At 33.8% G+C, this 72089-nt stretch overlaps 1 protein-coding gene and 1 pseudogene across 1 annotated transcript; both read left to right on the forward strand.

Annotated features, from left to right (window-relative positions):
* The first annotated feature begins 12202 nt into the window (after positions 1-12202).
* Positions 12203-15131, forward strand: LOC139899629 (elongation factor 1-alpha). The gene is made up of 3 exons (XM_071882469.1): positions 12203-12255; positions 13058-13544; positions 13987-15131. The coding sequence occupies exons 2-3, from the start codon at positions 13083-13085 to the stop codon at positions 14866-14868; spliced, it is 1344 nt and encodes a 447-aa protein (XP_071738570.1). The 5' UTR covers positions 12203-12255; positions 13058-13082; the 3' UTR covers positions 14869-15131.
* LOC139899956 (uncharacterized) lies at positions 14928-45032 on the forward strand (annotated as a pseudogene).
* Positions 45033-72089: the final 27057 nt, after the last annotated feature.

Below are 72089 nucleotides of genomic sequence, written 5' to 3' on the forward strand. Positions count from 1 at the left end.
ACTATATTTTTATCATTAAAATAATATTATTATGTAAACGTTATACAAATCATAATACTTAATATATAAAAATGTATTTTATCATATATCTTTATCGTTAATACATTAAAATAAATGGCGAATTAATTTAAGAATAATTATTAAATAAATAATAAATTACTTAAAAATGTAGAATAAATATAAGTTATTTAATTATTAAAATAACATATAAATTACAAATAGATATACATAAACTAGTTACATTGATTTATCTAAGAATTTCCGAATATGATAATTTAGTCAGCTATGTAATAATTTGAGTTTTGTAAATTATCGATTCATTCAACTATCAAGACATATGCACTGGTAATATAATTATATAATAAAATTTATAGATTTTGAAAGCCCTTTTTTGGATTAGATGACTTTTGTTGACTTTAGCATGATAATCTCGAGCATTAGGATTGTGATAAACTACGACTTGAATTAAATTGTTAGATAGATATTGACCAACATATAAATACATATACTAATATAGGTTCGTGAATCCGAGGCCAACCCTACATTTGTTCAATGACTTCATATGTATTTTTACTACAAAATACAGTATTGTGAGTTTCATTTGCTCCCTTTTAAATGTTTTTGCAATATATATTTTTGGGACTGAGAATACATGCGCTTTTATAAATGATTGATGAAATAGACACAAGTAATCGAAACTACATTCTATGGTTGAATTGTTATACCGGATATCGCCCTTGTTGAAATTGGTAGCCTAAGAATTGATGTTTATTATAATTGCCACCAATTGACGCGAATCCTAAAGATAGATCTATGAGCTTTGACACGCCCCAGTCAGAGAATTTGAACTGCTTTAGTACTTCGATGTTTATATGATTGGAGATATTCTAGATGCATTTTGTTAATGTCGGTTACCGGGTGTTCAATCCATACGAATGAATTTTTAACACTTGCGAGTGTATGATTATTGAATAAATGAAATCTTGCGGTCTATTAAAATTATGGAAATGATTGATTATGATAAACTAATGAACTCACAAACCTTTTGGTTGACACTTTAAAGCATGTTTATTCTCAGGTATTAAAGAAATCTTCCGCTGTGCATTTGTTCATTTTAGAGATATTACTTGGAGTCATTCATGAAATATTTCAAAAGACGTTGCATTCGAGTCGTTGAGTTCAACAAGATTATTATTAAGTCATTGATAGTTTCATATATTATGAAATGGTATGCATGCCTGTTAACTTTCGATGTAATGAAAGTTTGTCTTTTAAAAACGAATGCAATGGTTGTAAAATGTATCACTTAGAGGCCAAATACCTCACTATGTAATCATATGTTATTGTATTCGTCCTTATGGATTTGGACGGGTCGCTTCAAAAACTATCTGCATTGATTCGTCTAATAAAGGGGCTTATAAAACTACCTCTTTTAGGGGTATTAAATTTGCTAGTATTTTGGAGGGGGTTGATGTGGTAGATGAAAGGACCCGTTCATATACATTATAAACGATTCATAATAGTTGATTACATCGCGAGGTATTTGACCTCTATATGATACGTTTTACAAACATTGCATTCGTTTTTAAAAGACAAACTTTCTTTACTTCAAAAATTGACGGCATGCATACCATTTCATATTACATCCAACTATAATTGACTTAATATTAATCTTGATGAACTCAACGACTCGAATGCAACATCTTTCAAAGTATGTCTTGAATGACTCCAAGTAATATCCTTAAAATGAGCTAATGCACAGCGGAAGAATTCTTTAATACCTGAGAATAAACATGCTTTAAAGTGTCAACCAAAAGGTTGGTGAGTTCATTAGTTTATCATAATCCATCATTTCCGTAATAGTAATAGACCACAAGATTTCAGTTTCTATAAATATCCGTACACTAGCAAGTGTATAAAAGTATTTTATAAGTTGTAGGCACCCGGTAACAAGCTTTAACGTTAATGTTTTACCCTCTGAAGTACACCAAATCAGGTGTGTTTAAAATAACCTCGAAGTACTAAAGCATCCCATAGTCAGGATGGGGTTTGTCAGACCCAATAGATCTATCTTTAGGATTCGCGCCTGCCGTACATAGACAAGTAGTTTAATGTTACCAAGCTAAGGGTATATTTCTGGTTTAAACCCACATAGAATTAGTTTTAGTACTTGTGCCTATTTCGTAAAATATTTATAAATCAGCGCATGTATTCTCAGCCCAAAAATATATATAAAAAGGGAGCAAATGAAACTCACAATACTGTATTTCGTAGCAATTATGTATATGACGGCACTGAACAAGTGCAGTGTTTGTCTCGGATTCACGAACCTATATTAAGTATATATATTTATATGTTGGTCAATATCTGTCTAACAATTTAGGTCAAGTCGTAGTGTATCACAATCCTAATGCTCGAGACCGACATGCAAAAGTCAACAAAAGTCAACTTGACCCAAAATGACTTTCAAAATCTATACATGTTTATTATATAACTTATATATAGTAGTTTTATATATTTAAATATATTTATCAGATCTTATTATACTAAATAATACAAGTCATTTATTAATAAATAAAAATTTATATTAAAATTCATATATGATAAAAATATACTTTTATATATCTCAAATAATAAAATTTATAAAATTCACTTAATATCATAAAAATATAGTGGTATGTATTATTAATGTAATTACATTACGTGTGGTAAAAATATCTTTGTACGCATATTTATTTGATAAAATAATATTGATAATAATAATAATGATAAAAATAATAAAATGATAGTTTCAATAAAAATATTAATTTTTAGTAATAAAGATAATTTTAGTAATAACATCAACTGATAACAGTTATAATAATCGTTTTAATAATAATATTAAAATTAATGATAATTCAGTTGACCATATCTTTTAATCCGTTCATCGAAACCACACGATTTCTAAATGAAAAGTTATTAATTTTTTTCTTCAGATTTTCAACGACATGCATATCATATAACTTATCTCAGTAGCATATGTATCAAATTCATGATTTATCATAAACTATTTAACGACGAAACTAAGCATACAAACATGCATAATCATATATACTCGAGCACTAGTCAGGGATACACTATTAATATATAAAAGATAAGATATGAATGCTCACGTATCAATATTGTGATTCAATATTGCAGGAAAGTACGTAGACGCAACGAAAATGATAAACGTTAGGTTGACCTCACGAGCAATACCCTCGATCAATACCCATAACCTTCATAGCTATAACCCATAATTTCCTTAGCTCTATCCCATTTGAAAACTTATTTTGAAATCGTCTGAATATAACTCCGTCGTAGTATTTTATGTATACTAATAATATCTTGAAATAATACTAAGTAAATATATATATATATATATATATATATATATATATATATATATATATATATATATATATATATATATATATATATATGTAATTCGATTGAGAGAGTTTAGAGAAATATATTTTCAAGTTTCTATGAAATAATGAAACCTATTGAATTCTATTTATAATAGATTTTTGAATTTTTAAAGTGAATTATTAACGTATGAATTATTAAAGTGAATTATTAAAGTATGAATTATTAAAGTGAATTATTAAAGTATGAATTATTAAAGTGAATTATTAAAGTATGAATTATTAAAGTGAATTATTAAAGTATGAATTATTAAAGTGAAAGTAAAGTAAAAGTAAAGTAAAGGTAAAGTTAGAGTATAGTAAAAGTATAAAACTATGTACGTATAATACGCGTATAAAAATATATATAATATTAATTTAAATCGTTATATATATATATATATATATATATATTTAATAAAATAAAATATAAATATCGTTATCTTTATCATACTGGTTAAGTAATGAGTTGTAAAAAAAATAGATTTCTTAAATCACAGTGGACCTCATAACATAGGCCTGTAATCATATCATAATGTATCTGATAATTCAATCATTTGATATTATCTCTTAATTCTGTCGATAAATATATCGAAACAAATATGTTTATGTAAAGTATCATATATCTAATACTTTGTTAATGTTTTTAGTTAATATTATATATTATATATACATATCTATATACACATAATTGTTCGTGAATCGTCGAACACGGTCAAAGGATAATTGATTACATGAATGTAGTTCCAAACTTTTTGAGATTCAACATTACAAATTCTGCTTATCGTGTCAGAAACATATAAAGGTTAAGTTTAAATTTGGTCGGAAATTTCCGGGTCGTCACAGTACCTACCCGTTAAAGAAATTTCGTCCCGAAATTTGATCGAGGTCGTCATGGCTAACTATAAAAATGTTTTCATGATGAATATGAGTTGATAAATAGAGTTTTATCATCATTGAGTAATATAGATAAAACAATTTGATTACGCGAAGAGTATAAGTGAAGCTATCGCAAGAGAGTGAAATGAGTAAACGTATATTCGTTTTAACCGATAACGTAGTTATGATTGATTTCCGGAATTCATGGGATTTAAAGAAAATCTTTGCAATAAGATTTGGCTCTTCGGCGATTAAGGAAATCAGGATCTTCTTTGATTAAATGCGATAATCTGTCTCGATTTCTCTGTCTGATATTTTACTATAATTCCACCCCCTTCGTTTCTTTATTTCCACAGCTCACACCTTCTAGTCTTTCTCCCCAATTCATACTTTAAAGCATTCGTTAATATGCTTCATCCAGTATTGATTCTTGATATACTTTTAACTTTCATATCTGTCATTCTTCTTTTTCATCTACCACCGGAGGAAGTTATTTTCTTCTACCATTACCTTGGGATTATTGTGTTTTTCATTCTCCCGCGTCTTTATATTACTATACGCATTTATATACACGGTTTGTAATTTCGGGGTTGTTATCGGGCTTTATATTCTCCATTATATTTCGGAGCTTCATGCTTTCGTTTTCTCTTCCCGATCTTAAGTCAAGCGGATAATAGTCCAGAATTCGTAGATATGAATTTTTGGATGAACATAGTTAATGTTCCAAGAAGAAAATCGTAATGGCACGATCTTGATTTGGCAAATTACCAGAATATCTGAAAATATAGAGCTATCAAGATGATATGTTCTTAATATGTTTGAAAATTGGGTAGAATGTAAGAGTCGTGTAAACAGTACATGATGACGGTATGTTCTGTGAATCATCACGTTCTATTAGAAACTCAGCATGACTTACTGTAATATAATCACGTTGATCAAGTGTCATTATATTATACTAACTCATGCTTCAGTTCTCAACACTACTTCAAAAACATTCCTATTTTAAATTCAATTTTTTTTTAAATTTAGAAACTAACACAGTTTCTTTTTATGTTGTAACGCAGATATTGCGAAGAGATAAAAGATATCGGATAAGAATAGTTGTGAAAATATCTTCAGGAATATCGAAGATATTATAATAAAAGATACGATAATATGGATGATGAAGAAGATTTGTCTGTGAAGGTTTAGAATAAGAAGTAAGGTGTTTGCTAACGATTTCAGTAGACACTGAATCATTTGGATCCTTTGAAGGCAGGTTTAGTCTTTGTGATTTGTCCACAGCCTCCTTCATGGTCTGCTCAATCCGTTTTTCAGTTTCAAACCTTCTCTTTTTCTCAGCTTTACCACCATACTATTCTTTATCATCAAACTTTTGACTGTTAAAGTCGTTTACAGTTTTTGCTGCTTCATCAGCATTTTTCCAATTTCGGAGAACTAGTTCATAGTTTGGGATGTTTTTCAGAAAATTCACATTCGAAGTATGTAAGTCTAGGAGATAGACGTTATATGTATAACTTTTGACATAAAATTGTCGCGAAATTCAAAATACTGATTGCTAATTCCCAGTAGTTGGTGTGACAATTATTGTTACATGATGTAGGTGAGTACATGATGGGGTTTTAATGAATAAGTATAGTGACTTTTCGGAGAGGCTTAAGTTGAAGGTTAATGAAGTTGTTGATAAGTTTACTGCTAATGTGGCGAGATATGAAAGGTTCCCCGGTAATAATGATGAAGGGGTAATTGTTATAATAAGGTTTATTCGTATAAATAAATGAAGGTGATTTGCTGGAGCTGTGATAAAACTGTCTATTTAGGAAAGAGATTGAAAAATTATATTTGGTAATAAATATCAAAGGATCTGACACGGGTACGTGTTAAACTATAACTTTGGTTTCGAGAGCTTTTCAGATGCATGACAGTGGGTAATATGTGGTTGGATCATCATCTCGCATGTCTTTAGGAATTTCGAAGTGTTTGAACACATATTGTAATTGTTAATATACATATGATGTTCTAAGATTTTGAATGATACAAATATCTTTGTGAGTTCCATGAATAGAAATGAGGTTCTAGGACAGTTTTGAAGTCAAAGTATAGTTTTGAAAGATGTAGGAATCTAAGAGTGATGATTTCGGTTATATCTTGAATCGAATTCTGAGATTTCAAAATCAGAATATGTAATTAGATTTTGAATGAGTATGGTTGTTTTGATTTCTATAAAAGAATGTATATTGTTGTGAAAGTAGGGAGTATAATGGATGATTTGCTGAATCAGATTCGAAGAATGTAACATATTAATTGTGAATTTATATATCTCTCGGGTATTACCTACCCGTTAAAAAAAATTTCACAATTAATATTTTGTACAAAAGAATTTTATTACAGTCTTTATGGAAATATATATGTGTATATTTCTTCAGATGTAATATTGATTTAATGAGTTAATATTAAATTAAACTCATTTGATTTATGGTTAAGGCTAGGATAGATAATTTCTAAACTTTAGAAATTACATAATCGCTGTAGAATGTTTCCCCAATGAAGTTATGAATCAATACTTCATCGTTGTGGTATTCCTTGGTATCTACATGGCGTATGACGTCGATGCTCGTGGGACAGATTGTGAAGTTGAGGTTTGTGATGCGGTTGTTGTTGGTGGTGGTAATGGTACTGTTGATGTTGTTGATGGTGGTACTGGTTATGCTGCTGGTGCTACTGCTAGTGTTTGTAACCTTTGCACCATATTCTCCAAAGCCACTACCCGAGGGCGAAGCTCGTTGACTTCTTCTATTACACCGGGGTGATTGTCGGTTCGGACGAGCGGATAAATAAGATCTAGAATTTGGTGTAGTATATAATCATGACGAGATACTCTGGAAATGAGAGAGAAAATGGTGTTTCGGACAGGTTCGCCGGTAAGTGCTTCAGGTTCATTGCCAAGAGGGCAATGTGGTGGATGAAAGGGATCGCCTTCTTCTTGTCTCCAATGGTTAAGTAGATTACGAACCCATCCCCAATTCATCCATAATAGATGATGGCTAATTGGTTGATCCATTCCGGTCACGCTGCTTTCGGAGCTCATGTGGAAATCCATATCGGCATAGCTGTCGGAATCCGAGGAACTCGAACTGGTTGAAGGATCCATCTTGTATGATCAGGGAAAGAATTTTTTGGTATGAAATAGATTGTAGAATTTAGATTTGGTATTCTTCAATATATAATTTACATATGTATATATAATACCAAAATCCCATAAATTACGGAGGAATCTTTGAAAGATGTCAGTCAAAGTTCACAGTAACATATATGCTAAGATAAGAATTCGTCTATACACTATTATGCAATAAATGTAGGAAAACGCGTCTAGACTTAAGAATGATAAGCAGGTAATTTCCTAAAGATGGTAAGTAGATAATTTCCGACTAAAAATGATAAGCAAAACTTTTGACATGCAGACACGGTCGAAGTCCAGACTCACTAATGCATCTTAACAACTATCAGTTAGACACACTAATGCAAGACCTGGTTCGCTAAGACCACCGCTCTGATACCAACTGAAAGGACCCGTTCATATACATTATAAACGATTCACAATAGTTGATTACATCGCGAGGTATTTGACCTCTATATGATACGTTTTACAAACATTGCATTCGTTTTTAAAAGACAAACTTTCTTTACTTCAAAAATTGACGGCATGCATACCATTTCATATTACATCCAACTATAATTGACTTAATATTAATCTTGATGAACTCAACGACTCGAATGCAACGTCTTTCAAAGTATGTCTTGAATGACTCCAAGTAATATCCTTAAAATGAGCTAATGCACAGCGGAAGAATTCTTTAATACCTGAGAATAAACATGCTTTAAAGTGTCAACCAAAAGGTTGGTGAGTTCATTAGTTTATCATAATCCATCATTTCCGTAATAGTAATAGACCACAAGATTTCAGTTTCTATAAATATCCGTACACTAGCAAGTGTATAAAAGTATTCTATAAGTTGTAGGCACCCGGTAACAAGCTTTAACGTTAATGTTTTACCCTCTGAAGTACACCAAATCAGGTGTGTTTAAAATAACCTCGAAGTACTAAAGCATCCCATAGTCAGGATGGGGTTTGTCAGACCCAATAGATCTATCTTTAGGATTCGCGCCTACCGTACATAGACAAGTAGTTTAATGTTACCAAGCTAAGGGTATATTTCTTGTTTAAACCCACATAGAATTAGTTTTAGTACTTGTGCCTATTTCGTAAAACATTTATAAATCAGCGCATGTATTCTCAGCCCAAAAATATATATAAAAAGGGAGCAAATGAAACTCACAATACTGTATTTCGTAGCAATTATGTATATGACGGCACTGAACAAGTGCAGTGTTTGTCTCGGATTCACGAACCTATATTAAGTATATATATTTATATGTTGGTCAATATCTGTCTAACAATTTAGGTCAAGTCGTAGTGTATCACAATCCTAATGCTCGAGACTGACATGCAAAAGTCAACAAAAGTCAACTTGACCCAAAATGACTTCCAAAATCTATACATGTTTATTATATAACTTATATATAGTAGTTTTATATATTTAAATATATTTATCAGATCTTATTATACTAAATAATACAAGTTATTTATTAATAAATAAAAATTTATATTAAAATTCATATATGATAAAAATATACTTTTATATATCTCAAATAATAAAATTTATAAAATTCACTTAATATCATAAAAATATAGTGGTATGTATTATTAATGTAATTACATTACGTGTGGTAAAAATATCTTTGTACGCATATTTATTTGATAAAATAATATTGATTATAATAATAATGATAAAAATAATAAAATGATAGTTTCAATAAAAATATTAATTTTTAGTAATAAAGATAATTTTAGTAATAACATCAACTGATAACAGTTATAATAATCGTTTTAATAATAATATTAAAATTAATGATAATTCAGTTGACCATATCTTTTAATCCGTTCATCGAAACCACACGATTTCTAAATGAAAAGTTATTAATTTTTTTTTCAGATTTTCAACGACATGCATATCATATAACATATCTCAGTAGCATATGTATCAAATTCGTGATTTATCATAAACTATTTAACGACGAAACTAAGCATACAAACATGCATAATCATATATACTCGAGCACTAGTCAGGGATACACTATTAATATATAAAAGATAAGATATGAATGCTCACATATCAATATTGTGATTCAATATTGCAGGAAAGTACGTAGACGCAACGAAAATGATAAACGTTAGGTTGACCTCACGAGCAATACCCTCGATCAATACCCATAACCTTCATAGCTATAACCCATAATTTCCTTAGCTCTATCCCATTTGAAAACTTATTTTGAAATCGTCTGAATATAACTCCGTCATAGTATTTTATGTATACTAATAATATCTTGAAATAATACTAAGTATATATATATATATATATATATATATACATATATATATATATATATATGTAATTCGATTGAGAGAGTTTAGAGAAATATATTTTCAAGTTTCTATATAATAATAATAACCTATTGAATTCTATTTATAATAGATTTTTGAATTATTAAAGTGAATTATTAAAGTATGAATTATTAAAGTGAATTATTAAAGTATGAATTATTAAAGTGAATTATTAAAGTATGAATTATTAAAGTGAATTATTAAAGTATGAATTATTAAAGTGAATTATTAAAGTATGAATTATTAAAGTGAATTATTAAAGTATGAATTATTAAAGTGAATTATTAAAGTATGAATTATTAAAATAAAAGTAAAGTAAAGGTAAAGTTAAAGTATAGTAAAAGTATAAAACTATGTACGTATAATAAGCGTATAAAAATATATATAATATTAATTTAAATCGTTATATATATATATATATATATATATATATTTAATAAAATAAAATATAAATATCGTTATCTTTATCATACTGGTTAAGTAATGAGTTGTAAAAAAAATAGATTTCTTAAATCACAGTGGACCTCATAACATAGGCCCGTAATCATATCATAATGTATCTGATAATTCAATCATTTGATATTATCTCTTAATTCTGTCGATAAATATATCGAAACAAATATGTTTATGTAAAGTATCATATATCTAGTACTTTGTTAACGTTTTTAGTTAATATTATATATTATATATACATATCTATATACACATAATTGTTCGTGAATCGTCGAACACGGTCAAAGGATAATTGATTACATGAATGTAGTTCCAAACTTTTTGAGATTCAACATTACAAATTCTGCTTATCGTGTCAGAAACATATAAAGGTTAAGTTTAAATTTGGTCGGAAATTTCCGGGTCGTCACAGTAGAAGTGGTTGTAAATGCTTCAGGTTATTTTGATACAACAGTAGGTATTGATGAACCGATTCAGAGGAAGATGAAGGATGGCGAGGGTTCAAATGGTGGTGTTAATGTGAAAGTTACAGGTAAAAACAAGTATGGGGTTGATGGAATTTTGGGTTCTCCATATTCGGTTCAAGAAGTCGAGATCGATAACGCTCTTAGTGATGTAGGTTTTGGTCCAAAGAGTAAAAAAGGGAGATTTGAGGAGGTTAAGACACCAACGGTGTGTAACGCATCTACTAACGCTATTCTCGATAACTTGGCTAACGTTGCTACCAGTAATAATGCGGGTTGTAAGTTTTGCATTTGTGCGGATCCGAATTGTAAAGGTTTTTGTAGGGGATGGCATGTGCATTCTAGCAAATTTCGAGGAGGAGAAGCGAAAAAGATCGGTCTCAAAAATGGTCTCAAGATGAGAGGCAAGGCAAAGAAGAAATATGATAGAAATGGTGCATTGGGTTTGAAGGATTATAGTGATGATGAAGAGGGGAGGATTGATCTTTTAAAAGATAAAAATGCCATGATTTCTCAAAAGGATGGATCTTGCAAGTGGACTCGCATTGGTTTGGGGACGGGATGTGTATGAGAGAAAGGCGGGTTTTCTATCAATTTAGGAATGGTTGTTTGGAATCTCCGGGGAGCCGCACTGACGGAGGGATAGGTATCGAATCGACCTTTACGTTCAAGGCCCATGTGGATGGCGGTGGCGACAACAACATTAGTCTTTAAGTGTTTATGTATTGTTGCATTCTTATATAGTTATATGTAGGTGATGGTTTCGTTCCTTTGATTGATTGTTAGCGTTAGGTGTTTGTAAGGTGTTCGGCGAGACTCAAGTTAGTTAGCGTTAGGTTGATATCTTTATTTGGTCTCGTTTACTGTTTTCGAACCTGCAGGTGAGTTTTTTTTTTGTATTTTTGTTTCTTGTCTCTTTTTGAGATTAAGATTTGGTATATAAGTTTTCTTTTTTTTGCCAAAAAAAAAAAATTTAAAAAAAAAAAAACAACCTCTTTTATTTTTAAAAAAACACATGTATTGTTGTTGTTTATAAATGATTATTTAGTATTTTTCACGTTTTCGTCCACACTCATTAAACTATATGCATTGAATTTTCTAATATCGTTAGTTCAGGAATCAACTAACCTTTTTTATTTAAAAAACTTATGTATTATTGTTCTCATAATTAATTATTTAGTAGGTTTTACGTTGCCGTCTAACAGACCGACTTATAACAATAATAGATAAATAAATATACGTTTTACTTGGTCTAAAACTCTAAATCTATTGGACGTAGAATATCCTAGACAATACTTGATGCCCAAGTTTATGAGGGGTGTTTTTGGAATTTTGTTCATCAAACGTGGCGGTGTAGCAGAACAATCAACCTTTACCGTTAGATCAAACGGCAATCCAACGGGTTCAAACGAAAAGCCCTATGTGCTTGTAAATAAAATTGTGCTATATAACCCACCCTTTACTCCATTTCCCTTTCATGTTCTGCAGCTTAATTTTCTCAGTTTCATCATCCTTATCGTTGAAATTCAAGGTAAATTGATCCTTCATTTTTTTGTATTTCGTAGTTTAATCTTTGATTTGCTAGTTTGTTTTGATGCTGTGACGCTGTGTGGTAGTTATATATTTTTAATTTATGGATCAAAAGTTTAGTTTATGTTTAGATATTTTGCTGATCTTAGCTATGTGTGTCTACAAGCGAAACTATATGATCATTTTTATGCTTGAATGTTTTATTATCGAGTTGTCTGAAGGTGGTTTTCACAATTACTGTTACTGAAGTTATTATTATGATCATGATTCATAAGTAACTGTGTTAAACAATTTAATGGATGGCTTTTTAGTGTATTATCATTATTAATTTTACGAATAATTTATTTAAATTATGATAAATTATGGTATGATTTTAATTTAATTTTTTGTAGATGGACTTGTTAAGACATTTGAAGTTTTGACACATGTTGAATTAATCTGTTGACCTGTGTCATTTTACCTAAAACTTTGAAGTTATCACAAATTGACCCATTTACAACTCAAATTCACCATGTTAGCAGACTACTAGAATTTTAAATGGTAGTTTGATATTGTTGTATTTAAGATCCGGATCATTTTCCAGTTTTATTTACCTTCATACTGTTCTATTTAAATAACTTGGAGACATCAACTATAACCTGAGCTTTTTTACCAAAAAGCGTATAATTGATTCATGGATAATAAATAGCTCGTAAATGAGCCTAGCTACTCCGTAGTAATAAATTGTTAAGGTTCCTTAGTAATGTGAATCAATAATCTTACTTGTTCATGTGATACATAAAGTGATTTGTATTTTTTTGTAGTTTTAGCAAGCAGCTCAGTTTCATCATGGGGAAGGAAAAGGTTCACATTAACATTGTTGTGATTGGTCATGTTGACTCTGGAAAGTCAACTACTACCGGGCACTTGATCTACAAGCTTGGAGGTATCGACAAGCGTGTGATTGAGAGGTTTGAGAAAGAAGCTGCTGAAATGAACAAGCGTTCTTTTAAGTACGCTTGGGTGCTGGACAAACTTAAGGCTGAGCGTGAACGTGGAATAACGATCGATATCGCTTTGTGGAAATTTGAGACCAACAAGTACTATTGCACTGTCATTGATGCTCCGGGACATCGTGATTTCATTAAAAACATGATTACTGGAACTTCTCAAGCAGATTGTGCTGTCCTTATTATTGATTCGACTACTGGTGGTTTTGAAGCTGGAATTTCGAAAGATGGGCAGACTCGTGAACATGCTTTGCTTGCGTTTACTCTTGGTGTCAGACAAATGATCTGTTGCTGCAACAAAGTATGAAATTACTCAATTTTGTATTACTGCATTTAATTTACAGATTAAGAATATATAGACAGGGTGGCAATTTGGGTCCATTCAGTTTGGCGGGTTAAAAGTACCCAACCCGACCGTGACCCAATGAACAGTTTGAAATTAGACATGACCTGTTTGTCTGTAGCCAAATTTGTTCCAGTTGGCTTTAAATGTTGACATTAAACTGGTTGATTTCATGTCCAAACGAGTAAAATTTGCCTGTAAGGATGGTATATGTTAATTATTTACTACATAACTTTTAAAACTTATTTTGGTTTCACGGGTCGACCTGTTTACCCAAGCCGACCCGAAAGTGTGTATTGGGTTGACATGTTGAGAATCCAGCACTGAACCCTTTAATTTTGCAACAGTTTTTGGGTATTTTTAACTTCTTATATTATAATATTATTATGTGTTTTTGTAGATGGATGCTACTACACCGAAATACTCGAAGTCTAGGTACGATGAAATCGTAAAGGAAGTGTCATCATACCTAAAGAAGGTTGGATACAACCCTGAAAAAATCCCATTTGTTCCAATCTCGGGTTTCGAGGGGGACAACATGATCGAAAGGTCAACCAATCTTGACTGGTACAAAGGCCCAACTCTTCTAGAAGCACTGGACAACGTGAGTGAACCAAAGAGACCATCAGACAAGCCTTTACGTCTCCCACTACAAGACGTTTACAAGATCGGCGGAATCGGAACCGTTCCAGTCGGTCGTGTTGAAACTGGTGTTATCAAACCCGGTATGGTCGTCACTTTCGGCCCAACCGGTCTAACCACCGAAGTCAAATCAGTCGAAATGCATCACGAAGCACTACAGGAAGCATTACCTGGAGACAACGTTGGGTTCAACGTGAAAAACGTTGCTGTGAAGGATCTTAAACGTGGTTACGTTGCTTCAAACTCGAAAGATGACCCGGCTAAGGGTGCGGCTAGCTTTACTTCACAAGTCATTATCATGAACCACCCGGGTCAAATTGGGAATGGGTATGCACCAGTGCTTGATTGTCACACCTCTCATATTGCGGTTAAGTTTGCTGAACTGCAGACCAAGATTGATCGAAGGTCGGGTAAGGAACTTGAGAAGGAACCTAAGTTTCTTAAAAATGGTGATGCTGGGATTGTTAAGATGGTTCCAACTAAACCAATGGTTGTTGAGACATTTTCTGAGTATCCTCCGTTGGGTCGGTTTGCGGTTAGGGATATGAGACAAACTGTTGCTGTTGGTGTGATTAAGAGTGTTGATAAAAAGGACCCAACTGGTGCTAAGATCACCAAGGCTGCAGCCAAGAAGAAATGAACCGATGCTGTTACGAGACATGAAGTCGGGTTGAACCTTTTTATCGTGTTATTATTAAAATGTCGTTTTATGTTTTGTTATTTTGTGTGTTGTCGTCCTTGTTGCCATCTTTTAACGCTGTTCTTAGGACTGGTGGTTCTGTTGCGCTTTCGAGTTCATACTTGGGTGCTTGACAGACGGTGGCATGAATTATCGTATTTGTTTTCGTTGTGATCGAGTGTTTATTTCTGCAATTAAAGAATAAATTTGTTGATGGTTGAATATTTACGGCACTTTCATTGTGATCTGAATTTATATATCTGTTGGTAGTTAAATTATTATGCAAAGTATCATCTAAACTTGGACATGAGCGAAGTAGGATCCTTTTTTTTTTTTTGTATCTCATCGACGATATTCTTTGGTGAATGTGTGGTTTGTACCAAATTGCTAAGATAGTCGCAAATTAATCTTTGCTCAAGTTGCAGAAAGAAAGATATGATATACACAATTTAATCGAGTTGTTTTCGATCCTTAATTTTGAGATATGTTAAGAAGAGAGAGTTACTAATGGATGTCCTTTTCATTGAGAAGATATAGTAAGGAAAAATATACGCTTTTCACTAAATGCTATCTATAAACCTAGTACGGTTATTTACATTTACACTTCATTACAATTTACAAAAATATTTAAGTGCTCCAAAATTAACTGACAATTATATGTAGTAAGAAAATTTTTTTTATTTCGGAGCAAGTTAAAAGAGACGTTATAGTTGAGGTACTACTTTTGTAGTTTTTGACTTTTCTTATGTTTACCCGAAACTCGACTCAACCCGGCCCATCAGAAAACAGCCATTAGATCGACTTAAAAACTGGATATAAATATAAATATAAATATAAATATAAATATGAATAAAAAAATACAAATACAAATCAAAACCCCCAAATTCGACAGTTTTCTCGATTTCACTAACCCTAGGTACGTTTAATTTTTGTTTCCTCTTTCACTGATAAGCTATATAATCTCGTGTAACCATGTAAACTGAACGAACGTTTTCGATTCATATTGTTGTCCATGCTTTTATTTTTCTTAGGTTGTTGATTAGTTTGTGTAATTTTAATTATCCATCATTGATTATTTATGTATATGTTTTGTTTGTAAATTTTGATATTTTGGGTTTCTTTTTTCAGTGTGTGAAAGACTAAGTGCAGACTGATTGAAACTCCTACACCTGGTCCAGCTTATGCACCTGGTGTCACCCCTGTTGGTGGTATTGAACTTGCTACCCCAACTCAAGGAGCTAAAAACCGTGGTGCCATCACAACGCGAGAGCAGTATAATTTGTTAAGATTGGAGAAAGATATTGAAAACAGAAATCAACAGTGAACAGATGAAGATTTAGACTTGGAACCAACAACATCTTACATTCCAGTCAGAACTCTATTGGGAATACCGTTGTATGCGCTTCAGAAAGAAAATAGAGGTCAACAGTTTGATGATCAAAAATAGATGCCACGTGGCTTGTATTAGTCTAGATATCTCGATAGTACAAGTTGTTATAACAACCTACAAGTTGTTATAACAACCTCTGACATATTTGTTATATGTCCCTTGTATCACTCTATATATACCCATCCTCACAATTATATACAACAATACAAATCATAATCACAATTCTCTCTACAATTCTCTTTGATTATTAGCTTGCCATTTATGAATCCGGGGGATTACCAATACTATGGTGCTCTTTCTGAAATGTCCCGTTCTTATTGATTAAAAACGTTCCATATTAATTGATTTCGTTGCGAGGTTTTGACCTCTATATGAGACGTTTTTCAAAGACTGCATTCAGTTTAAAACAAACCATAACCTTTATTTCATCAATAAAGTTTTAAAAAGCTTTACGTAGATTATCAAATAATGATAATCTAAAATATCCTGTTTACACACGACCATTACATAATGGTTTACAATACAAATATGTTACAACAAAATAAGTTTCTTGAATGCAGTTTTTACACAATATCATACAAGCATGGACTCCAAATCTCGTCCTTATTTAAGTATGCGACAGCGGAAGCTCTTAATAATCACCTGAGAATAAACATGCTTAAAACTTCAACAAAAATGTTGGTGAGTTATAGGTTTAACCTATATACATCAAATCATAATAATAGACCACAAGATTTCATATTTCAATACACATCCCATACATAGAGATAAAAATCATTCATATGGTGAACACCTGGTAACCGACATTAACAAGATGCATATATAAGAATATCCCCATCATTCCGGGACACCCTTCGGATATGATATAAATTTCGAAGTACTAAAGCATCCGGTACTTTGGATGGGGTTTGTTAGGCCCAATAGATCTATCTTTAGGATTCGCGTCAATTAGGGTGTCTGTTCCCTAATTCTTAGATTACCAGACTTAATAAAAAGGGGCATATTCGATTTCGATAATTCAACCATAGAATGTAGTTTCACGTACTTGTGTCTATTTTGTAAATCATTTATAAAACCTGCATGTATTCTCATCTCAAAAATATTAGATTTTAAAAGTGGGACTATAACTCACTTTCACGGATTTTTACTTCGTCGGGAAGTAAAACTTGGCCACTGGTTGATTCACGAACCTATAACAATATATACATATATATCAAAGTATGTTCAAAATATATTTACAACACTTTTAATATATTTTGATGTTTTAAGTTTATTAAGTCAGCTGTCCTCGTTAGTAACCTACAACTAGTTGTCCACAGTTAGATGTACAGAAATAAATCGATAAATATTATCTTGAATCAATCCACGACCCAGTGTATACGTATCTCAGTATTGATCACAACTTAAACTATATATATTTTGGAATCAACCTCAACCCTGTATAGCTAACTCCAACATTCACATATAGAGTGTCTATGGTTGTTCCGAAATATATATAGATGTGTCGACATGATAGGTCGAAACATTGTATACGTGTCTATGGTATCTCAAGATTACATAATATACAATACAAGTTGATTAAGTTATGGTTGGAATAGATTTGTTACCAATTTTCACGTAGCTAAAATGAGAAAAATTATCCAATCTTGTTTTACTCATAACTTCTTCATTTTAAATCCTTCTTGAGTGAATCAAATTGCTATGGTTTCATATTGAACTCTATTTTATGAATCTAAACAGAAAAAGTATAGGTTTATAGTCGGAAAAATAAGTTACAAGTCATTTTTGTAAAGGTAGTCATTTCAGTCGAAAGAACGACGTCTAGATGACCATTTTAGAAAACATACTTCCACTTTGAGTTTAACCATAATTTTTGGATATAGTTTCATGTTCATAATAAAAATCATTTTCTCAGAATAACAACTTCTAAATCAAAGTTTATCATAGTTTTTAATTAACTAACCCAAAACAGCCCGCGGTGTTACTACGACGGCGTAAATCCGGTTTTACGGTGTTTTTCGTGTCTCCAGGTTTTAAATCATTAAGTTAGCATATCATATAGATATAGAACATGTGTTTAGTTGATTTTAAAATTCAAGTTAGAAGGATTAACTTTTGTTTGCGAACAAGTTTAGAATTAACTAAACTATGTTCTAGTGATTACAAGTTTAAACCTTCGAATAAGATAGTTTTATATGTATGAATCGAATGATGTTATGAACATCATTACAACCTTAAGTTCCTTGGATAAACCTACTTGAAAAGAGAAAAATGGATCTAGCTTCAACGGATCCTTGGATGGCTCGAAGTTCTTGAAGCAGAATCATGACACGAAAACAAGTTCAAGTAAGATCATCACTTGAAATAAGATTGTTATAGTTATAGAAATTGAACCAAAGTTTGAATATGATTATTACCTTGTATTAGAATGATAACCTACTGTAAGAAACAAAGATTTCTTGAGGTTGGATGATCACCTTACAAGATTGGAAGTGAGCTAGCAAACTTGAAAGTATTCTTGATTTTATGTAACTAGAACTTGTAGAGTGTATGAAGAACACTTAGAACTTGAAGATAGAACTTGAGAGAGATCAATTAGATGAAGAAAATTGAAGAATGAAAGTGTTTGTAGGTGTTTTTGGTCGTTGGTGTATGGATTAGATATAAAGGATATGTAATTTTGTTTTCATGTAAATAAGTCATGAATGATTACTCATATTTTTGTAATTTTATGAGATATTTCATGCTAGTTGCCAAATGATGGTTCCTACATGTGTTAGGTGACTCACATGGGCTGCTAAGAGCTGATCATTGGAGTGTATATACCAATAGTACATACATCTAAAAGCTGTGTATTGTACGAGTACGAATACGGGTGCATACGAGTAGAATTGTTGATGAAACTGAACGAGGATGTAATTGTAAGCATTTTTGTTAAGTAGAAGTATTTTGATAAGTGTATTGAAGTCTTTCAAAAGTGTATAAATACATATTAAAACACTACGTGTATATACATTTTAACTGAGTCGTTAAGTCATCGTTAGTCGTTACATGTAAGTGTTGTTTTGAAACCTTTAGGTTAACGATCTTGTTAAATGTTATTAACCCAATGTTTATAATATCAAATGAGATTTTAAATTATTATATTATCATGATATTATCATGTATGAATATCTCTTAATATGATATATATACATTAAATGTCTTTACAACGATAATCGTTACATATATGTCTCGTTTAAAAATCATTAAGTTAGTAGTCTTGTTTTTACATATGTAGTTCATTGTTAATATACTTAATGATATGTTTACTTATCATAGTATCATGTTAACTATATATATATATATATATATATATATATATATATATATATATATATATATATATATATATATATATATATATATATATATATATATATATATATATCCATATATATGTCATCATATAGTTTTTACAAGTTTTAACGTTCGTGAATCACCGGTCAACTTGGGTGGTCAATTGTCTATATGAAACATATTTCAATTAATCAAGTCTTAACAAGTTTGATTGCTTAACATGTTGGAAACATTTAATCATGTAAATATCAATCTCAATTAATATATATAAACATGGAAAAGTTTGGGTCACTACAGTACCTACCCGTTAAATAAATTTCGTCCCGAAATTTTAAGCTGTTGAAGGTGTTGACGAATCTTCTGGAAATAGATGCGGGTATTTCTTCTTCATCTGATCTTCACGCTCCCATGTGAACTCGGGTCCTCTACGAGCATTCCATCAAACCTTAACAATTGGTATCTTGTTTTGCTTAAGTCTTTTAACCTCACGATCCATTATTTCGACGGGTTCTTCGATGAATTGAAGTTTTTCGTTGATTTGGATTTCATCTAACGGAATAGTGAGATCTTCTTTAGCAAAACATTTCTTCAAATTCGAGACGTGGAAAGTGTTATGTACAGCCGCGAGTTGTTGAGGTAACTCAAGTCGGTAAGCTACTGGTCCGACACGATCAATAATCTTGAATGGTCCAATATACCTTGGATTTAATTTCCCTCGTTTACCAAATCGAACAACGCCTTTCCAAGGTGCAACTTTAAGCATGACCATCTCTCCAATTTCAAATTCTATATCTTTTCTTTTAATGCCAGCGTAGCTCTTTTGTCGACTTTGGGCGGTTTTCAACCGTTGTTGAATTTGGATGATCTTCTCGGTAGTTTCTTGTATAATCTCCGGACCCGTAATCTGTCTATCCCCCACTTCACTCCAACAAATCGGAGACCTGCACTTTCTACCATAAAGTGCTTCAAACGGCGCCATCTCAATGCTTGAATGGTAGCTGTTGTTGTAGGAAAATTCTGCTAACGGTAGATGTCGATCCCAACTGTTTCTGAAATCAATAACACATGCTCGTAGCATGTCTTCAAGCATTTGTATCGTCCTTTTGCTCTGCCCATCAGTTTGTGGATGATAGGCAGTACTCATGTCTAGATGAGTTCCTAATGCTTGCTGTAATGTCTGCCAGAATCTTGAAATAAATCTACCATCCCTATCAGAGATAATAGAGATTGGTATTCCATGTCTGGAGATGACTTCCTTCAAATACAGTCGTGCTAACTTCTCCATCTTGTCATCTTCTCTTATTGGCAGGAAGTGTGCTGATTTGGTGAGACGATCAACTATTACCCAAATAGTATCAAAACCACTTGCAGTCCTTGGCAATTTAGTGATGAAATCCATGGTAATGTTTTCCCATTTCCATTCCGGGATTTCGGGTTGTTGAAGTAGACCTGATGGTTTCTGATGCTCAGCTTTGACCTTAGAACAAGTCAAACATTCTCCTACGTATTTAGCAACATCGGCTTTCATACCCGGCCACCAAAAATGTTTCTTGAGATCCTTGTACATCTTCCCCGTTCCAGGATGTATTGAGTATCTGGTTTTATGAGCTTCTCTAAGTACCATTTCTCTCATATCTCCAAATTTTGGTACCCAAATCCTTTCAGCCCTATACCGGGTTCCGTCTTCCCGAATATTAAGATGCTTCTCCGATCCTTTGGGTATTTCATCCTTTAAATTTCCCTCTTTTAAAACTCCTTGTTGCGCCTCCTTTATTTGAGTAGTAAGGTTATTATGAATCATTATATTCATAGATTTTACTCGAATGGGTTCTCTGTCCTTCCTGCTCAAGGCATCGGCTACCACATTTGCCTTCCCCGGGTGGTTACGAATCTCAAAGTCGTAATCATTCAACAATTCAATCCACCTACGCTGTCTCATATTCAGTTGTTTCTGATTAAATATGTGTTGAAGACTTTTGTGGTCGGTATATATAATACTTTTGACCCCATATAAGTAGTGCCTCCAAGTCTTTAATGAAAAAACAACCGCGCCTAATTCCAAATCATGCGTTGTATAATTTTGTTCGTGACTCTTCAATTGTCTAGACGCATAAGCAATCACCTTCGTTTGTTTCATTAATACACAACCGAGACCTTGCTTTGATGCGTCACAATAAATCACAAAATCATCATTCCCTTCAGGCAATGACAATATAGGTGCCGTAGTTAGCTTTTTCTTCAATAACTGAAACGCTTTCTCTTGTTCATCATTCCATTCAAATTTCTTCCCTTTATGCGTTAATGCAGTCAAGGGTTTTGCTATTCTGGAAAAGTCTTGGATGAACCTTCTGTAGTAACCAGCTAGTCCTAAAAACTGGCGTATGTGTTTCGGAGTTTTCGGGGTTTCCCACTTTTCAACAGTTTCTATCTTTTCCGGATCCACCTTAATACCTTCTTTGTTTACTATGTGACCGAGGAATTGAACTTCTTCCAACCAAAATGCACACTTTGAAAACTTAGCGTACAATTCTTCCTTCCTCAATACTTCTAACACCTTTCTTAAATGTTCACCGTGTTCTTGGTCATTCTTTGAGTAAATAAGTATGTCATCAATGAAAACAATGACAAACTTGTCGAGGTATGGTCCACACACTCGGTTCATAAGGTCCATGAACACAGCTGGTGCATTAGTTAAACCAAACGGCATGACCATAAACTCGTAATGATCGTAACGTGTTCTGAAAGCAGTCTTTGGAATATCATCTTCTTTCACCCGCATTTGATGATACCCGGAACGTAAGTCAATCTTTGAATAAACAGACGAGCCTTGTAGTTGATCAAATAAATCGTCAATTCTCGGTAGTGGGTAGCGGTTCTTGATGGTAAGTTTGTTCAACTCTCGGTAGTCGATACACAACCTGAATGTACTATCTTTCTTCTTGACAAACAAAACAGGAGCTCCCCACGGTGATGTGCTTGGTCGAATGAAACCACGCTCTAAAAGTTCTTGTAATTGGCTTTGAAGTTCTTTCATCTCACTGGGTGCGAGTCTGTAAGGAGCACGAGCTATTGGTGCAGCTCCTGGTACAAGATCTATTTGAAATTCAACGGATCGATGTGGGGGTAATCCCGGCAATTCTTTCGGAAATACATCGGGAAATTCTTTTGCAATGGGAACATCATTGATGCTCTTTTCTTCAGTTTGTACTTTCTCGACGTGTGCTAGAACAGCATAGCAACCTTTTCTTATTAGTTTTTGTGCCTTCAAATTACTAATAAGATGTAGCTTCGTGTTGCCCTTTTCTCCGTACACCATTAAGGGTTTTCCTTTTTCTCGTATAATGCGAATTGCATTTTTGTAACAAACGATCTCTGCTTTCACTTCTTTCAACCAGTCCATACCGATTATCACATCAAAACTCCCTAACTCTACTGGTATCAAATCAATCTTAAATGTTTCGCTAACCAGTTTAATTTTCAATTCCGACATATATTATCTGCTGAAATTAATTTACCATTTGCTAATTCGAGTAAAAATTTACTATCCAAAGGCGTCAATGGACAACTTAATTTAGCACAAAAATCTATACTCATATAGCTTCTATCCGCACCCGAATCAAATAAAACGTAAGCAGATTTATTGTCAATAAGAAACGTACCCGTAACAAGCTCCGGGTCTTCCTGTGCCTCTGCCGCATTAATATTGAAAACTCTTTCGCGGCCTTGTCCATTCGTGTTCTCCTAGTTCGGGCAATTTCTAATAATGTGGCCCGGTTTTCCACATTTATAACAAACTACATTGGCATAACTTGCTCCGACACTACTTGCTCCGCCATTACTCGTTCCGACAGCATTTGTTCCTTTCGTTCTATTAACCCCTGGTCCGTAGACCTCACACTTCACCGCGCTATGACCATTTCTTTTACACTTGTTGCAAAATTTGGTGTAGAACCCCGAGTGATACTTTTTACACCTTTGGCATAGCTGCTTCTGATTGTTGTTGTTGTTGCGGTTATTATTGTTGTTGGGATGATTGTTGTAGTTGCTGTTGTTGTTGTTGTTGTTGTTGTTGTTGTTGTTGTTGGGCCGTTTGTTGTAGTTGCGATTGATGTTGCGATTGTTGGGATAATTGTTGCGATTATTGTTGTAATTGCTGTTGTTGTTGTATTGGTGATTCTTATCACCGTTTTCCTCCCACTTTCTTTTGACTTGCTTCCCATTGGCCTCTTCAGCAGTCTGTTCTTTAATTCTTTCTTCAATCTGGTTCACTAGTTTGTGAGCCATTCTACATGCCTGTTGTATGGAGGCGGGCTCGTGTGAACTTATATCTTCTTGGATTCTTTCCGGTAATCCTTTCACAAACGCGTCGATCTTCTCTTCCTCATCTTCGAATGCTCCCGGACACAATAGGCACAATTCTGTGAATCATCTTTCGTACGTGGTAATATCAAATCCTTGGGTTCGTAACCCTCTAAGTTCTGTCTTGAGCTTATTGACCTCGGTTCTGGGACTGTACTTCTCGTTCATCAAGTGCTTGAATGCTGACCACGGTAGTGCGTACGCATCATCTTGTCCCACTTGCTCTAGATAGGTATTCCACCATTTTAACATAGAACCTGTGAAGGTATGCGTAGCGTACTTCACTTTGTCCTCTTCAGTACACTTACTTATGGCAAACACCGATTCGACCTTCTCAGTCCACCGTTTCAATCCGATCGGTCCTTCGGTTCCATCAAATTCCAAAGGTTTGCAGGCAGTGAATTCTTTGTAGGTGCATCCTACACGATTTCCTGTACTGCTAGATCCAAGGTTATTGTTGGTATGTAGCGCAGCCTGTACTGCGGCTATGTTTGAAGCTAGAAAAGTACGGAATTCCTCTTCATTCATATTCACGGTGTGTCGAGTAGTCGGTGCCATTTCCTTCAAAATAGTCAAATGGAACAAGTTAATCATACAGAATATTAAGAGTAGTTAATAGTATTTCGTAGCATAATATGAACTCATTTATAAAAGCTTTTTCTTCATATTAGCGTTTTATAAGTTTAAATTCGGGTAGTACCTACCCGTTAAGTTCATACTTAGTAGCTAATATACAATTCAACTACTACAATTCTATATGAAAAACTGATTATAATAATATTTCGCGTTCAAACTTTTACACAATATTTTACAAACTTACAATACCGCTTATTTTACATATAGCATGAAATATAGCACACAATAAATTTGATACAAGATGGTTGTGAAGATAATTCTAGCTAGTACACAAGTCGTTCAGCAAAGGCAATAAAGATACGTAATTCATACGTCCAGAAACAAGTCATGCATTCTGGTTTTACTAGGATTACTTCCCATCCTTGGTCTTGTGGAACATAACCGTTATGGCCGTTGATAAGACATCGTGTTGTAACATCGTCAAAGGGACGAGGGTTACGTAATGTCCAACAGTCCAGTAACAATCTAAAAACCTCATTTCTTACCCCAATTACCGACTCCGTCACTTGTGGGAACGTTTTGTTTAATAGTTGTAGCCCGATGTTCTTGTTCTCACTTTGGTGAGAAGCGAACATTACTAATCCGTAAGCATAACATGCTTCTTTATGTTGCATGTTAGCCGCTTTTTCTAAATCACGAAGTCCAATATTCGGGTATATTGAGTCAAAATAATTTCTTAACCCATTGCGTAAAATAGCATTTGGGTTCCCCGCAATATATGCGACAAAGTAAACACATCGTAACTTATGGGTTTCCCAATGTGATATCCCCCATCTTTCAAACGAAAGTCTCTTATAAACCAAGACATTCTTGGAACGTTCTTCAAATGTCTTACAAACTGATCTCGCCTTAAATAGTTGTGCCGAAGAATTCTGACCGACTCTAGACAAGATTTCATCAATCATGTCTCCGGGTAGGTCTCTTAAAATATTGGGTTGTCTATCCATTTTGTGTTTTTATACTGTAAAATAGACAAGAGTTAGATTCATAAAAAAAATACTTATTAATACAAGCAATTTTTACATATATCATAAAGCATAAGCACACTATATTACATATATTACACCACACGAATACAACTATCTTATTCCGAATCGCTTGTTTCTTCTTCTTCGGTTTTGGTTCGTTTTGCCAAGTTTCTAGGGATATATGATGTTCCCCTAATACGAGCCGTCGTTTTCCACATTGGTTTAGAAAAACCTGGTGGTTTAGAAGTTCCCGGGTCATTGTTACAACTTAAGGACTTCGGGGGTTGACGATACATATAAAGTTCATCGGGGTTGGAATTAGATTTCTCTATTTTTATGCCCTTTCCCTTATTATTTTCTTTTGCCTTTTTAAATTCAGTTGGGGTAATTTCTATAACATCATCGGAATTCTCGTCGGAATCCGATTCATCGGAGAATTGGTAATCCTCCCAATATTTTGCTTCCTTGGCGGAAACACCATTGACCATAATTAACCCTGGTCGGTTGGTTGAGGATTTTCTTTTAGTTAACCATTTTATTATTTCCCCCATCGGTTCTATTTCTTCATCCGGTTCCGATTCTTCTTCCGGTTCCGATTCTTCTTCCGGTTCCGACTCTTCTTCCGGTTCCTCTTCGGGAACTTGTGAATCAGTCCACGAATCATTCCAATTTACATTTGACTCTTCATTATTATTAGGTGAGTCAATGGGACTTGTTCTAGAGGTAGACATCTATCACATAATATCAAATGCGTTAAGAGATTAATATATCACATAATATTCACATGTTAAAAATATATAGTTTCCAACAAAATTTGTTAAGCAATCATTTTTCAAGTAAACACGGTCGAAGTCCAGACTCACTAATGCATCCTAACAAACTCAATAAGACACACTAATGCAAAATTCTGGTTCTCTAAGACCAACGCTCGGATACCAACTGAAATGTCCCGTTCTTATTGATTAAAAACGTTCCATATTAATTGATTTCGTTGCGAGGTTTTGACCTCTATATGAGACGTTTTTCAAAGACTGCATTCAGTTTAAAACAAACCATAACCTTTATTTCATCAATAAAGGTTTAAAAAGCTTTACGTAGATTATCAAATAATGATAATCTAAAATATCCTGTTTACACACGACCATTACATAATGGTTTACAATACAAATATGTTACAACAAAATAAGTTTCTTGAATGCAGTTTTTACACAATATCATACAAGCATGGACTCCAAATCTCGTCCTTATTTAAGTATGCGACAGCGGAAGCTCTTAATAATCACCTGAGAATAAACATGCTTAAAACTTCAACAAAAATGTTGGTGAGTTATAGGTTTAACCTATATACATCAAATCATAATAATAGACCACAAGATTTCATATTTCAATACACATCCCATACATAGAGATAAAAATCATTCATATGGTGAACACCTGGTAACCGACATTAACAAGATGCATATATAAGAATATCCCCATCATTCCGGGACACCCTTCAGATATGATATAAATTTCGAAGTACTAAAGCATCCGGTACTTTGGATGGGGTTTGTTAGGCCCAATAGATCTATCTTTAGGATTCGCGTCAATAAGGGTGTCTGTTCCCTAATTCTTAGATTACCAGACTTAATAAAAAGGGGCATATTCGATTTCGATAATTCAACCATAGAATGTAGTTTCACTTACGTGTGTCTATTTTGTAAATCATTTATAAAACCTGCATGTATTCTCATCCCAAAAATATTAGATTTTAAAAGTGGGACTATAACTCACTTTCACGAATTTTTACTTCGTCGGGAAGTAAGACTTGGCCACTGGTTGATTCACGAACCTATAACAATATATACATATATATCAAAGTATGTTCAAAATATATTTACAACACTTTTAATATATTTTGATGTTTTAAGTTTATTAAGTCAGCTGTCCTCGTTAGTAACCTACAACTAGTTGTCCACAGTTAGATGTATAGAAATAAATCGATAAATATTATCTTGAATCAATCCACGACCCAGTGTATACGTATCTCAGTATTGATCACAACTCAAACTATATATATTTTGGAATCAACCTCAACCCTGTATAGCTAACTCCAACATTCACATATAGAGTGTCTATGGTTGTTCCGAAATATATATAGATGTGTCGACATGATAGGTCGAAACATTGTATACGTGTCTATGGTATCTCAAGATTACATAATATACAATACAAGTTGATTAAGTTATGGTTGGAATAGATTTGTTACCAATTTTCACGTAGCTAAAATGAGAAAAATTATCCAATCTTGTTTTACCCATAACTTCTTCATTTTAAATCCGTCTTGAGTGAATCAAATTGCTATGGTTTCATATTGAACTCTATTTTATGAATCTAAACAGAAAAAGTATAGGTTTATAGTCGGAAAAATAAGTTACAAGTCATTTTTGTAAAGGTAGTCATTTCAGTCGAAAGAACGACGTCTAGATGACCATTTTAGAAAACATACTTCCACTTTGAGTTTAACCATAATTTTTGGATATAGTTTCATGTTCATAATAAAAATCATTTTCTCAGAATAACAACTTCTAAATCAAAGTTTATCATAGTTTTTAATTAACTAACCCAAAACAGCCCGCGGTGTTACTACGACGGCGTAAATCCGGTTTTACGGTGTTTTTCGTGTCTCCAGGTTTTAAATCATTAAGTTAGCATATCATATAGATATAGAACATGTGTTTAGTTGATTTTAAAAGTCAAGTTAGAAGGATTAACTTTTGTTTGCGAACAAGTTTAGAATTAACTAAACTATGTTCTAGTGATTACAAGTTTAAACCTTCGAATAAGATAGTTTTATATGTATGAATCGAATGATGTTATGAACATCATTACTACCTTAAGTTCCTTGGATAAACCTACTGGAAAAGAGAAAAATGGATCTAGCTTCAACGGATCCTTGGATGGCTCGAAGTTCTTGAAGCAGAATCATGACACGAAAACAAGTTCAAGTAAGATCATCACTTGAAATAAGATTGTTATTGTAACGTCCTCCCAATAGGGTCTGGAAGAAACGTTACTAATATCAAATAAAGCAACATATTATAATACGAGAACAATACTAAATGAGAAAATTTAACTTTATTGAGTACGCAGCGGAAAATGAAATGTCGTTACAATAATGGAAATAACGATAAAGTAATTGTTCATATGCAGAAGTAATAAATGCGATATCTCTTGATCCTAAGTCCAAGTAGTATCACATAAGTAGTAGATAAGAAAGCTTGAATCAAACAGCACCTGAGACAAAACATGCTAAAGTGTCAACCAAAAAGGTTGAGTGAAGTTCATAGGTTTAACAAAAGTAGTTATCATTGTTTTTAGACCACAAGATTTAGTTGTAAAGTTGATCTCCCGCAGGATCAAAAAGTAGATCTCGCAGATCCAAAAGTAGTACTGATTCGTGATATTTTAGACTAAACGTTTGTTTTGTTGCCCCGATGATAAGTTGGCAGTACCTTATCACCATGTTTAAATCATTATTAAGTAATACAAAGACATCACGGTCAAATGTATCGGGGACGTTACTCCCGATAGGCCTACCCCCAATAATTAAGAATGCCTTATCCTGAAAGCAATTAAAAAATATCACTGTGGGGTCTTAGTAGCATAAGCTAGTCATAGTACAGTTTAGGTTCGTACTTGTGTCTAAGTTGTTTAAAGTATAAAAGCAGCATGTGTCTCACCCCAGTAAGTATAAAAAGTGCTATAGCAATAAGAGTGGGGCTATGAAAGTCACCTTAGTAAGTAGAGAGAGAGTTATTCCTCGGAATAAAGAGTTGAACGAGTGAGCAGGAAAGTCAACCTATTGTCATTTAAGAGTAGTTAAGTGTTTTGCCCATGTTTAAGTTTAAGTATGTGTTTAAGTATAGTTTGTTTTACTAAGTTTCTATTCCTAGTAAGTTACTATTTTTATAAAGTTTCTATTTTTAGAAAGTTTCTTATTTTACTAAATTTCTATGACTAGAGAGTTTCTACTTTTATCAGTGTTTTCCATTTTAGGATACTTGCCGTATTAGATAAGCTTCCAATCACCCCTTTCCCTTCGAATGGCTAATTTAGATCTAGGGGCTTGAGCCATAGGACCCTTTAAATCGGAAATCCAAACTCTCTGCCTAGAATCTCATAGAAACCATTCGTCAAGAAAGTTCGAAGATCTATACATCTCTAATACATATCCCAAAATGTTTTTGTGCTACAATATAAGTAGTAGGTTATAGGTGCTAGTAATAGTAATAGCGTATACATGTTAAGTACTAGTATAAGTAGTATTAGGGTTTCATTAATTAGGGTTAGTTAATTAAAGTAGTAATTAATAACTAGGGTTTAGTAATTAATGTCCTAGGGTTTCATAAATGTTTAGAGTTTAATTAATTAGGGTTTAAGAATTATAGTTTAGGTGTAATTAGGGTTTAAGGTTTTAATATGTATATGTATATATAATTAGTATATATATGTATATATATATACATATATATATATATAAAATATATTTTTTTTACATGTATATATGTATATATAAATCTAGGTGTGTTTATGTATATACTTATGAATAACAAGTTTATAATATGAATATGAATTAACAAAGATCGAAGTTTATGTAAATAGTTTAGGGTTTATGTTATACCTTTGAAGATTCAAGATAATTAACAAAGAAAAGATGAACACGATGAAGATGGAAGATCAAAGCCTTGAAAATCTTGAAGAACTCCTTGAAGATTCTTGAAGAACACGAAGAACAAGCTTGAAGATTCGAATTTTACAAGAGAGGGAAAGGGAGAGATTGTTTTTGAGAGAGGATTTTGGTGTGATTTGTGAATGAGAAACTAGGAGTCTAGGAGTGTTTATATAGTGCAAGTATTAGAGTGTTAGTCAACATAAGGATGTTCTAATTAATGATTTTATTTTGTTTTATAATTTTTAGTCAACAATAGGTGGTACTAGTTTATAATTAGTCAACATAAGGATGTACTAGTTTATACTTTATTTTTAGTCAACATAAGGATGTAATATTTTTTTAGTCTCATTATTATTACTATTATTATTATTATTATTATTATTATTATTATTATTTTTACATTTACTACATGATAAGTATTATTTTCTTTTTACTAATTCATGACTTGTATATATTTAGTTCCCAATTGTTTTATTATTTATATAAATGTCACTTTTTATTTATTACTTATAGGTTATTAGTTATAATATTACATAAATGCATAAATTTTAATTAGCAGTGAGTGTCGACTAACAGTTTATTATTTTCATCTTTTATTAACTTGTCAATTTTTGTACAAAGTTAATTAATATGTTTTCTAACTCTTAACAATTGTTGATTAAAGTTTAATCATTAAGTTTTAATTATATTGTTTGGGCTTTTAATATTGGAAAAATATAGAATGGAAAAATGAGGGTCGTTATAGTACCTCCCCGTTATTGAAAACTTCGTCCCGAAGTTTTTAGGTAGTTTCCTCGTTTGCATCAGCAGTTGAGAAGAGATGGGGATATTTCCGTTTCATATGGTCTTTGCGTTCCCAGGTATATTCGGGGCCCCTACGCGAATTCCAACGGACTTTAACGATAGGTATATTGCTTTTACGCGTTTGTTTGACCTCTCCTTCCATGATTTCTATAGGTTATTCAACGAAGTGCATTTTATCATTAATGCGAAGATCATTCAAAATGATGATGTTATACAAGTTATTTCAGTAAATTGGATACATGAAATGTGTTATGAATAGTATTGAGCTCATTTAAAACCTTGAGCATTTTATGCCACAATATTAGGGCAGACAAACAAAGAGGAGTTCGTGAAAATCACAGTCATGAAATTTGATAGAGATCTTCATTGTTTACAACAAGAATATTTTAATGATGAATATAAGTTGAAAAATAAAGTTTTATCACTATTGAATAATATGGATAAAACGATTCGTTTATAGGAAGAGTATAAATGAAGCTATCATAAAAGAGTGAAATGAGAAAATTAAATGTTCGCCTTAACTTTTGACGTAGTCACGATTGATTTCCGGAATTCAAGGAATTAAAGGAAATATTCGTAATCTATAAGATTTGATTCTCCGGTATTTACGAAATTTTGAGATTTGTTTGATTAAATGCGGTGATTTGCCTCGATTGATGTGTTTGGAATTTTGCTATAAATTAGCTTCTTTCGTTTCATTATCTTCACCACTTCTATACTTTCTTTCTCAATTCAAACTTCCAAAAGATTAAGAAAATGCTTAATCCAGTTCTGATCCTGGTTATTATATTGACCATCTATGCAGTCATTCTTCTTTTTCTTTTACCGCCAGAGGAATCTGTTTACTTCTACTATGCTCTTGGGGTTATAGTGTTTTTAATTATCCCGTGTCTTTATATTGCTATAAGCATTGATATACACGGTTTGTAATTTCGGAGTCGTTATCGGGCTTTATATTTTCCCTTATATGTCGGAGCTTTATGCTTTTGTTTCTTCTTCTCGACTTCAAGTCAAGCGAGTAATGGTCCAGAATTCATAGGTATGAAGTTTCGAATGATCATAATATATAAAGTAGAAAGGAAAGGTAATAGCACAATTTGATTTGTCATATTACCAGAATATCCGGAAAAGACCGAATCATCAAGAAAAATATTTTCTTGATATGTTTAGAGGTTAAATAGAATGTAAGAGTCGTGTAACATGGAAAATGATGATTATAAAATCTATGAATCATCATCTTCCATTAAAAACTTAGCATGACTTACTGTAATATAATCACGTTGGCCTGACGTCATTATATTATATTAACTTATGCTTCAATTCCCAATCACTTTTTCAAAGCATTTATAATTTAAACTCGAATTTTACAGAATATAGAAACTAAAACAGTTTCCTTTATAAAGATATCGCAAAGAGATACTTAATTGCGGACATGAATCGTTATGAAGATATCTTCCGAAATATAGAGGATATTTATGATGATATTTTGGAATTTCTAAGTTCGAAAGTTGATGAAGAAAAATTTTCCGCAAGCTTCTAACATGACTTTGGAGCAAGATATTCTCTAAAGATTTCACCGGATTCAGAATTTCCTGGATTCTTTGAATATAGGGTTTGGCCCTTGTGTTTGTCCTTGGTCTCCTCCATGGTTAGCTCAATCCGTTTTTCAGTTCCAAATTTTCTTTTGGGCTTTTCCAACGTACCATTCTTTATTATCAAACTGTTAGCCCTTAAGAACATCTATAGAATTTGCTGCTTCGTCAGAATTCTTAAGGTTAATGAATCTGAATCATTGATTGACAACCCGAGATGGTTTCAAGAAATTTTATTTTTAGATGATTAAACGCTGATTGTAATCGTCAATGGATCTAATGGTTGACGAATAGGCGTTGTTGATTTCAAAAGTAATGAATGATAATTTTGGTGGTTTGATGTGATAATTCGTCATAGAATACGAATGAATATAATTCATGAATGTAGTGATCTTTAGGAAGATAACATCTGCTATAGCTTTACTTGAATTCTGATATGTCAAATTCGGAATATGTAATTTGATTTGAATGAAAATGGTTGTTCTTTGGTGCGCGGATACATATGTGGATGTAAGTAGTATTGTTACTGATTATTGAATCAGAATTTGAAGAATGTACAATGTAACATATTAATGTGAGATATAAATATTTCTCGGGTATTACCTACCCATTAAAATATTTTCACAATTAACAGTTTGTACAAAAGAGAAGATATACGTTCATATATGTATTCTTCAAATATAATATAGATTTAATGAGTTAATATAATATTAAACTCATTTGATTTGCGGTTGAAACGAGAATAAATAATCTCCAAAACCTTAGAGATTTCATAATTGTCGCGAAATATTTCGCTAATGAAGTTATGAATCAATACTTCATCGTTCATTGTTATTGATATACCTCAGTATATGATGTTGGTGCTCGTGGAATTCTTGTAAAATTCATAAGGCACGAATGATGTTTTCTAGAAAGTTTCGAGTACATCGAAAATGAAAGTATACAATCAATCATGTATTTGAGTAATACACTTGGTTTATTATGAAATGGAGTTTATTGTGTTGAAGCAGTGATTAACGATTGTTAAGTCATTAACGAAGGATGTACATCATAGCATATTAATGATATGAATTAATCAAGTAGTACATACTAGTTAAGATTCACACGTAATAGCTTAGTATGAAAAGATTTATTATTGTTTCAATCCATATATATAAAGTATACATATGTAATTCTTCAGGAAGAATGAGTCAATACATCTTAACTCATTATTACTAATATTCCTTGGTATCTATGGGGCGTATGATGTTGATGTTTGAGGTACTGAGTGTGATGTTGAGGCGTGGAATGCGGATGTTTTCGTTGGTGAAGCTGGTGATGTTGGTGGTGATGTTGGTGGTGATGCCGATGGTACTGGTGGTACTGGTTATGCTGCTGGTGCTACTGCGGGTGTTCGTAGGTTTCGCACCATATTCTCCAGAGCCACTACTCGAGCGCGAAGCTCGTTGACTTCTTCTATTATTCCGGGATGATTGGCGGTTCGGACAAGTGGATGAATAAGATCTAAAATTTTAGATATTATATATTCGTGACTGGATATCCTGGAAATGAGGGTGAAAATAGTGTTCCGAACGGGTTCGCCAGTAAGTGCTTCAGGTTCTTCACCAAGAGGTGAATTCGGTTGGTGGAAGGGATCACCTTCTTCTTGTCTCCATTGATTAAGTTTACTACGAACCCATCCCCAATTCATCCAAAATAGATGATGGCTGATTGGTTGGTTCATTCCGGTTACGCTGCCATTGGAGCTCGAAGAGTTCGAGGAATCCATATTATGTGTTTGGAATTAGGGTTTTTGATATGAGATTAGTGTTGAATACTGGATGATATATTCGTCTCCTCGAATACGTGTATATAGCAAAAAGATTTCCGTAATTTACGGAGGGAATTTAGGAAAAGTGTTAGACAAAATCTATTGGGATAGATACGATAAGATATAATAAGATATGATGTGTCTATACTTTAATAATGGCAGTATGACGTGTCGAGATCATAAAGTGATAAGTATGTAATCTAATAATCTTTTGATTAAAGACTTTCAATTGGTATACTGTGATAACCCAATGACATTTTTTGATTCACAAACCGATGCATAAAGGCATAAGGCATATAGGTACGTGATATAACAGGGAGTTATATACGTTTGTGTGTGAGTAGTAACAATTATAAGAGTTTCAAAATCATGGATAAGATTTCATGTAATACATATGTAATACACATAACCATGGTAGATGACTTATGAATGTCAAGAATTTCTGAACTCATTGTGTCGCATTTAGATGCGGTGGTGTAATTAGATAGTACTCAGGAAAGTGAGCAGAGTTCTTAGATTAGCTCGGCATTCTAAGATAAGTAAAGTTTCTAAAGTATAGTGTAGCATTTAACAGTTAAAGGAAACAATTAAAGGCACTATGGTCAAGGAAAGTTGTAGTCCTACATTAGGAAAGAGACTTTGATTAGAATCTTTAAGTCAAGTTTGGTAAAGCATGATTGTTAAGATTATAAGGAAATTCTAAATGCTTTAAGTCTAAGGCAGGAAAGGTTATAGTTTCCTAGATTACTAAGGCACCCAAGCTAGCAAGTAAGGCACACATAAAAATGCAATCCTGGTTCTCTATAACAGCCTGGTTATGCTCTGATACCAATCTGTAACGTCCTCCCAATAGGGTCTGGAAGAAACGTTACTAATATCAAATAAAGCAACATATTATAATACGAGAACAATACTAAATGAGAAAATTTAACTTTATTGAGTACGCAGCGGAAAATGAAATGTCGTTACAATAATGGAAATAACGATAAAGTAATTGTTCATATGCAGAAGTAATAAATGCGATATCTCTTGATCCTAAGTCCAAGTAGTATCACATAAGTAGTAGATAAGAAAGCTTGAATCAAACAGCACCTGAGACAAAACATGCTAAAGTGTCAACCAAAAAGGTTGAGTGAAGTTCATAGGTTTAACAAAAGTAGTTATCATTGTTTTTAGACCACAAGATTTAGTTGTAAAGTTGATCTCCCGCAGGATCAAAAAGTAGATCTCGCAGATCCAAAAGTAGTACTGATTCGTGATATTTTAGACTAAACGTTTGTTTTGTTGCCCCGATGATAAGTTGGCAGTACCTTATCACCATGTTTAAATCATTATTAAGTAATACAAAGACATCACGGTCAAATGTATCGGGGACGTTACTCCCGATAGGCCTACCCCCAATAATTAAGAATGCCTTATCCTGAAAGCAATTAAAAAATATCACTGTGGGGTCTTAGTAGCATAAGCTAGTCATAGTACAGTTTAGGTTCGTACTTGTGTCTAAGTTGTTTAAAGTATAAAAGCAGCATGTGTCTCACCCCAGTAAGTATAAAAAGTGCTATAGCAATAAGAGTGGGGCTATGAAAGTCACCTTAGTAAGTAGAGAGAGAGTTATTCCTCGGAATAAAGAGTTGAACGAGTGAGCAGGAAAGTCAACCTATTGTCATTTAAGAGTAGTTAAGTGTTTTGCCCATGTTTAAGTTTAAGTATGTGTTTAAGTATAGTTTGTTTTACTAAGTTTCTATTCCTAGTAAGTTACTATTTTTATAAAGTTTCTATTTTTAGAAAGTTTCTTATTTTACTAAATTTCTATGACTAGAGAGTTTCTACTTTTATCAGTGTTTTCCATTTTAGGATACTTGCCGTATTAGATAAGCTTCCAATCACCCCTTTCCCTTCGAATGGCTAATTTAGATCTAGGGGCTTGAGCCATAGGACCCTTTAAATCGGAAATCCAAACTCTCTGCCTAGAATCTCATAGAAACCATTCGTCAAGAAAGTTCGAAGATCTATACATCTCTAATACATATCCCAAAATGTTTTTGTGCTACAATATAAGTAGTAGGTTATAGGTGCTAGTAATAGTAATAGCGTATACATGTTAAGTACTAGTATAAGTAGTATTAGGGTTTCATTAATTAGGGTTAGTTAATTAAAGTAGTAATTAATAACTAGGGTTTAGTAATTAATGTCCTAGGGTTTCATAAATGTTTAGAGTTTAATTAATTAGGGTTTAAGAATTATAGTTTAGGTGTAATTAGGGTTTAAGGTTTTAATATGTATATGTATATATAATTAGTATATATATGTATATATATATATACATATATATATATATAAAATATATTTTTTTTACATGTATATATGTATATATAAATCTAGGTGTGTTTATGTATATACTTATGAATAACAAGTTTATAATATGAATATGAATTAACAAAGATCGAAGTTTATGTAAATAGTTTAGGGTTTATGTTATACCTTTGAAGATTCAAGATAATTAACAAAGAAAAGATGAACACGATGAAGATGGAAGATCAAAGCCTTGAAAATCTTGAAGAACTCCTTGAAGATTCTTGAAGAACACGAAGAACAAGCTTGAAGATTCGAATTTTACAAGAGAGGGAAAGGGAGAGATTGTTTTTGAGAGAGGATTTTGGTGTGATTTGTGAATGAGAAACTAGGAGTCTAGGAGTGTTTATATAGTGCAAGTATTAGAGTGTTAGTCAACATAAGGATGTTCTAATTAATGATTTTATTTTGTTTTATAATTTTTAGTCAACAATAGGTGGTACTAGTTTATAATTAGTCAACATAAGGATGTACTAGTTTATACTTTATTTTTAGTCAACATAAGGATGTAATATTTTTTTAGTCTCATTATTATTACTATTATTATTATTATTATTATTATTATTATTATTATTTTTACATTTACTACATGATAAGTATTATTTTCTTTTTACTAATTCATGACTTGTATATATTTAGTTCCCAATTGTTTTATTATTTATATAAATGTCACTTTTTATTTATTACTTATAGGTTATTAGTTATAATATTACATAAATGCATAAATTTTAATTAGCAGTGAGTGTCGACTAACAGTTTATTATTTTCATCTTTTATTAACTTGTCAATTTTTGTACAAAGTTAATTAATATGTTTTCTAACTCTTAACAATTGTTGATTAAAGTTTAATCATTAAGTTTTAATTATATTATTTGGGCTTTTAATATTGGAAAAATATAGAATGGAAAAATGAGGGTCGTTATAGTTATAGTTATAGAAATTGAACCAAAGTTTGAATATGATTATTACCTTGTATTAGAATGATAACCTACTGTAAGAAACAAAGATTTCTTGAGGTTGGATGATCACCTTACAAGATTGGAAGTGAGCTAGCAAACTTGAAAGTATTCTTGATATTATGTAACTAGAACTTGTAGAATGTATGAAGAACACTTAGAACTTGAAGATAGAACTTGAGAGAGATCAATTAGATGAAGAAAATTGAAGAATGAAAGTGTTTATAGGTGTTTTTGGTCGTTGGTGTATGGATTAGATATAAAGGATATGTAATTTTGTTTTCATGTAAATAAGTCATGAATGATTACTCGTATTTTTGTAATTTTATGAGATATTTCATGCTAGTTGCCAAATGATGGTTCCCACATGTGTTAGGTGACTCACATGGGCTGCTAAGAGCTGATCATTGGAGTGTATATACCAATAGTACATACATCTAAAAGCTGTGTATTGTACGAGTACGAATACGGGTGCATACGAGTAGAATTGTTGATGAAACTGAACGAGGATGTAATTGTAAGCATTTTTGTTAAGTAGAAGTATTTTGATAAGTGTATTGAAGTCTTTCAAAAGTGTATAAATACATATTAAAACACTACGTGTATATACATTTTAACTGAGTCGTTAAGTCATCGTTAGTCGTTACATGTAAGTGTTGTTTTGAAACCTTTAGGTTAACGATCTTGTTAAATATTGTTAACCCAATGTTTATAATATCAAATGAGATTTTAAATTATTATATTATCATGATATTATCATGTATGAATATCTCTTAATATGATATATATACATTAAATGTCTTTACAACGATAATCGTTACATATATGTCTCGTTTAAAAATCATTAAGTTAGTAGTCTTGTTTTTACATATGTAGTTCATTGTTAATATACTTAATGATATGTTTACTTATCATAGTATCATGTTAACTATATATATATATCCATATATATGTCATCATATAGTTTTTACAAGTTTTAACGTTCGTGAATCACCGGTCAACTTGGGTGGTCAATTGTCTATATGAAACATATTTCAATTAATCAAGTCTTAACAAGTTTGATTGCTTAACATGTTGGAAACATTTAATCATGTAAATATCAATCTCAATTAATATATATAAACATGGAAAAGTTCGGGTCACTACACTTTCGAACAAAGAAGATGAAGAGGAGTTGTCTCCAGACGAGCAGAAAGAACGAAAAATCTTGAAATTGTTGTTGAAGGTTAAGAATGGTACTCTTGCGCAGAGGAAAACAACTTCTGAACAGCTCATTGATAAGTCTCATTAATTTGGTGTTGGGCCGTTGTTCAACCGTATTCTTCCTTTGCTTACACAGCTTATTTTGGAGGACCATGAAAGATTACTTGCTGGTCAAGGTACTATTACTATGCTCTATTATTATGCTCGTGTAGATGGTTGAGAAATCATTTCAAATCTTAGTAAGGCTACAGGTTAGCTACCATGATTGTTACAATGCGTCCGAGTATTAATAACATTTGTTAAGCCTTATAGAGAGGGTTATATAGAGCTGAGGGTTATATATAGGAGTCAAGGCTTCCTAGCTCAATGTTTCTAGCCACTGATATGTAATGTTGTTCAAGAGAGTTGTGGAATGAAATGTTGACCATTTGGCTAATGCTCTCTACACATTCATATCATATTCATGCACATTCATAGAATCTTCATCCATATTAGACCTAATAATTGGTATCATAGCGGGTTCTAGATCTAATCTAGTCCCGTTCGTAGTCCAAAAATATGTTTGTGTATGTATTTCTATCCAAAATTCATCATCACCGAACCTATCTTCATCAATATCAAATATCACCGAATTTTTAATCCCAACCACCAAATCATTTCACCAAATCATTTCCAATTATTAGTTATTTCATAAATACTTCATTTATCTACAAAATCAAAAATCATAAATACATTCAATATCAACTTCACGTTCAAAACTTCGTATCATCTTCATTGTTCAAACTACATATCTATCGAGTAATAATTGATGATTATAAATTCATTACCTTTGTTTCTAATCTTCATATAAACTCTGTAAAACTTCAACATCATCAAAGATTCAAGTCAACAGATTCATAGTTCATGTTCATCTTCGTTCCTCACCTTTAAGCTCATATTAGATGTTTATCAATCTAAAGATAAAACAGCAAATCACAAATGATATTAAATATCTAATGAAGCTATCTGAAACATCAAATCATATTAAACATCATTAATTAATCTGATCCAGATCTCAGATCTAAGTTTGATTGTGCACTTTTAGAACCAATTTTTTAATTGGAACGATTCACAAATTTCCAGTGTTTGAAAGTGATCATCGAGTGTTAGTCGAATGAATATGAGCAGGTTTCATTCAAGAATTCTTACCTAAATTGCTCAAATTTGTGAGTTTGATTGTGGGATTGAATTTTAGCAACAACCAAGTGTTCTTCATCAAATTTGGTTTTTCTATGTTGTTTTAGCTTAGAAATCTTCACAAATGTTGTTAAATCGAAGCTACAGGAGCATATTGCAAGTGATTTAGAGACAAGATTCGATCTTGTGTGATTTTTGTGTAAATCACTCGAGAATATCAGTTTCTTTTTGAATTCTTATTTTTGGTTACCGAATCTACTTTGTTACCAGATCTCAATGGTTACCGAATCTCCTCTATTACCGACTCTGATTTTGTTCACTGGATCTGGATCCTGATGGCTCCCGATCTCATTTGCAATTAGTTATCGGATCTGATACACTCATATGTTATTTTGCTTTGTGATGAATTAGATTCGTTGGTCACCAATAAAAGTAATAAAACAAGATATAATGGGTTTGCAACCTCAAGTGTTACCGGATCTGAGATGTTACTGAAACTCAAAGGATTCGGGACATAGCTAATGGTTACCGGATCCTTATTTTTAAAAGTCACTGTATCCTATTGAGAAATACATTTGATGGTTACACATCTGGTGCATCCACTAGATCCGTACATTCGGTGAAGGGATGATAGTTAATTGGTACTAGGCTATTGGATTTGTTGTTGTGAAGTTAAGTCTCTGTTTTTTTTTTTATTAAGTGGCTGTTAGAAGTTCATGTGAATTTTGTAAATGGTGCTGAAAGTTCAGGTGCTTTATGCAAATATCATTATTAAATATATCTTAAATTTTATTTTTATTTTCATCTTACCTTTCATCATTCAAGTTTCTACTTTGACATTGTTCTTTCTCGTTTCAGTTTGTAACAAATTAGGGTTTTGGTGTTTAGGTTGATTGTTCATAATTCCATGAAGAATAGCTTCTGCATTGAGTAGATTTTGTATTCCTTGTAATCAAGATTGATCCGATTGTATCGTATTTACTCTTCCGGTTATTTTGGTACCAAATTAAGGTTTTGTGAGTTATATACTTTAATGAGATTTTTTATCATGTAACAAATTGCATTTACTCCACCAGTACTATGATGGCGAGTATGTAATCTATGTCTTCTTGATTTTTGTTTTTTCATACTAGTTCACTTTTGTGACTATTTTTATACGATTGATTAAAACTTGATTGTTTTAATGACTTATTTTCATTCTAATGTCTTATTTTTTTTATTCTTGATTCTTAAACTGACTTGTGATTGTTACTAGTAACAACCAAATTTGGCATCTAAATGAAAAAGCAATGAAACAACTAGGAGAGTGAACAACACAGAAAGAATATATTTACAAACTTAAAAACAAGGAGATTGGTCATGTGAAGAAAACATTATTACATTTTGAAGAGAAGACAATACTTATAGCCGTTTAAAAGGTTAGATTCTTATAAGAATTAAATGCTTTTAATTTCATTCCAAATGATGAAATAGGGGTTACGATTTGCTTTAAATCTTATAATGGTAACGTTTGTATTTGCAGACCCTTTCTAAAAATTGGGAGACCTTAAAATTGAAAGCCAAATCTGAAGTGCGGATAATTGTTCATAAAAAGCAAATTATAGAAAACCAATTAAGGCGTCCGCACTTTGCTTTCTATGAACAATTATCCGCACTCTATATTTGGCTTCCAATTTTAAGGTGTCCTCTTTATAGAATGGGCTTGCAAATATAAATGTTACAACTAAATGATTGAAAGCAAATTATAACCCCTAATTCATCATTTGGAATGGGATTAGAAGCATTTACTTCATGAAAGAATCTAACCTTTTGAATCGTTATAAGTATTGTCTACTCATCAAAATGAAATAGCGTATTCTTCTTATGACCAATCCTCTGTTTTTAAGTTAAGTTTGTAAAATATATTCATTATGTGTTGTTCCCTTTCTAATTGTTCCTATGGTGTTCCATTTAAATGCCGAATTCGATTGTGTACTTGTAACAATTGACAGTAATCAAGAGTGTAAAAAGAATAAGTTACTAAAATGTTCAAGAATCAATCAAGAGTATGAAAAACGGTTGCATAAGTCGACTAGTATAGAGGGGGGAAAAACCAAGAAGACATAGATTACATACTCGCCATCGGAGTACTGGTGGATGAAATGCGATTTGTTACACATAATCTCCTCAAAGTATACAACCAACTCATAAAACCCTAATTTAGTACCAAATTAACTAGAGTAAATGCAATATAATCGGATCTATCTTTATTACACAAAATCTACTCAATGCACAAGCTATTGTTCATTGAATCATGAACAATCAAGCTAAACACTAAAACCCTAATTTGATACAAACTGAAACACAAAAGAAGAGTATTTAACTAGAAACTTCAATGATGAAATAAAATTAAGGATATATTTAATAATGATATTTGCATAAAACACCCTAGAACTTCAGCATCATTCACAACAGTCTCCTGAACTTCTAACAACCACTTAACAGAAAAACATCGACTCAACTGCACAGAATAACAAATCAAGTTAGGAAGCAGGAACATCAACAAGGTTAAGATTGATACAATTAACAATAATTTTAACACCCTCCCTCAATTTAATCCTTATATACATCATAATACCAACATATTACAGAAATACTCATTGGAAGCTTTACTCTATCATTTAGTAAATATATATGCTACCGGTTTTTTACTCAATTAATTTTGTTGATTTTTGAACTTCTTTTGATGCCACAAGAATAATTTCATTTCAATTTGAAATAAACCCAACCAACTCAAATTTTTGAACATAACAGGGTAGTTATTTTTTAGTCGACAGTTGTAACACGTTCTTGATGCTACCTTATGACACGGTCTAGTAGAATTGCGTAGAAAGAAAAATAAACCTCATTTTTTAAGGGTGGTTAGGAGTCACTGACAGTGGTCTGAACACGATGTCGGAACTCATCCACCCGATTGTTTCTGGAAAGAACATTACAATCTCACCGACCCTCAGGAGGAAACCCCCACCCCAGGGCGAATCCATCAAGAGCAACGGGAATTAAATAAAATCCTTCATCATTGGGTAGGTTCAAGATCATCAAGAGTTGTCTGAGAGCCTATGATCGAACCTTTGACGAGAGTCCACTTTAATTTGACGAGGGAGTTTCTCGAGTTCTTTCTAAACTTGCTAATCAAGTAGAGTGATGCTATAGCTGAAGAATTGTTTGTTCGGGTAGGAGTTAAGTGAATTCAATGAAGATCATCCTTTACTGGGGAGTTAATGATTGTGTGCTTACCTGTGAAAGCCATTGTACTTCTAAAAGTGCCCACTTTTGACAGGGGAGCTTCTAGAATTCCGAATATTCATCTCAAGACAAGCAAGTTCAAGGAAATCACAATGGATATCTAGGGGGAGGTTTTTGGCTTTTAGGGCTAGTATTTATAGGAAACAAATAACTCAATCCCCAAGCCAAAAACCCTCAAATTTGGCCTCAAAATATATCCATAAATTTTCCCAGCCGCAATTTGCACCTGGTGGCCGCAAATTGTAGCCGGATTGCAAAAACGGGCCTAAAATATATGCCAGTTCTGACCTGTCAGCACCAAAGTCCATCAGCTAGCCGCAAATTGCGCCTGGCCACCGCAATTTGCGGCTGGACGTGTTTTTTCTTTTTTTTTCTCGTTTAAACTCCATTTTTTTACAAATACTCGTCTCGAATCGTCACTTATTATAAAAACCTCATGAAATAGCATTTTAAACCTTAATTATACGCGCAAACTTCAACCCTTAACAACAATATTTGATCGGCATTTATGTCCGATCAGTTTTCATTAGCAATCGACAAAGATAGACATTGGTGATTGAAAAGTGCATTCTGATGTGCATTGCTCAAGACCGTTGAAGATACAAGAATACTTAGATTCGAGATCTACATCAACAACACATACTTAATTCATGGGGGAGTTAGTTAGTTCTAGCAATTCCTTTATTGTGACTTTGTATGTTTTTCATAGGAGGCTATTTTTGAAACACAATCAACTCATGGGGGGGGGGGGAGATTGTTGCGTCCCTGGAATGAGTTGATTGTGTTTCAAGCTTTATAGTGAGGGTCATATAGATGAGGGCTATATATAGGACCCCAAGGCTTCCTAGCTCAATGCTTCTAGCTACTGTTATGTAATGTTATTCAAGAGAGTTGTGGAATAAAATGTTGACCATTTGACTAATGCTCTCTACACATCCATATCATTCATTTCATATTCATGCACTAGGATCTTCATCCATATTGGACCTAATAACATTGATGATGACTACGTGAGGAGTACCACTACAATAGCTTTTAGTGTTGTTGCGTCATCACTTGGAATCCCTGCAGTTTTACCTTGTTTAAAAGTTGTGTGTCGAAGTATGAGACCTTGGCAATCTAGGCATACTTGTATCAAGACCGTTCAACAATTGCTATACTGATAGGGTGTGCAGTGCTTCCCCACTTAAGTTGTATTGTGAAGATTATTAAACGTGGTCTCAATGATGAGAATCAGAAAGTCGGAACCATATGATATTGAGAGCTTTGTCTCGGTTTTCAAGCCTTTGTAAAAGGGTATTATTAACCATGGAAAGGTCTGGGCTGCTCCTTATTTGAAGGCTATTGGATCTGTAAAGTGGCGGCTAAACAACACAAGTGCCAAAGTCGGACAACAGGCTGCGGATCTGATTTCAAGAATTGCAGCGGTGATGAAACAGTGCCAGGAAGAACAACTCATGGGGCATCTCGTGGTTGTGTTGTATGAATATTTAGGAGAAGAATATCCATATGTCTTGGGATCTATATTGGGTGCTCTCTAAGCAATTGTGAATGTTATCAGTCTAACTAAGATGACTACCCCGATAAAGAAATTACTCCCACTTTAACCCCGATTTTGACAAATCGTCATAAAAAGGTTTATTAGGAGATTTGTATCGAACTTGTAGGTCGTATTGCAGATCGTGGTGCAGAGTTTGATGTCCTTGACCGGGAGTGGATGAGGATCTAATGCTGTTCTTAGGACTGGTGGTTCTGTTGCGCTTTCGAGTTCATACTTGGGTGCTTGACAGACGGTGGCATGACTTATCGTATTTGTTTTCGTTGTGATCGAGTGTTTATTTCTGCAATTAAAGAATAAATTTGTTGATAGTTGAATGTTTACGGTACTTTCATTGTGATCTGGATTTATATATATGTGGATAGTTGAATGTTTATGCAAAATATTATATGAATTATTGAATATTGAATTTGAGAAGTGTGATTCTTGGTATCTAACTGTTGGGTTGCAGGGATTTAACATATCAAATATCGAAGTCTACATAGAATTATATGTAACAGTATATGTATGTATACTGCAGTAATAATTTTATAATGTCGTAAGGGGATGAAGTGTAACCGCAAAGAGATGCTGCTGCTGCTGCTTATCTGTTTTCATGTATAATAATGATGTGTAGTTGCATTGAGAATTATGTTTTGTAATTTTGGTTGATTAAAGTTGTGTCTTGCTCCAATTCAATTTGAAATTATTATCCCTCTTTTTATTTATTTATTTTTATTATTATTATTATAGTTATGTTATAGTTATTGCCTTGTTGGTCATGAAGTTATAACACAATTAGGAAGAATGCCATTATTGGTCTTAGTTAGTTGGCAATATCTGTGTCATTTGTATAAAGTGATAAAATTTCATTTACTTTATATTTTTTTTGTCTTTTTCTTTTGTACTCAAACAAAACAATACAGAATTTAGTCTCATTTTCAAGTTTTACATGATCTAGGTGATAGTTATGAAGTTCCAATAGCTATTGACACAGCCATTGGAAATAACTGAAGATGTAAAGAAGTTGTTATCACCTCGGTCATAATCGAAACACACACCAACGCACTACCTATTGGAAACAAACGTCCCACAGGTGCTTTATTTAAAAAAAAGAAAAAAAAAATTCCATAATACCTCTGAATCTACAACACAATACATCAGGAGAATTTCAATTTTTTAGCTTGAAACAGACAGTTTTTGATAACTTCCGGCCATAATCTAGAATCGTCTAGATATTCAAAGTTGTCAACTTTGACAACTCATGTGGAAAAAGCAAAGTTGAAAACAATGACGGCTAGTTAACTTTGACAACTAGCGTTCACACATTTCACCTCCTCAAACTTTCTTTATAAATAGGGGTGCAAACCTCATTTGTAGATTATTCCGAAAAGTGAAATCACACCTAGTTAGTGTGTGAGTTAAAGTGTAATCCTAACCAAGAGTGAATACATCCTAGATAGTGGTGAGATTCTTAGTGTGTTAGTTTGAGAGTGTTTTTTGTGTTTTTTGAGTTTTGTAATACTCTGTAATTTATTCTTGTGAGTAATAGAGTTATTTTCTCTCAAATTTGTGTGTACCAACGTCCAGTCGATCCTCTCTTAATCACAACAAGTGGTATCAAGAGCAAGGTTAGAGGCGTTGGTCAAGTTTTTGAGTTTTCTGAAGTTTTTCAACCCCGTTTGTGTTGAAAAATTATTTGTAAGGTGATAATGTCCACGGAAGAGTCGGGATCATGTTCCGGAGCCATGATTATGCTCACTGCCACCAACTACACGCTGTGAAAACCTCAGATGGAAGATCTCCTCAGCTGTAAGGATTTGTTTGACCCTATTGAATTAAAGGGTACAAATCCTGATTCCGCCAAAGAGAAAGAGTGGAAGAAGTTAAACCGAAAAACTATTGGTCAGATTCATCAATGGATTGATCATAGTGTCTTCCACCATGTTGCACAAGAGACAGACGCATATGTCCTCTGGAAAAAGTTGGAGGACATGTACCAGGTCAAGACTGCTCGGAATAAAGCCTTGTTGATGAGGCGTTTAGTCAACATGAAGCTTAGAAGTGGAACTTCAGTTACCGAGCATACCAGTGAGTTCCAGAGCTTAGTGATGATGTAGCGTGAGGGTACGAAATAGTATTATTTTTAATACAAAATACTACAAAATATGACACAAGTTTTATTAATTTACGGATAAGATATACCTAAACCTTGCTACAACACTTATAGGCAGTGTACCTAATCATACAGTAGTGTAGTTTTTAGTAAGTCCGGTTCGTTCCACAGGGAAAATCTTTAAACAAAGCTTAACGCTATATTAGTTTACTTTTATAAAAATACAAATATATATATATATATATATATATATATATATATATATATAAGTAATATTATTATTATAAAGGGGGGTTTTTACCGTTTAATGACCGGTTTGTCGATTTTAAAACTTTAGTCGCAGTTAAAACCAAATGTAAAATATTAAAAATGAATACAAGACTTAAATTAAAGCATAAAGTAAATAACGATAATGAAATTGCGAATAATAAAAGTGCGATAAAATAAACTTGCGATAATTAAAAGTACGATAATTAAAAGTGCAATTAAATACAATAATAATAAAAATGCGATAATTAGAAGTGCAATTAAATATAAAATAAAGGAAATTAAATATGAAATAAAAGAATTATGCTTATTTAAACTTCCGTAATCATGATGTTTGACGTGTTGATTTTTGTTTTATGCCCATGGGTTAATTGTCCTTTGTCCTGGATTATTTAATATGTCCGTCTGGTTTTTGTCCATAACAGTCCATCAGTCATAAATATAAAGTGCGAGTGTCCTCGTCAAATTATCCTTATACCCGAAGTTAAATATTCCAACTAATTGGGGATTTAAACTGTAACAAGATTTTAATACTTTGTTTAATAATTACACCAGGATGTCGACTGAGTGTAACCCAAGGTTTTAATATTTTGTTATCAATTATACCAAGTGTCATTGTACATAATTTCACCCCTGTTTTAATTATTCTAGTGGTTATTAATCCATTCCCTTGTCCGGTTAAATGAACGATTATTCGTACATATAAATACCCCGCCCATCGTATCCGATTGAGTGTATATGGTAATTTATAGGGACGCCCAATTGTAAATCTTTATATTAACATTAACAAACTATCATTTAGTTAAACAAATATAAAGCCCATTAATAGCCCATAGTCTAATTTCCACAAGTGTCGTTCTTTTGTCCAAACCCCAATTATGGTACAAAGCCCAATTACCCAATTTTAGTAATTAGCCTAACATCATGATTACTTCGTTTTAAATAAGCATAATAATAAATTAGCTACGAGACATTAATGTAAAAAGGTTGAACATAACTTACAATGATTAAAAATAGCGTAGCGTTACACGGACAGAATTTTGACTTACACCCTTACAACATTCGCTAACATACCCTTATTATTAGAATTATAATTAAAATTAAAATATAAATTATATATATATATATATATATATTTTACGTATGAGGAGAAGAAGAAAAAAGATGATGATTTGCGATCAGAATTCGGTTGCTTTTATAGGAAAAATCGACTTTTGGGGCTCCGCGACTCGCGGCATTTTTGCCTTCAAACTCCGCGAGTCGCGGAGAATGAAATTACAGCTCAGTCCCTTTGGAGTCTTTCTTGCCGACGGTTTTTATTATTTATTATAATATATAAATAATTATAAGAATTATTTAAATATTATATTATATTTATGTGCATAGTTGACTTGTAATTTTTAGTCCGTTGCGTCGAGCGTTGAGAGTTGACTCTGGTCCCGGTTCCGGATTTTCGAACGTCCTTGCGTACAATTTTATATTTTGTACTTTGCGTTTTGAATCTTGTACTCTTGTAATTTCGAGACGTTTCTTATCAATAATTGGAACCTCTTTGATTGTCTTTTGTACTTTTGAGCTTTTTGGTCGTTTGCGTCTTCAATTCGTCGAATCTGTCTTTTGTCTTCACCTTTTTTTATTTAAACGAATATTACTTGTTAATAGAACAATTGCAACTAAAAGCTTGTCTTTCTTGAGGAATAATGCTATGAAATATATGTTCGTTTTTAGCATTATCAAATATTCCCACACTTAAGCGTTGCTTGTCCTCAAGCAATATCGTCTTGAAATACTAGAATCACTTCTTTATTCTTCACACTTTGTACATCAGTGATTTCTATACGGTGATATAAACAATGGTAGTAACGATATGGTTTACAGTCCCACATGACTATAAAAATTTAGATCCATTAAGGAAATTGGATCTTTATGAAAACATTTGATCTTCTGAAAATTAAATCTAGTTTTTACCCTAGATAAGTTTTCCGGAATAACCCTTTACCGGTGTTTGCAAAATATTTTTGTGGGTTTGGTGGGTTTCAGATTTGAAAATTTTAGCTCAAAACTTATGGTTTTGTGTCACCCACTTGCTAACCTTGTACTTGGAAAGCAACACGTCCAGTTTACTTGTCCCGTATATTACCTTTCGGTAAACTACCGTCCGATTGTAAAGGAAAGCGTTGAACAAGCAACTGTTAAGGCAATGTCCCCTGACATGCTTTTAATTATGGTCTATAACGTGTCGGACGCAATTACTATCCTTGGTAGGAGCAATAGTAAAGCTCACCCTTATGATTTTTCGGTATGGCACAAGGTCCTGTCTTTGACCACTATGCAACCACCGTTCTTACGGTTGACACCCGTTTTAGTTCAGGTGACCTAATGAATTCCAGGTGAATTCCTAGGATTTTACGTTCAATGGTAATGAACGCATTGAAAATAGGGTTTTCAGAAAACAAATCGGTTTGTAATTTTGATCAAAATATTTTCTCGTTCAAGCTCAAGTTTAGATATCATTGAATTCCATGAGTTTGAATTCTCAATCTTTAAGGTCAATCTCTAGGATTGAGTAATATCAGTCTTAAAAGCTGATTTTTAATCTTTAAGGAGATTATCCTTTCTGGGGATCTGATTCATTAGTCTTATCCAGCTAATTTGCATGGTGCCCCCCATTGCACGAGATAAATCCTTCTCATGGTTAGGATAAATCTGACCACTTGGCGACCCTGTTTAATGCTGAGGTCCGTGGATTTCCTGCTGATTTTAGTGATGACTTTTCTAGATTTTTCGTCAACCTACAGCTGGTCTGGACGACAACTTCATGACCTAAATCAAGAAGCGCGTGTCTTTTTCGGAAGACTTTACTTCCTTTTAATGATGGAATTGATTCATCCTGTAGATCCATCTCTTCTTTTCTTTTATCGGGTAAAACAGTTTAGTTTAGTCCAAAGCAAAAGTATTTTCAGTTATTTGTTACAGATATATGTTTAAGATAACTTGGTAAATTTTTTCACACTTGGCTTTTATTTTCCTTTTTATCGTCCTCTATTCCATTTTAAATGAATTTTAACATTTTAGTTTGTTTCTTAATTTATGTCCTTTCCGAGGTAACAATAATTTCGGTGTTAAAACCTAGTTTTATCGTTCATAAATATGTATAAACATGATTTTGAGTTCATTTAATTGAAAATTTTGAAAAATTTTACTAGAATTGGGTAGTCAGTATATAAGACCAGGGCTGTTCTTTATTATCAGAGAGCACTAGATTCTAATACAACTACAGCTTTACTAGTATTTTTAATGGTAACCAAGTGTATAAAGTAAAAAAAAATTTAAAATCCGAAAGAATTTAACCCCTTCCCACACTTAAGATCTTGCAATGCCCTCATTTGCAAGAAATCAGGAATAATTTCAATTATTGAGGGTGATTTGTGTGAAAATGATTAAATTTTTACCAAAGTTTCCAAATATATTGGCGTTTGTTTGCTGAATGATAAATGGTGTACATCATTTGTTCATTCCGTCTTGTCGTTATTTCACATATATTTTGCATCTTGTCATCAAAATTAGTTGCTTTTGCTGAACTTAATGTCAGCCTTTGAAAATGCGTTGTTTTACCCTGTTGTGTACATAAGATAAACTGCAAACATATATACATATTTTTGAAGTTTGGTATATTACCCCACATTCAAAAATTATTAAAATCTAAGAATAAAAGTTAGATAATTATAAAAATGATTACAATATTAACAAAAGTATTAAACGTATCAATAATTACAAATTACAAAAAAAAAAAAAAAAAAAAAAAAAAAACTAAGTATACTAAGGATGATACTGGTACCAATAGGGGTTCAAGGCATAACCATAGGTGCTATAGAATGCTTCGGCAGGGTTATACGTAGGATATGGTGGCTGCATCTCTATAGACCAGGGAGGGAAGATGGGTTTCGGTGTAGGAATATAGTTTCTACCTATATGTTGGCAATGAGCTATGATTTGGTTCTGATGAACTTGCCAATCTTCAAATGCTCTCTGTCTAGCATTTTCGTATTCCTGAGAAGCTATAAACCTTTGCATTTCTTGCATCTCATTCCCCCCTCCGACATTACCTTGCTGTTGGTTTCTCTCCACATGTGGATGTCTACCATGGTATCGTACTGCGGCGTTATTTCGCCTCTTCAAAACTTTCGCACCATGGTATACATTTAAACCTATAGTATCGCGGGGTTCTGGTTCTTCTACTAATAATCCCCCCCGACTTATATCCACACCGAGATATTCACCAATCAAAGTAATAAAAATACCACCTCCTATTATGCTATGCGGTCGCATCCCCCGAACCATAGCTGATAAATAATAACCCACACAATACGGTATACTTACAGCGCTTTGTGGGTCTCGAATACACATATGGTAAAACAAATCCTGTTCATTTACTTTTTCCTTGTTCTTACCCCTTTGTGTAATCGAATTAGCTAAAAACCTATGTATCACTCTTAATTCGGCTCTATCTATATCCAAATAAGAGTAATTTCCCCCTTTGAAATGGTGATGGCTTGTCATTTGACTCCACACACCGTGTGTATCAAAATTTTCATCTATCTTTCTACCGTTTAGTATCAATCCTCTACAATCGGCAGACGCTAACTCCTCAGGCGTATATATACATAAAGCCTGAGCCATGTCCAGTAAAGACATGTGGCGCATCGAACCGCCTAACAAAAATCTAATAAAAGAACGATCGGTTAAACTAGCTACCCGATCATTCAACTCTATACTACATAACAATTCTTCACACCATACTTTATATACAGGTCTACGCATGGTGAATAAACGTACCCAGTCATTAAAAGAAGAATTACCATACCTCTGTACAAGTAATTTCCTAATTGGCCCGGCCAATTCTACAGCTTCTAAGGGTCCCCATTCTATGACCCTCGGTACCTCAACAACCTTAGAATGAAGAGTATGCAAACCCCTTTGGTATTTTGGATAATCTATCCAAAGTCTGTCAAATCTCAGGTTCGGGTGCAACTCTTCCAAGTGCATATCGGAAAAGGTCATGACTGGATGAGGTATATCCTGCTTGTAGTAGTTATCCACCTCCTGTTGTTCCACATTCTCAGCAGGAGCATTGCGGGCTTGGGATGAAGATTCACCCCTTTCAGTCTGCAAAACACATCAAACACAATTTTTTGTGCATCCAAATATGCATTAGTGTCAGCAAAATCATCAATCAAAATAATTACAATGACATGATCAATTTATATCAAACTTAAGCTTATTTTCATATTTTCATCAAATCTACACTTTTTCAAATAAGCATATACGAAAATGTTCGCCAAGTTCATAAGCATTCAATTCAAATAACATGTCAAAATAATGATTACTAGCAATTAAACAAGTTTCAAATGGCATTATCTCTCAAAAATCAAGTTCATGAATTTTAGACTTGAAAAAGTCCACTTTAATTCTCAAATTCATGTTTAGGCTCAAAGTTTGGATCATTTAACTACCTAAACATGTTACACTACTTAATTTAGCAACAATTCATGACAAAAATCGACCATAACCTGTTTATATCAAAAAGCCCCAAATTGCTCAAGAACACAAACCCTAGATTATTCAAAATTTGAAGTTTAAGGCTTCTAATCATGTTAAATAGCATCAATCTAGGTTATACAAGCATAATACATAAACAATTTAAGCCTAATTACACTAAAAAGCATCAAAATCAAATTGGGGAAAAAATTGCTCAAGAACACTAATTTCGGATTAAATGGTGTTTAGGTGTAGAAATTTACCGTTTTTCTTGAGTAATTCCTAGATAGCATCCTTCTCAACATGATTTTAGTAAAAGATTTGGTGATTAACGGTTAAAAATTGTGATTTTGGGGGTTTTTTTTCGGGTTTTTCGTGGGTTTTTTCGCTGTTCTTCGCAGTATTTTTGGGTGGGGGAGTGAACTGCTCTGTTTTTTTACGTTTTATTTTTTTCTGGGTTTTGGTCCCTCCGCGACTCGCGGTGAAATACCCTTCAAACTCCGCGAGTCGCGGAGTTTGGTATTTTTTTTTTTTTTTAATCTTTAACTTATTAAAACAATTAAGTAATTAATTTTAAAATTTTGTTTCCCTTATTATTTAGGACGAGGTCGTTTCGGATCGATGTCCTAGTCCGTCCTTCGACAAAATTTTAAAATTTGTCTTTTTGTAGCGATTGTTTTAAAAGCTAAGATTTTTGGTTTTTTAATGTTTTTGGCATACTTTAAATTAATAAGATTAAAAATAATGATAATAAAAGTTCTCGTCCCTCCCTTGGGTAAAGCAATTTCGGTTCAAAGACCTAGTCTTCAACTTACGACGAATTTTAAAAATCATACTTTTAACTTAATGAGATAAAGTAAATTTTTGTTTTTAAATTCACACAACTTAAATATAAAATTCAAAATTAATATTAAAAATTCACACCAAACTTAAAATTTGAAATGCATAAAATTAAAAATTCATACTTTAAAAATTCACACCAAACTTAATTTAAAAATTCATATTATAAATTCACACCAAACTTATATTAATTTTTCAAATATTTACAATTTTAAATATATTGTTTTTACAAAGTTTACAATATTAATTTAAGATTTAAATATTAATTTTAAAAACATGGTAAAAATAAAATTAAAAATCTTTTTTGTCTTTTTATCCCACTTTAATCAATCAAATATTATCAAAAATATGCGCCCCTCTTTTCGGTAAAGTAATTTCGGTTCCAAGACCTAATTTAACTCATGACGAATTTTTGAAATATTTTGGGTTGATTGTTTAAAGATATTTATACCTTAAGAATAAACGTTAAATTTCGCAGTGATGTAATAAATTTTTGAATGATATCAATAATTTCGGTCGCCAAACCTAATTTTATTCAATACCAATTTAATACTTTTTAGCGAACAAATTAGAGTTTATTATCAAAAGGTTAAAAATAAAAATAAAATAAAAACTGTACAGACATACCTGTGAGATAGATTTCTTAGTTATATGATCTATCTCATTCATAAGATAGTCGGTTTAATTGGTTTTCCATGGCTACATAGGCGTAACCTCGAGCATTCAGTGTCTTTTCTTCTAAACATATGAACGGTCCGTCTCTGCATAAAGTAACAAATTCGGTATTTGAATAGGTTTGATTATTTGAACATTTACCTCCATGTGACCATTTTCCGCATTTGTGACATCTTTCTAGGTGTCGTGCTCTTCTTTTTGCTGCGGATTTTGATTTTCCTTTACCAAATTGTAACTTATTATCTTCGCATCTGGATTCTTTTCTAACTCCGTCCATTCTTTCTCTGATTACTGATACTATTTCACTTGGTAGTATGTCATTATTTCTTTTAGTGATCAAAGCGTGTAGCATTAGACCATGGTTTAGTTTACAGGCAGTCTTCATTTTGTAAAAACCTAAAAAAAATAAAAATTCAGAATGGGGGGAGAAGACTAGTTCTTTAGGGTCTGCTAGGGAAAGACCATTCGGGTTCCATTTTCGAGAACTACACGAAAACAGACAATCTAACTCTAACAGAAATACATATTATCCTTTAAAGACTTGATTCTCCCCACACTTAGTTAGCTGTGGTGTCGAAATTGTGATTAACTTCGTTGTCGACTTCCATCGGACCATGTATGTAATGTTTAACTCTGTGACCATTAACTTTAAATTCAATCCCATTTGAATTTATTAATTCTATCGTTCCGTATGGGAAAACTCTTTTGACTATGAATGGTCCAGACCATCTTGATTTCAATTTTCCAGGAAATAGCTTGAATCGTGAATTGAAAAGAAGAACTCCGTCTCCTTCTTTAAATTCTTTTGAACTTCTGATTCTTTTATCATGCCATTTCTTCGTTCTTTCTTTATAGATTAACGAATTATCGTATGCTTCATGTCTTAATTCTTCTAATTCGTTTAGTTGATTTAATCGTAGACGTCCAGCTTCATGTAAATCAAGATTACATGTCTTCAAAGCCCAAAATGCTTTGTGTTCAATTTCTACTGGAAGATGACATGCTTTTCCATAAACAAGTCTAAAAGGTGTAGTTCCAATTGGAGTTTTGTAGGCTGTTCTAAAAGCCCAGAGTGCATCCTCCAATTTAATGGACCATTCCTTCGGATTTGATCCTACGGTTTTCTCTAGAATACATTTTAAAGCTCGGTTGGTATTTTCAACTTGTCCACTTGTTTGTGGATGATATGCGGTGGAGATTTTATGAGTTACTCCATATCTTTTAAGAACTTTCTCAAGTTGATTATTACAGAAATGAGTACCCCGATCACTTATTAAAGCTTTCGGTGTTCCAAACCTTGCAAAAAGATGTTTTAAAAAGTTGACTACAACTCGTGCATCGTTAGTTGGGAGAGCTTGTGCTTCCGCCCATTTAGATACATAATCAATGGCTACGAGTATATATAGATTATTATGAGATTTTGGAAATGGACCCATAAAGTCAATACCCCAAATGTCAAATACTTCACATACTTGGATGACATTTTGTGGCATTTCATCACGTTGACTTATTTTTCCGGCCCTTTGACATGCATCACAGGATTTGCAAAGAAGGTGTGCGTCTTTGTAAATTGTTGGCCAATAGAATCCAGCTTCATAAACTTTTCTTGCTGTTAGTTGAGGCCCAGAATGCCCTCCTATTGGTCCTGTGTGACAATGGTTTAATATTTTACTAGCTTCATCTCCAAATACACATCGGCGTATTATTCCATCGGGACAACTTTTAAACAGATGTGGATCTTCCCAGAAATAGTGTTTTATATCACTGAAGAATTTCTTTCGTCTTTGGTACGATAATCCTTTTTCAAGGAATCCACATACTAAATAATTTGCATAGTCTGCAAACCATGGGATTTCTTTATAATCTATCTTCAATAGATATTCATCAGGAAAGTTGTCTTGTATGGCCGATTCATTTAGAACTTCTAACTCAGGATTTTCAAGACGAGAAAGATGATCAGCGGCGAGATTTTCTGCTCCTCTTTTATCTCGGATTTCAATATCAAACTCTTGTAAGAGTAAGATCCAACGGATTAATCTTGGTTTAGCATCTTGTTTTGAAAATAGGTATCTAAGAGCAGAATGGTCGGTATAGACCACCGTTTTTGCTAGAACGAGATATGATCGAAATTTGTCAAAAGCAAAGACAATAGCAAGGAGTTCTTTTTCAGTAGTTGTATAGTTCGTTTGTGCTCCTTGTAACGTCTTACTAGCATAATATATAGGTTGAAATCATTTTTCAATCCTTTGTCCTAAAACGGCTCCCATTGCAAAATCACTTGCATCGTACATTAGTTCAAATGGTAGATTCCAATTTGGTGTTATCATGATCGGTGCATTAGTGAGTTTCTCTTTAAGAATATTAAAAGATTTGATACACTCATCTGAAAAGATGAATGGAGCATCCTTTTCTAGGAGTTTATTCATAGGAGTGGCAATTTTAGAAAAATCTTTTATGAAACGTCGGTAAAAACCGACATGCCCTAGAAAACTCCTAACTCCTCTAACATTGGTGGGATGTGGAAGTTTAGCAATTACATCTACTTTAGCTCTATCCACTTCAATTCCTTCTTTTGAAATTTTATGTCCAAGAACGATGCCTTCTTTAACCATGAAATGGCATTTCTCCCAATTAAGTACTAGATTTGATTGTTCGCATCTAAGAAGCATTCGTTCCAGATTAACTAGACATGATTCAAATGTATCACCGAAGACTGAAAAGTCATCCATGAAAACTTCCATGCATTCTTCTATCATGTCATGAAAAATCGCCATCATACACCTTTGAAAGGTTGCAGGGGCGTTACAAAGTCCAAATGGCATGTGTTTGTAAGCAAAAGTACCATAAGGGCACGTGAATGTGATTTTCTCTTGATCTTCGGGTGCTATTGGAATTTGAAAATATCCGAAAAATCCATCTAGAAAACAATAGTAACTATTTCCGGCTAATCTTTCCAACATTTGATCTATGAAAGGTAAGGGAAAGTGATCTTTTCTGGTGGCGTCATTTAATTTTCTATAATCAATACATACACGCCATCCTGTTACAGTCCTAGTAGGAATAAGCTCATTTTTCTCATTTGTAATGACAGTCATGCCACCCTTCTTAGGCACGCATTGAACTGGGCTTACCCATGGACTATCAGAGATTGGATAAATTAAACCTGCATCTAGCAGTTTAATAATTTCTTTCTTAACTACATCTTGCATATTAGGATTTAGTCTTAGTTGGCGTTGCACATACGTTTTATGATCTTCTTCCATAAGGATTTTATGTGTGCAATACGAAGGACTTATTCCTTTAATATCATGAATCTTCCATACAATGGCTGGTTTATGAGCTTTCAACACAGAAATGAATTGTGATTTCTCATTTTCAGTAAGAGAAGACGATATTATTACAGGTAATTCAGATTCACCATGTAAATAAGCGTATTCCAAATGGTTTGGAAGTGGCTTTAACTCTAATTTCGGAGGTTCTTCTATCGATGATTTGTATCGATATCTGTCTTCTTCTTTTAGCATTTGAATTTCTTCTGTTGTTGGTTCATATCCATTAGCTATAAGTGTAGCTAACATTTCAGCTTCATCAATTGGTTCATTACCTTTTCCTAAAGAACATTCTCCTGTTCCTTGTAATTCTGGAAATTCTTCTAATAATTCTGCATGTGCATCTATAGTTTGAATATAATAACATGTATCATCTGCAGATTGTGGTTGTTGCATTGCTCTATCAACTGAAAAGGTAACACTCTCATCCTCTATACTTAGGGTCAATTTCTTACCGAACACGTCTATCATTGCTTTAGCCGTGTTTAAGAATGGTCTTCCTAATATGAGAGGAACTTGAGAATCTTCTTCCATGTCCAGAACAACAAAATCTACTGGAAATACTAAAGTACCAACTTTAACTAGCATGTTCTCCATTATCCCTCTAGGATATTTTATTGATCTATCGGCTAGTTGTATGCTTATTCTTGTTGGTTTCAATTCTCCAAGGTCTAGTTTAGTGTATAGTGAATACGGCATTAGATTTATACTAGCACCTAAGTCTTCCAATGCTTCTATTGAACTAAGACTACCCAGAAAACATGGAATTGTGAAACTTCCTGGATCAGATAGTTTTTCTGGTATCTTATTCAACAGCACTGCTGAACAATTAGCATTCATAGTAACAGCCGAGAGTTCTTCCATTTTCTTTCTATTTGAGATTAGATCTTTCAAGAATTTAGCATATCTAGGCATTCCTGAAATCACATCAATGAAAGGAAGATTTACATTTATCTGTTTAAACAAATCCAAGAATTTGGATTGCTCGGCTTCAAGTTTCTCTTTCTTCATTTTACTCGGATAAGGAAGTGGTGGTTGATACGGTTTAACATAAGGTTTATCCTTAACTGTGTTATCTTCATTAACCTTTTCAACTACCGGTTCTTTTTCCTTATCTTGATCAGGTTGTGGTTCTTGTGGAGTAGGAATAGTTTCATCAGAAGTTACAGGTATTTCCGGTGGTTTAAGTGTTGTACCACTTCTTGTGGTAATGGCTTTAGCTGTTTCATTCCTGGGGTTAGCATTTGTATCACTAGGTAGACTTCCCGGTTTTCTTTCACCTATTAACCTTGCTAGGTTACTTACTTCTTGTTCCAGATTTTGAATAGAAGCTTGTTGATTTCTAAATGCTTGAGCATTTTGTTCATTAGTTTGTTTTTGAGATGTGAAAAACTGCGTTTGAGTTTCAACTAGCTTCGTCATTATATCTTCTAAATTCGGCTTTTTATCATCGATTTGTTGTGGTGGTTTGTTTTGAAAATTAGGTCTTTGCTGGTTGTAAGTATTATTGGATACTTGTTGATTGCTAGGACCTTGTTGGTTGTTGTATGGAATATTTCGGTTATAATTCTGGTTTTGATTGTAAATCGGTCTTGGCGGTTGATAATTATTCTGATAATTATTTCCAGGCCTTTGGTTTATGTATGAAATATTCTCTCTTTGTTCCATTGTTAATTCAATACTGAGACAATCTTTTGTCAAATGTGGTCCTCCACACTGCTCACAACTAATTCATATTGAGTGAATATCCTTAGTCATCTTTTCCATTCGTCTTTCCACAGCATCTATCTTTGCGGAAATGGAATCTAAGTCATGGCTAGAATCGGCTCTAGCTGCTTTAGATGATCTAATGATATCTTTTTCTTGGTGCCACTCATGTGAGTGGGAAGCAGTATTATCAATAATTTTGTAAGCATCAGTTTCGGTTTTCTTCATAATAGAACCACCAGCTGCTATATCTATGTCTTTCCTTGTAGTGATGTCGCATCCTTGGTAGAATATTTGTACTATTTGACAGGTGTCTAAACCATGTTGCGGACATCCTCTTAATAACTTTCCATATCTTGTCCACGCCTCATATAGAGTTTCATTTGGCTTCTGTGTGAACGTAACAATTTCTGCTTGAAGTCTTACGGCTTTAGATGCAGGAAAGAATTGTTTAAGAAATTTTTCAACTAAAACGTCCCATGTATCAATCGCCCCTTCAGGTAACGATTCCAACCAATCTTTGGCTTCTCCCTTTAAAGTCCAGGGAAATAACATGAGATATATCTGTTCATCCTCCACTTCTCGGATTTTAAATAGTGTGCAGATCCTATTAAAGGTACGTAGATGTTCATTTGGATCTTCCTTCGGCGCACCACTAAATTGGTATTGATTAGTCACCATGTGTAGAATTTGTCCTTTGATTTCATAATCTGGCGCATTAATGTCTGGATGAGTAATTGCGTGACCTTGGCCAGTGCGTTTAGCTCTCATTCGGTCTTCCATACTTAAAGGTTCCAGATTCTCCATAATTGAATTTGTTGAATCGGTATCACTAGATGATTCTGATTTAATGGTTCGTTCCTCAACAATCTCTGTTTGAATGATTGGTGGTTCCGGAGGAATTGTTAGTGGTTCAGGATCTACGAACCGTTCCTGAATATTCTCCGGATTCTCAATTGTGAGGTTGGGTTCAAAAAATGGATTATCGGAAATTTGAACTGAAGTACTTGGTTGACTGGATGACGATTCTAAAGAAAAATCAACGGTGGTTATATTTGCTAAATGTCTTGATCTAGTTACAGGTGGTGAATGTACAAAAGGTGGTAAACGTCTTGCTCGGTGCATTCACTGAATATCCTATTAGTTTTAAAAAGGAAAGAAAAATTATAATAAGTTATCCAACCAATAGACTTTTCTGATTTTGCCCACGTTTCGAATAGCCAAAAGATGCAGCAGAGGGGCAGGATTCGTTTGGTCTCAATATAATTGAGTACTGTTTGGCTCCAATAACCCGGTCCACGTACAAATCCAACTATTACTACGAACCAGAAAATTTTGATGTCTATTAATTTAACCACTTAAAATAAATTTTCGTAATTTTAAGAAATTTAGATAAGAAGTAGAATAAAAATCTATGTCCTAAAAACTAGAATAGCGAGAAATAAGAAAGAAAAAGAGTTCGTCGAAAAAGGTCGAAAAAGAAAAATGGTTGAAAAATAAAAGGTGACGGAAAAATAAAAGAAACTTATAAAAACTTAAAAATACTTGACTAACCTAACCTTATTACTACAACTAACTTAAAATTATAATCGCATATTGATATTACTAATTGGAATGATAATTGATACATAGGTAAAAGTCGTCTAAAAATATTAAAGCTTACAGGAAAAACTATATCCCAAATGGAAATAACTTAAAAAGAAACTAAAACTTAAAAAGGCGTCGCAAAATTCTAAAGTACCTAAATCTTAATCTAAGAAAAAGCACTTAAGGAATTCTACGGCAAAGCCTAAAAATCTAGGAGTAAAAATAACTATAGCAAAAACTAAGTTTAAAATTAAATATGAGCGAAAAATACAAATATTACGTTAAAACGATTGAAAAGGGACAAAATATAAAAATATACAAAAAGTTGTAAAAAGTACAATTTTTATAAAAATATTATTTTTATATTATTTATTTTATTAAACTATTAATTTTACAATTTAATTAAACTTAATAAACTAAAATATAAATTAAATAAAACTTAAATTAAACTAAAACTAATTATAATAATAATAATAATTAGGGTTTATAATAATAATTAATTAATAATTACTCCGTGATTAATTGCAGTAGGGTTTCTGTCGGTGTCAGAATTACTCCGCGAGTCGCGGTATTTCAAACAACAAACCCCGCGAGTCGCGGGGTTTCAAAATTCAACCCTGGAACAGTTTAAAACTCGACGTTTTTTTTTTCTGCTTTTATATTTTCTGTTTATATTATCTTATTAAAATATTTATGTAATCTAAATAAAACTTATCTTTAATAACTAAGATAAAAATAAAATACTTTATAACAATAAAAAAAAATAGATTTATATATATATATTTTTTTCTTTTTTTTCGGTTTTTTATATTTATAAAATATATTTATAAAATAAATTAAATAAAACTCATATTTTTACAAAATAAAACTTATATTTATCAAACTCCTAAAAATACATAAATTTTTGTTTTTCTTTTTATATTTTCGAATAATTAAAACGTATTTTTACAAAAACGAATTTTAATAAAAGTTAACTAATTTTTTTTTTTTATTAGTGTTGCGCTTCCGGCTTTTAAGAGAGTTCCCCGGCAGCGGCGCCAAAAATACTTGATGATGTAGCGTGAGGGTACGAAATAGTATTATTTTTAATACAAAATACTACAAAATATGACACAAGTTTTATTAATTTACGGATGGGATATACCTAAACCTTGCTACAACACTTATAGGCAGTGTACCTAATCGTACAATAGTGTAGTTTTTAGTAAGTCCGGCTCGTTCCACAGGGAAAATCTTTAAACAAAGCTTAACGCTATATTAGTTTACTTTTATAAAAATACAATATATATATATATATATATATATATATATATATATATATATATATATATATATATATATAAGTAATATTATTATTATAAAGGGGGGTTTTTACCGTTTAATGACCGGTTTGTCGATTTTAAAACTTTAGTCGCAGTTAAAACCAAATGTAAAATATTAAAAATGAATACAAGACTTAAATTAAAGCATAAAGTAAATAACGATAATGAAATTGCGAATAATAAAAGTGCGATAAAATAAACTTGCGATAATTAAAAAGTACGATAATTAAAAGTGCAATTAAATACAATAATAATAAAAATGCGATAATTAGAAGTGCAATTAAATATAAAATAAAGGAAATTAAATATGAAATAAAAGAATTATGCTTATTTAAACTTCCGTAATCATGATGTTTGACGTGTTGATTTTTGTTTTATGCCCATGGGTTAATTGTCCTTTGTCCTGGATTATTTAATATGTCCGTCTGGTTTTTGTCCATAACAGTCCATCAGTCATAAATATAAAGTGCGAGTGTCCTCGTCAAATTATCCTTATACCCGAAGTTAAATATTCCAACTAATTGGGGATTTAAATTGTAACAAGATTTTAATACTTTGTTTAATAATTACACCAGGATGTCGACTGAGTGTAACCCAAGGTTTTAATATTTTGTTATCAATTATACCAAGTGTCCTTGTACATAATTTCACCTCTGTTTTAATTATTCTAGTGGTTATTAATCCATTCCCGTGTCCGGTTAAATGAACGATTATTCGTACATATAAATACCCCGCCCATCGTATCCGATTGAGTGTATATGGTAATTTATAGGGACGCCCAATTGTAAATCTTTATATTAACATTAACAAACTATCATTTAGTTAAACAAATATAAAGCCCATTAATAGCCCATAGTCTAATTTCCACAAGTGTCGTTCTTTTGTCCAAACCCCAATTATGGTACAAAGCCCAATTACCCAATTTTAGTAATTAGCCTAACATCATGATTACTTCGTTTTAAATAAGCATAATAATAAATTAGCTACGAGACATTAATGTAAAAAGGTTGAACATAACTTACAATGATTAAAAATAGTGTAGCGTTACACGGACAGAATTTCGACTTACACCCTTACAACATTCGCTAACATACCCTTATTATTAGAATTATAATTAAAATTAAAATATAAATTATATATATATATATTTTACGTATGAGGAGAAGAAGAAAAAAGATGATGATTTGCAATCAGAATTCGGTTGCTTTTATAGGAAAATTCGACTTTTGGGGCTCCGCGACTCGCGGCATTTTTGCCTTCAAACTCCGCGAGTCGCGGAGAATGAAATTACAGCTCAGTCCCTTTGGAGTCTTTCTTGCCGACGGTTTTTATTATTTATTATAATATATAAATAATTATAAGAATTATTTAAATATTATATTATATTTATGTGCATAGTTGACTTGTAATTTTTAGTCCGTTGCGTCGAGCGTTGAGAGTTGACTCTGGTCCCGGTTCCGGATTTTTGAACGTCCTTGCGTACAATTTTATATTTTGTACTTTGTGTTTTGAATCTTGTACTCTTGTAATTTCGAGACGTTTCTTATCAATAATTGGAACCTCTTTGATTGTCTTTTGTACTTTTGAGCTTTTTGGTCGTTTGCGTCTTCAATTCGTCGAATCTGTCTTTTGTCTTCACCTTTTTTTATTTAAACGAATATTACTTGTAAATAGAACAATTGCAACTAAAAGCTTGTCTTTCTTGAGGAATAATGCTATGAAATATATGTTCGTTTTTAGCATTATCACTTGGTCAACCAGTTATCGTCTGTAGAGATGCCTCTTGGCGATGAAGTTCTGGTGCTACTGCTACTTAGTTCTCTTCCTGATAGTTGGGAGACGCTGGTCGTAACACTCAGCAACTCAGCCCCGAACGGCAAACTTATCATGTCAATGGTCAAGGATTCCCTATTTAGTGAAGAGGCAAGGAGAAAGGACATGGACACATATCAGACCCATGCGTTTGTCACAGAGAATCGGGGGAGACAACGAATGAGTAGCAAAAACAAATGGAGAGGCAGAAGCAAGAGCATGGGCAGGTCCGCTGATAGCAGAAAACCAATATATAAATGCTATCATTGTGGATTAGAGGGACATATGAAGAAGAACTGCTATAGATTGAAAGAGGAACAAGATCAGAGCAGTTCACAGTCGAAGAACAAGGGTGGAGAAACATTAGTTACTATCACTGGTGATGTAGCTTATTGTTCAACTCATGATGAGACATGCCTTCACGTCTCACGAGAAGACACGGAATGGGTGGTAGATACTGCAGCTTCCTACCACGTGACTCCATACAAGAAATACTTCACAACATACAAAACTGGTGTGTAACAACCCAACCCGTTATCCAACAGAAACATGCTATTTTTTTTTAAAACAGTCCAGTTTCAGGCATATGGAGCACCGCTCCATATAGGGGGCGCCGCTCCAAAGTGGTCTGTCCACTTTCTTTTTTCACACGAAAAGATCTCCCGCTTCCCGGCACTTTTAGAATAAACGGTTTTCACAACGCATTAACGTAAGTAAAACTAACACGTTTTCATAATAAAACAAATTTTACAACACCGGACCCACATCGACCCAAATTACGACAAAATGACCATTTCGACCCATTTTAGTTTAATACAAACATAGACCGAGCATGGCGATTGGGGATACGCTACCCAATCCTAATCAAATCCAACAGCACGTCTTCTAAAGCAGACTACGCAAGTCCACTAGTCCCCACACTTACCCGAGCCATCACCTCCACGCAAATCTATAAAAATGTAAACAATGAGAGGGTAAGCTTGAAGCTTAGTGAATGCAATAATTATACATATACATATATAATCTACTTACTTGCAATCACTTACACAATTACCTCATACACGCTAGCAATTTAATTAGCATACCATCGCAAAGTATAACGCTAAAAATCTCCAATACGCAAGCTAGCACGAACAATAGCATATAATCCGAACAATATAATATGCTACACTGCAACACATAACCATGGTTAACCAAAATACAAGGGAACGATTCTCGCGATTGAACCGTTAGCCACATAAACGCCACTAGCATGCATCACTAGTCCCTTGGGTGGTATCGCATACCCGAACTTAAAACCCACCCGTCACGTGAAATGTGGTATCGAACGCCCGAACTTTAAACCCACACTTCACGCCCGCACACATACATATGATATGGTATCGAACGCCCGAACTTTAAACCCATATCACATGTCACACATGAAGATGAGGTATCGAACGCCCGAACTTTAAACCCTCATCCCATGCCAACACGATGTGGTATCGCATACCCGAACTTAAAACCCACATCGCATTTCGCACAAGTAAATACATTACATACACACATGTATAATTATTCCACTCACCTCGTGAACTCGAGCATTACAAACCATGCGCGAAATCTCCACCACATGCAACCGAGCAAGAATTTACCTATAATACGCATATAGGTATACACATAATCAACATACAACCCCATTTGGACTCTCGACCCGCCCAAATGAACAACAAGTGCAAAATACACCCTTTTGCACTTTTAACGCTACCCGAAGGTCCAAAACTAACGAGACTAGTTCCCGCGTTCCCGAAATACCCAAATATGTCAACATTAACCTTTAAACGCATACTAGCTCGTATTTTACACAAAACCCATTCCATGGTTGACCAAGTTTGACTTTATTGCTAAAACACCAAATTTTAACCCAAAATCACTTCTCGCGAGTAATTACATCCAAAAACATCATTTAACACTTAGCAAACGCGTTTAATATCCATTTAACCAAAACTAGTATCATTACCAAATTTGACCCAATCAAAGTCAACCCATTTTGACATAAGTCCCAAAACGTCCAAAATCACTAACGACGAGTGGTTATATTTCCAAAACATCAATTAACACCTAAATCAAGTATTTACATACTTGATTCACCAAAACTTGACTCGAATCTTAGTTTGACACATAAACCCTAATTTTGACCCATTTCAAAATTAGTCAACCCAAATACACCCTAAAGGGTTCCAACACTTCCAAAATCACTAAACTAAGTGATTACACCCAAAACTGAAGCCTAATCATGGCCAAAACGTCAATCAACCCAAAACCCTCCATGTATAAAAAATAACTAGTTTCCATAAACCCACTTCATCATCTAAATGGGTTTTACAACTAACAATCTCAAAACTCTAACTTGAATATCAAATCATAAAGATGAGATTCGGAGTTGAGACTCACCAATACCGCCAAAATGATGCCGTTGACGAGTAGAACAACTTTAACACTTGAGCTTTCGATCGATTCAAGCTTCTTCTTCTCCAATTGAAGCTCTCTCTCTCTCTAAAGTGACTTCCTCTCACTAGGGTTTGATGAGAGAGTGAAAGAGATAAGGTTGAGATGAAAATGGAGCCAATAATCTGATCCCACTCATTTATCCCGTCCATATGTGAAAGGACCATAATAACCCTCATTTAAACCCTGTAAAAATTCTTAAAAATGCTTCAGACGCAATCGGAGCGCCGCTCCAAACTACAGGTGCTGGCAACCGAGAAAAATAGTTTTCAGCAACTTGTTTCGGCCATAACTTTTCGACCGTAACTCCGTTTTCGATGAATCAAATATCGTTGGAAACGTAATAAGATATTCTTTCCAATGGTAAGGCTTTGAAACATCAACTCAAACTTTATTCGGGGTTGAAAAATTACGCTACACACTTTGTAATTTAAACAACATCCCGAATAACGTGTAACAGAAAAACGAGGTGTTACAACTCTCCCCCACTTAAACTCGATCACGTCCTCATGATCTTCGTCACTTAACCAATCCAGATCTACACTCTACGGTCCTTTGACATGCTTCTACGCTTGAAGTTGACAACAATTTTCGTAAATCTGAAAATCTTACACCACACTTCTAGGCGACCTTTCTCTATGAGTCACCTTTCTAATTTAAACCGTCATCCACGATTTACCAAATCCACGAATCTGAACACTAAAAACTTGCTCAATCCCTCACATCGGGAAGAACTCAACCAATCTCGTACCGAGATATCACCCCTTTGGTGTACCCTTAACAAGTACAATGCTAAAAGTAACCACATCCCACAATAAGGTCAACATCCAAAACAACGAAGACCGAGTAAAAGTGAATCCTTACAGATAACACTTACGACTTAACATCCCTTCAAGTTCTCCCGGCTACAACTCGCAACAAGCTACATCCTTAACTATATCGCCCAACACGATCTACTAGGTCCACTACGCTGTGACCCAAGTCTTGCATTAAACTGAGATGGATTTATGTCGCATCAAACCTCCGGACTTCAACGACTCGTAAACCAACCAATCAAGATTTATCTATGAATCAAGAACCAACTTCCCCCGTCTCCACCACCGGGTCATTTCTTCGACGAAGAAATTTTGGTAACGCCAAATAATCACCCTAAGAACACAAACTTTCCCATCAATCGATCCGCACACGACCACCAGTCTCTGGATTAATCCAGGACGACGATAATACACCACGAGTTAGACGGACATCAACACTTGACACAGGGTTTTTCCCCTTAAAACCTGCAACACATCCATACAATACGGCTTCCTAGCACTAGCATGGAAACTATTCGTGTACTAGAATCCCGTCAACAGCGAATTATCATCCCAACAATTCGCAATTCGTCACGCGATCTTCAAAAATATTCACCAATGTCAGGTGAATCCTCCAACCTAGACCGTCCGTTAAGGATGGTCGCGACATTTCAATGCGACCTACGAGTCGCATCACTGAGGAACGCATCCTTGCAAACAAACAACACCCGCGTGTCTCTATGTGAGACAATCGAAAACAGAACTCCCCGCCTCACAATCATCCATAAAGTGGAATAATCCACTGACAATTTCCACAATCACGTTTCCCGAAAGGGAAAAATACAGTATCCAGACCGAAATCGAACTGGTACATACTCAACAGTACTATCCGGGTTTCGCACCAACCCAATTATTCATCACGAGAGCACCCGAACAATAGTTTCATTCTCTTACTCTGGGATCTCAAACTTCATATCCGGTCTCATACCGCACATTGGTACTACACGACCACTTTACATAAGAAGACTTACACTCCCTTCGATCCCACCATCACAATCTTCACGTATAACATTCCGGAATTGTAACTCACAATCGTAAAGCGCGATCTCGAGTCGACATTAACAGCCCATCACTCTTCCTCGTTAGGAACTCCGAATACCTATTGAGGCTTAGCACGGTACACTCCGACATTTCACTATACATAACACCACTGGAGTTTTTTCTCGGGCGGCAGTAAAAACTCCTCCACTTAGGATTTATCTCCCCATTCTCACCACCAAGATGATAACATCCCGCGGAATTGTAATTCCACGTCACGTCCGACCATTCTCACCGTTGGTCAAAATAATCAAATCACCGCAAATTCATTTTAGGCTCTCAGAGCCGACATGCATAATCACTTGAGACGTCGTACACGCGACGACATCGCACCTTCATACCACAAATCACAATTAACATTTCTTCATCATTCGCAAAGCGAACTCCACCAGAGTCCCACATACGCCTCTATGACTAGGCATATGCCACTCCGCTTAATCAGTCGTGCATCACAGTCGAGATCACCCGACCTTCTATGCAACGAACCTTTATCAATAATTGCTCACTCTCATGGAGAAGAGTGACCAATCCGACACAATAATCGCATCGATCGCAATATCTACGCTTCATCGTAACCTTCGACCTAATCGACCATTAAGTCCATCACCGGCTCACCGGTCATCCTTACTCGTCTATCACATAAGAGCAACAAGATTCGCTCATCCGCCACTTCATAAGAAGTATTTACTGCAATGCTCCTAAACTTTGACTTTAGCAACCGTCGAATTACTATCACCCGTCGATCACTATTGAAATCTCCGTTGCTTCCAAGGGTATCTCACGGGCACCCTAAGCACAAAGTGATCACACCATGAGTTGAACATTACACTAGCAGGTATAAGAAGGCACCTGACATCGTGTCATGCTGACTCCCACCACAATCAACTGAATTTTTAGAAACTCGATCTTTAGGTTCCATACACTCGATGTCACCCATCTCTCTATAATAATGACCCGCAGTCATACCTACCTGGCAAACCTTACGATTTATCTCCTTATCGAAAGTTCCTAGCGATCACACGCTACCCGCAATTTCCATAAGGCCAAACGATATAGCCTCACAAAACCCTTCATCTAACACTAAAGAGATGCTTGGAAGCACCAAGTTTTACACTCTTCCGCACTTCGACACAACCACATCATCAAGAGGTATTCCGTTAGGAATGTTACTCTATAATCCACAACACGCTAACATACTACGCAATCACCATCGTACAGGTCCCACTCTCATAAGTTTAACGACCCGAAGACTCCTCGATTCGCCAATTCCAAGGAGACTCACAACTAGAATCCTTACACGGTTCTCTAACCACACACTCTACTGAGTGTAACCCAATTCTATAATCACTAGACTTGCTACATCCCATCACGGGATTCAAGACTTCGTCGTACACACACTCACTAATCGGTCCTCCTAGTTACGATGAGTAACTACAACTAATGACAATCCCAATAATGCACCCACTACGTAGGATGACTAAGTACGCGCCGAACTCGTGAGTTGGCTCACTCACTTAACTAACCGAATCCACCGTAACACTTCCCGACTCGCAATGAACTCGATGTGACAATAATCGAAACACCCAAGACAACTATAACCTAGGAACCATTAAAAGATTCCTCATTCATCCCGAATCTACCCCAACCATGCCACGTTTCCTCCGCTCGGTACCCGTCATGTCATGCTCGATGTCAAGATACACTTTCGTAATAATGGTGATTAGTCACTATTACGAATGCGTACCTTACCATTTCCACATGGTTATGCAAAGTACTTTACCCGGACTGACGCAACATTCACACAAAATAACACGTGATAACTCCTAGTACCCGAATGATCAAAGTCCTTACCATGAACTTGATCACTCAAACCGCCAAACATGCCAATCTCTCCAATAGATTCGTCTCTAGGACACCGCACCAAAAGATACCTGTATATATACACCAATATACAATATAATAATAAACGTACACAAGTACACCACAACAACAAGTCAACCTACAACCTAGGTGACTATCACTAAAACAACGTCCAAGTTTGCCTACTTACATTAGGCACTAGCAATCTAAGGCACTAATTTACACACGAAATAAGGCCCCACAAAATTCCACATTGGACAAACACAAGTCCTAGTTAGTCACCTACCCTAAGGCACTAACAATTCTCAATCCGACCCGTATTCCTACAAGTCCCGCAAATAATGCATAACTGCCAATAAGTCTAAGACTAGGCACCTATTCCTAGGTCACCTAATTCCCTTACACCATGCTCTGATACCACTTGTAACAACCCAACCCGTTATCCAACCAAAACACGCTATTTTTTTTAAAAACAGTCCAGTTTCAGGCATATGGAGCGCCGCTCCATATAGGGGCGCACCGCTCCAAAGTGGCCTGTCCACTTTCTTTTTTCACAAGAAAAGATCTCCCGCTTCCCGGCACTTTTAGACGAAACGGTTTTCACAACGCATTAACGTAAGTAAAACTAACACGTTTTCATAATAAAACAAGTTTTACAGCACCGGGCCCACATCGACCCAAATTATGACAAAATAACCATTTTGACCCATTTTAGTTTAATACAAACATAGACCGAGCATGGCGATTGAGGATACGCTACCAAATCCTAATCAAATCCAATAGCACGTCTTCTAAAGCAGACTACGCAAGTCCACTAGTCCCCACACTTACCCGAGCCATCACCTCCACGCAAATCTATAAAAATGTAAACAATGAGAGGGTAAGCTTGAAGCTTTATGCAATAATTATACATATACATATATAATCTAATTACTTGCAATCACTTACACAATTACCGCATACACGCTAGCAATTTAATTAGCATACCATCGCAAAGTATAACGCTAAAAATCTCCAATACGCAAGCTAGCACGAACAATAGCATATAATCCGAACAATATAATATGCTACACTGCAACACATAACCATGGTTAACCAAATTCTCGCGATTGAACCGTTAGCCACACAAACGCCACTAGCATGCATCACTAGTCCCTTGGGTGGAATTGCATACCCGGACTTAAAACCCACCCGTCACGTGAAATGTGGTATCGAACGCCCGAACTTTAAACCCACACTTCACGCCCGCACACATACATATGATATGGTATTGAACGCCCGAACATTAAACCTATATCACATGCCACACATGAAGATGAGGTTTCGAACGCCCGAACTTTAAACCCTCATCCCATGCCAACACGATGTGGTATCGCATACCTGAACTTAAAACCCACATCGCATTTCGCACAAGTAAATACACTACATACACACATGTATAATTATTCCACTCACCTCGTGAACTCGAGCATTACAAACCATGCGCGAAATCTCCACCACACGCAACAGAGCAAGATTTTACCTATAATACACATATAGGTATACACATAATCAACATACAACCCCATTTGGACTCTCGACCCGCCCAAATGAACAACAAGTGCAAAATACGCCCTTTTGCACTTTTAA

The sequence above is a fragment of the Rutidosis leptorrhynchoides genome, chromosome 3 (assembly GCF_046630445.1).
Source record: "Rutidosis leptorrhynchoides isolate AG116_Rl617_1_P2 chromosome 3, CSIRO_AGI_Rlap_v1, whole genome shotgun sequence".
Lineage (NCBI taxonomy): Eukaryota > Viridiplantae > Streptophyta > Magnoliopsida > Asterales > Asteraceae > Rutidosis > Rutidosis leptorrhynchoides.

Excerpts from the sequence above, each read along its gene's own strand:
- LOC139899629 (XM_071882469.1), top strand. The coding sequence starts at position 13,083 with ATGGGGAAGGAAAAGGTTCACATTAACATTGTTGTGATTGGTCATGTT. Across the intron at positions 13,545-13,986 it reads TGATCTGTTGCTGCAACAAA|ATGGATGCTACTACACCGAA; the intron begins GTATGAAATTAC and ends GTGTTTTTGTAG.